General features: G+C 46.1%; 1 protein-coding gene across 1 annotated transcript; it reads right to left on the reverse strand.

Moving 5' to 3' along the window:
- Positions 1 to 12,986: 12,986 nt before the first annotated feature.
- Positions 12,987 to 51,769, reverse strand: TAMALIN (trafficking regulator and scaffold protein tamalin). Its single transcript, XM_069230529.1, has 8 exons — positions 51,499 to 51,769; positions 35,345 to 35,394; positions 28,332 to 28,386; positions 26,365 to 26,467; positions 17,200 to 17,293; positions 15,989 to 16,055; positions 15,715 to 15,781; positions 12,987 to 14,753 (listed from the first exon to the last, which is right to left on the reverse strand). The coding sequence occupies exons 1-8, from the start codon at positions 51,643 to 51,645 to the stop codon at positions 14,296 to 14,298; spliced, it is 1,041 nt and encodes a 346-aa protein (XP_069086630.1). The 5' UTR covers positions 51,646 to 51,769; the 3' UTR covers positions 12,987 to 14,295.
- Between the last annotated feature and the right edge of the window lie 20,320 nt (positions 51,770 to 72,089).

A 72,089-nucleotide genomic window follows, 5' to 3' on the forward strand; every position in this document is an offset into this window, starting at 1 on the left:
CTGATACAGACACACAAAATCTCTCACCCATACAATGACTAACACACCCAGTCACTCACCCATGCACTAACACACCCACTCACTGATACAGCTACTCACACATACACTTACTCTCCCGTACAGTGACTGTCACAGCCTCTCACTTATGCAGTCTCACACACCAACTCACTCACACATGCAGTCACTGACTCACCCACTCACTGACCAATAGTCACTAACACACCCACCCACTCACTCATCACCCCAGATTCCAACAATGATTCAGTTGGGGTCTCCATATTCCAGTAATGATTAAGTAGGGGTGCACAGAAGTCAGACGGTTGAGAACTACTGACCTGGACATAACTGGTAGGCCACGTCTCCTCAGAACATGAATAAAACACCAGGTCAAAAGACTGAACCAGCCTAGGGTTGTCTGTATTCCTATTCAGAGGGGACGTGGCCATATAGTTCAGGCTGGACTGTTCAGACTGGAAGATGATTAAAGCTAATTTTCTTTCGAATGGTCCCTGTCTGGAGTGGCACAGAGATCAACAAAAACAGGCTGGGATGTGGAAACAGTAATAACCATGTCTGAAATTATTTATAAACAGATCACAACCATTTGTGTATATTTGTATGAATCCCAGCAGCTCATATTCAGTTCTACTCATTGGCTTGACTGTCTATTAACTAGGGAATGCTTCATGGATCTTAGCAGGGGATATTTCCTTTTGGATGGTATGCTCACAGATCCTTATTAGACATGGTAGGTTTACGTCATGGTGCATCTAGTGATCCAGGGGGAAGCTTTGCTTACCTGCAAGGGAGGGACCAGGTATGGGCCCTCAAAATCTTACCAGTTTATTCTAGTTTCTTAAAGTAATTCAAAGTTATGGCTTTCCATGGCCAGGTCCTATAGATGTGCAAGTACCTGAGGGGATGCGATGAGGGGCAAAAAACTCCCACTCACAATAGGCATGGGTTGAAAATAAATGTCTAAATTTTAGTAGAGAAAACAGAACCAGGGGGTAGCTTAACAGGAACATTTGTGCATTTCAGACAGCCAAGCCAGAAAATAAAGCAACTTCATATTTGGACATTGTCAGTTTAACAGTGGGTTAAAGTAGGGTCTCTGAGGAGATTGGAAGAAACATATTTGTAAACGACGTATGACACAGCTCCTCCCCCCCCCCCCTCCCCCACCCCCCGAGGACCTCCTATTCTCTAAAAACGTTGCTTACTACACTTACAGGTCTTTCAAAAAGGGAAACTATTTTTCTTCTGGCACTGCACTCTCATCTACAGAGGGATGGAACTGCATGGATTTCAAGTAGGAGCTAGCAGGCATCACCACAAAGCACAGTAAACGGGCTGAACCACCAAAACTATGGATAGGGATCGTTGCTGCTCGGTTCAAATTCGTCACCAAGGAAAAGAAGCCCTTCCCCTTCCCCTTGAGAAGATCTTGAATCCAACTGGCAGAGCTCGGAGGATCAGGTCTTACAGGGCGAGCTCCTGCAGGGGGTCTTGGAGGGGAGATAAAACAGGGTGTAACTGTTGAGGCGCAGCTTCCACCTTCCATTGCTGCACCAATCTTTTTAATCTCAACCAAGGCACCATTCCAACCACTGGCCGACCCTTCCTCCTTTGGACACAGACTCCTCAAAATAGTATAGCCCTGCACACCATCCTCTGCACCAGCACACATCACACCCCACCTTCAGGATTCTCAAAGATCATGATTATCCAAACTCTTATCCCACCACATCAAGACATGCATATTAGCCCATTTATTTCAACTCCACCAGTACAATCTCACCCCAGTCTTGGTTCCACAGAGCCCAGTCTGCACTTCAGCTGCTCGACAACTTCCCCAATATAAAACATTTGGGGTGGAACAATCTGCCCTTTTTGCTGACGGAGAAGGCTCAGGGAGCCAGGGAAGGATTCTTGTGGGTATTGGGTGAGCTTGTTGTAAGACATGCTACCCCCCACCCCCCCAAGCCACGCAGGATTACCGGCTCTTCTCTTCAAAATGTGCTAATGCAGTCTAAAAGGGTAGCACCCTGCTGAGTGAACTGTTGCAGGAGTCCAAACTTATTGTGGTTTGGTTCCATCCAAATATGGAAAGGAGCATTTGGGCTAGCTTCCTTACAGATACACAAAGTTTTTGGGCTCAGGTGGCCCTCCCTGTGGTTTGGTGGGGTTCTACATTATTCACCAGAAGCGCTTCTGGTACCCACTGAATATTAAACGCCATTCATGGAAATTCAACAGTACCTGCCCATGTAAAGCGCTGTCTGGCCCAGCTTACTCCCCATGCACCACAGAGCAGGGTGACGTCCCTCCCTTCCTGACGCACTGCAGTTAGTACCTTTTTCCACTTCCTCTTTCCGTGCAGTTTCATTTCCATCTCCTACCGTGACAACATTAGCCGGGCCATCAGCCGCTTGTGGTCTGCAATAGCTAACCTCTTTCTTAACAGAATGACTTTCGTCATTGCATGTCTCGCCCGATCGCCTTTAGAATTTGCATCATGGTTTCTCTGTATTTTACTAGCGAGCAATACAAACACCACCCTTCTGTGTAATTTGTTATGTGCATTTATATAGCCTGTATTCTGCCACTGGTACAGCCTCACGGCACTATTGAAACTGGCCTTTCTAGAACAATAAACTAGAACTACAATGTACATCATTCACTAAAACAGAATTCATATTCAAATATTGTGAGGAGATGCCCCATTTTGGGCTTCCTACACTAAGCCCCAGGGGTGCAACTAGACCTAGACTTTGGGGGTGGGGTAGGCTAAAATGTTGAATTGTGGGGGGTGGCGTGGTCTTCAGAGCCCATGTCAAAATTACTCATTAACTAACTGGGGACAGCAGTTTAACACTGTTAGATTTTGTATTTTAATGCATATTGGACACGCAGACCTGGCAGGATTTAGAACGCTGTGTTGTATTTTCTAGGACAATCAATACCAAATTAAATATTCTAAAACACACCGGGCCCTTTAGAATGTGTCTTTGCATAATCAGGTATTTGTTTAGTAAGTGCACTTTCATACTGTCTTTACAAGCATGCAATGCGTTTGCAATATAGGACGTCAAACCCCGAGACTACTCTTGCTGTTCTGGGCAGGATGCCTCAAGGTTAGGCACTACTGGCACACTGGATGCAGAAGCTGCAATCCTTGGTAGTGCACAGGAACCCAGAATTCCAACCCCTTAAATATTCTTGGTTTTGACACTCCTGAGGTCTAGAATGCAACACATATTTGTAAAGATGTTGGCAGTCCAGCAACACAAGACTCTAAACCCAGTCAGAGACTGTAGGTCCACCATAACAGTGAAGGTTAGAAGAAGCAGAATATAAAAGTGTTGCACCTTTTGGGAAAATATCGGCCATCCTTCCGCTAACCTTTCGTTCTGCCTATTACTTCCTCTACCCTGACATTTCTATCCCTGGTGGTCTCGGTCCTCCCAGCAGCCCCACTCTCCCTCCCTCTTTAGCTGTGGGCACAGCAAAATGTCCCTGGAAGGACCAGGATAGGTCTCATGGTTGACGCACTATAGAAGATGGCCAGTCTCCGGGCTCTCACTGCCTGCCCCGGTAGACGGAGCACTACGCTCTTAATCTGCCGCCACACATATACATATGTACATTATTGCTCTTTTTCGTTCTCTCCCAACTTGTTAGTGGCTAGAGGCCTAAGGCAGTGTCTCTATGAATCACTGTTTCTTCGGTCTTAGGAAGACCACTCCATTTGCAAGTCTCTCTAGTGTTTCTCCTCATTTCCTCTCCTAGCACCTCTTGTCTGCTTCTCTTGCCCCCGTTGCCAGTGCTTTGCGGTCCCCTTATGTCATTTACAGAATCAAACAAATAAGCAACATAACAATTTAGGGCAGCCAACAACCACAGTCCCTCTGCGTTGACATTCTAAGCTATTACTTTTATGCAATATTGGGCTACTTTCACTCGCTCTTGGTATTACAAGCTCTCTCTCGGTCTGTCTCTCTTTCTATGAGTCTGTCTCAGTATCTCATCGATCATTCTGTCACTCTCTTGTGCCCACCCAAAGTGGAGTGTGAGCATCAGCAAGATGCAAAAATATTGTTAATTCCTAAGAGAAATTGAGAAGGAATGTGTCATTTCACCAAACAGTCCTTCGTCTTGCATTCCTGCCTGTTGGCATCTTGCACACCAATCAATCACATAGCACAACAGCCCCTGTATCCTACACCGCTCAGTAGTTCCTCCTCTGCCCCACATCATACACTCACATAGGACGTCCTTACCCATCTCTCTTCACAGTTCCCCCCCCCCAATCTGCCTTCGGGCCTTACCCTTACACAACCAGTGTTAAATCTGTGCCTCTGGTGGTCAGTACGAAGCACCCTCCGGAGGGAGACTTCCTGTTCATCACCAGACGCTACCTTAAAGCAAGAGACACCAAGGCAGAACATGGAGAGCGTGCACAAGATAGGAAAATACTCACAAAAAGTTGAGTAGGCAGGAATAAATAAAAACCTGCAAGAGTGAGTTAAATAGGCATGATCTGTAGGGTGGCAGGAGGAGGACACACAAGGCAGAATCGTATAGTCAAAACAAAAGAATGGAAGGGTCCCCATTTAGGCCTAACTGCAAAGCTTCAGATTATAGAGCCCCTTCCAAGCACTACCTAATTGAAATAAAGGAGACCGGGCTCCGAGTCCATAAATAAAGGTTGCAAACTAACCTTTTACATTAGATCCCTTCTTCAAAAAACAATTAATCTGTGACCTTGGAGACATGAAGCAACATAAGTATTTAGAAGTCATGAAAAACATGTTTTATTGAGCTTGAGTCTTTGTAGAGAACATTCATTAAAATGACCTCTCAATTTACCCTAACCCTGGAGTCCTCCATACTTGTCAATAAAACTTTTAATATACAGCCACGGAAAAAGTCTATTTTAGACGTAATCAGTCTAGATATGGTTAACCCTGGTATTTGGCACCGCACAGCTGGCTGCTACTAAAAACTTTGGCCCTTGTGCTATGTACTATTTTATTTAATAAATTAAGCAAACGCACAGCGGTTTTACCCCTCAAATATTGATCTTCCCTCATCCATCTCTCCTCAACCTTTCCCCTCTCTATCCTTCTCTCTTTCACACTTCTCCCGTCCTCCACTCCAGTCCATCCTGTCTTCTTCCCTAATTAGTACTGCCCTGCCAACTTGCATTTCTTCTAAAAAAAAAAAAAAAAACAGACCCAGGACACAGAATCCTACAATTCTGGTTCATTTCCAATGTTTTCTTCAAAGGTTGCTGGGAGAGTAGATTCATTTTTATAACAGACACACTTCACAATGTCAGCAATGAGGCCAACATAAATGGATGGGTATAGGTTGTAAGCTTGTCGCCATGCGTGCTGCCAGCTCAGAACTGCTCAGTCTCAGGAGTTTACAAAGCCATTAGTGTGCCCTATCAGGGGTCATGGGGGTGCAAGGCCAGTGGATGCTCCAAGCGGATTGGATATTTGTACAGCAGTGCTATTCCTGTGGTCCTTTGGCTGTGTTCTGCCTGTTTAGAGGAACGCAGCACCACTGTTTGTAATTGAACATTTCTGAATTATTCTTTTTGTTCCAACAAATTTAACACACATATTAGTAGAGTGCAAGATCAACCTCTATGGTAGGTATGTACTATTGATTGTAATACTTCCTCAGCTCAATGTTACTTATTTTCTAGACCTCGGCAGGATGAAGGGCTATAGGCACTCATGTGGAATCGAACACCTGACTATGGTAGGCAAACACAGATCCTTGGACTGAGCGCTTTAGCTCCCTGAACCACCAGTGCAACACACAACTCTTACCCTACCACATGTCCCAGTCAGAGAATGGCTTTCTGTGGTCTAGGGTTTTGCCGGCACTGCTGTTCATCTCTGATGCCAGCCAACGGAGGGGCAGGGCCAGCTGGGGACATGCATAGCTATGTTCAGTTGGTGCTGCGGACTGGCTCCCTGTTTTGTTGGGGTGAATATCCCCAGTCAGCCTGTGGCCACCACGGGGGCACTGCAAACTCACTGTAGCATCCACTGCAAACCAAGCTGACCTAATATACTTTGGAAACCTTGCTGACCTCTGACACTCTCCAAACCCACTGTCCATAGCACACTCGGAGGTGACACACCACACACACTTGCAACTCTTACACACTCAGTAAAACCACATACCTTTCACAAACACTGCAAACAAGGTAACCCACAACACATTCTGCAAATCTCACCAACCTAAAACAAAATGTAACCCTCATTATGCATTCAATATACTGCAAGCATGCGCAGCAAACAAGGTACAATACAAAAAAGCAATAAACTCATTTGTAATGGCAGAAATAAAGACCTACTTGAAAGCCCTAGTGTAGTATAAGGGCAAGACAGAAAACGTCCTAGCTAAAATAGAACGCAGGGCTTTAAATTAGTGATTAGTATATGCCATGTCTCAGGCTGTGAGGTGCGTGAGCCCGAGTCTGATCTGCACAAGGAGGGCACAGTCTGTGTGTTCTGGGCTTGCTTCAGCTCTGGCCCAAGAACTGCAAGCCACGATTCAGCACTGCAAATAGGTACATTGCAAACTTGAGGTGCTCACCTTTGGCTGTTTCTCTGTACGTGTGCTCTGCAGGGACATTGATGTTTTGTAAGAGCCTGTATCTGCAGGTACAGGAGACACTTAGAAATAATGTGACCTCGTAAAGCAGGATATTCTCTGGTGAAAGCAGCAAAATAACTTCGGATCAGGCAGGACTGCATCCCTCGCCCAGTCCACTCTACTGATGGGGAGGGCTAAAGCCCTCTCAGCCCAATGGTTGTTGCACGCCTGCTAAGGCCACATTTCGCAGGAATAAAAGGACCTCTTGTGCACCTTGAATACAGGTGGCAAGACCAATACTATAGCGTTTTTAATGTCACAGCTGGCAGCCATTTGTTCCAAAACACTAAACTATGGACAGAATCCTTGGCGTAATGGAGACTTACATCCCTGTATTTTGATTTTAACTCTGATCAGACTGTCTGCAAGCAAAGGAGTGGGCCCAAATGTCCTTGACAGTCAAGAAGACCTAACCAATACCCACTTTTCTGCACTTTCAATGGAGCAGTGAGCCCCTGGATTTGTTGCCCCTGTAAAGAGATTTAAATCTAAAATATAGAGCTTGAAGTAGGATAAGCTGCATAGATATTTTTTCTGTAGCACTGAAAAATGTGTGGGACTCTTATGTGAGTAGCATCCTTCTTACACACAAGGGGTTGAAAAACAATTTCCTGTGATACATGCTAGATTCCTGGAGAGTCAGACATCGAGTACCATCAACAACTGGTAAGAGCTGAGGACCTGAAGACAGCACTTAGCTGAAGAGGGACCACCGGCCACTCTCCACCGACCCTTCACTGAAGGTGTGAAGCAGCATCTTCTAGAAGACACAAGGGCTCGAGGCTGTTTTTGTATACATATATATTTAGGAGGCCTCCCTCTCTTCATCGGGCAGTCGCAGCTGCCTCCAGTGAGGAGGCGCACCCTAAAGAGGCATACATCTAGCCACCTATAGTAAGGAGAGCCTCCCTTCCTTCTCCTCAAGTCCGAAAATGGCGTCACTTTGAGGACGGCCAATGACACTCAAGAATCACTCGCGCCTACCGACCTCCAGGAGGAGTCCACGTAGAAGCCACTTTTCCCCAGAGGAGCTGCCCTCAGAAGCGGAAACCTCCAATGGCCTAACGCGGAGGATTCTCGTCCAGATGAAGACCTAAGGCGATGTCCTGCCGCTGCTCAGACTGTGATCCTTGGAAGAAGCGCCACTTCTGCGCCTCAGGGAAGCTTCGAAGCCTTTAATACAAGGGATTACCTATTGGATGCCTGTGCGCTGTCCAAACGGGAAACCTCTGTTCTCATCCCATCGCTTTCCTTTAACCAATCCGTGCGGTCCGGGCTTTACTACGCCGTGCCCCTTCTCTTGATAAACGATCCAACCTTTAGGAATAGGCCAACCACCGGTGTTTTCTGCTATGTAACAGTCTGAAACACCCTGTGCCATAGTACGGGGGTCAGTGTAGGGTCCAGAAGATGTGGGAGGGTGAAGGGGACAAGAAGTGGGGGCAGCCAGGAAGGCAACACTCGTCAATTCTAGCTCAGCAGGAAATGCCATGACCGACCACAACAGACAGCATAAAATTAAAAGTACACATTTAGAACACCGACCAAATTGCAAACAGACCGGATTGCTCAAAGAAGTTTTTTTTTTTTTTAACAAACAAGAGCTTTAATTTGGAAACAGACAATTTTAACATCGAAAGCGAGACGAAAACAAACTTGTGTAGTGCGAAGAGAACTTGGGGGGGGGGAAGGGGGTGAGTGTCGTTCAGAAAGTCTCTTCAATCTGGGCCCGTACCCAAGAACGGAAAGGAACGTATTCTGAGAGCCCACAAAATGTACAGGACACACAACTTTTCCCACGGGAGGCTCGTGGGCCTAGTTTCCGAGCCTAACCGGGTTAGAGGGCCGGGGGGTGGGGTGGGGGGCGTTAAGGGCCGTTTTAGGGTTAGGACACCGGGCGGCTATACTTCAATAGAAAAATAGTCTGGCCACACTTTTAATCCCGTAAAGGCAGTATTTTTGTCTTCTGGGTTGGAATACATGGAGCAAAGTAATACATTTTTTTTTTTTTTTTTTAGTATCTGTGATAGAAGTCTGTTCTGTAAACTTCCCTCCACAGGCAGCATTGCCCTCAGACAAGGAGGCGGCTCCCAACGTCTCAACTGAAAGGTGTGTATGGTGCAGGGGGTCTGCGGCTTTCTGAAGCCATGTACCGCTCATGACACTCAGGGAACCCAAACAATTCGGGGTTCCTCTATGCATCCGCACTCCCCTAACTCGGTATGATCACATAACCCTGCGAGTCTCCTTCAGTGTTCTCCATCCTCACTCAATGCCCCCCTTTAACTCCGAGCACTCCCATGACCTCAGCCCCCAACGCCAACTCAGTGCTCTCTCATTTCACTCTGAGCCCCCCCCCCTCCACTCAGCGCTCTCCCTCAAAGACCTTCAATGCCACCCTGAACTCTCCCATGCCCCCAAACCCTCGCGGACCGCCTAACTCCGGTTTAGCTCATGACTTCCACAGTTCCCCTAATTCAGTATTCTTCCATAATCTTTGGAGTCTCCCCCAAACTCTGTCCCTCCCCCATAACCCGGTGCTCTGCCTCTACCTTAGGAAAGCACCCCCAGTATTGCTCTGCGATTAGCATCGGAGCGCCTCACTCCGGGCTAAGAACTACAGAACCCTATGACTGCGGGGTCTGCCAGAACCCACACCAGAATCCCTCTAGCTTTCGGTTCTCTCATGCCCCTCAATGCCCCCCATTACTCGGTCACCAGCCAAAGGCAGCAGTCCTAGAATAGAGCTCTCCCACGACCATGGGGTTCCACCCAAACCCTGTGACTTCAATACCCCACTACACCACCCCTAAACTGGGGACTTTCCCGTGAACCTTTGAGACCCCAATATTTCAAGGAACTACCATCACCGCCTGGGACCTCAAGGAGCTCCCCCAACTCATTGCTCTACCCCACGTATTCTGGGGTCACCATAACTCGGGGTGCTCCTGCCTCAGGGATCCTCCATAACTTTGGTCCTGTCTTAAGTTGTCCTCATGACCAACAAAATGTCCTCATGACCACCTCAGCACCCTAGAACTATAGGGGAACCCTCATCAGCCCTGTTTCTTCCCTCGGGAATGCCCAAGCATTTCTGACTCAGTCCTCACTCCATTCACCCTGTCAGTTTCTGGGGGTAATTTAACTCATCAAAAACTGAAAAGCTGGAGACCTATTATAATTAACATGGGGAGTTTCCACAGGAAAAAAAAAAAAATCTCAACAAGCCCAAAGGAACAAAAGGAACAGCCAGAGTACAATAAAGGAACACATAACAGTCATAGGTTTTACCCACGAAAGGAGAGATTTGAAAAACTAGTAATACAGTATCAAATGAGACCAGTGGATATACTGACAAACAAATGCATAGTTACTTTTACATAAATAAAAAGCTCTCACAATCCTCGGTAAACCTTTTCATTTGAAATTCATAGTGAAAAGAACCTGACAATGACATTAAACAGTGGAAATAGTGCTACTTCTATACCGCATACACAGCCTTTTTGAGTACACCTAGGAGAACAAAAGCATCAACCGGTTTTGACCTGCGTGGGCCAGTACGAGGCTAAACACTCATCAGGACAAATTAAAAGACATCAAAATGCACAGCAATGAAAGTGGCTGTCATTCACACCTGAAACAGGGGTAATCTCCCAAACTTCACTGCAGCCTCCTAAAAGACTAATTAAAAAACATATTGCCTTTCAGAGAAATCAATGCAAAAAATCTCAACAAGCACGTTTTATAATGGCTTGCCCTTAAATGGTTCCAAATCGCATTTTATTTAAAGGCACAGAATTGCTTTTTTCAAGTCCAGTCATTTTACTCTCTGCTTCAGAGCGCTTCATTTAGTGCAAGCTCGAAGTGATAAGGAATACGCTTTGAAGGTGCGGCCAATTTTCAGCAATCAATTCCTTGCAATGTAGGTTAATAAAGAATATAACAAATGAATTGGGGCGTCAGCGGAGCATAGCCGAAGATGCACGTGTAGGACTGAGATAGCTTTTATACATTTATGTACAATTATATACACTAATTTGTCAAAACATCAACTGGTTTGTTCCGTTTATTATTTTAAGACCAGTTTTAACTTGTCCTTCCGTTGATAGGTTTTTTCCTTTGTACATACCTTTTCTGTCCTGTATAGTTATTTGCTGTGAAACCCTTTGGCACATGCGTTGCAATAGAATTAACTTGCAAACTCACATCCTGGCACAACTGCCAGCTCCTCATTCCAAAGCTATTCCTAAGCCCAACCTCACTTACTAGAGGGCTAGCAACAGATTCTTGTGCAGGAGCCAGAGGGCAGCTCCAAGCACATGAGCTGTACTGTTAACGCCCCCTTCCAAACTCACTTCTAAACACCAGTGCCCATTTCCCAAAATGGCATGCTGATGTGACCGACACCCACAGTCCAAGCTTGCATAGTGGTACATAAGTTCCATTCAAAAGCAACATACGCCCCAGAAACCTAACTTGCATCCAAACCCATAACTTTGCTAAGGTGTCCCAGATTCTCCCCCAAACTCAATTGTGTGTATGGGTGCATAAGACAAATTCCCAACTACATGCCCAGCCACAGTGCCCCAAACTCAGCCTAAATTAAGAGGGCCAGCAAAGCCAGATGATGGGAGATGCCAGGCCACCCTAGAGGTGGCCCACTGAACATGGAGGCACTGTGGAGAACTTTGGGTGGGAAGCTGGCCTTTCCAGTTGTTGAATAAATTCCATAGATCAGCTGCAATACAAACTCTGCAGTCAAGGAACTTGTTGCAGCGTGTTTTTTTTGGTGGAAAACCTTTAAAGAAGCTCAACCAGTCACACCAGGAAAATAAATATAAACGTCTTGACAAAAGTGCACTGCAATACAAAAAACATTTTTACATTGACGTGTCGAGCAATTCGCACAATGATTCTCGTATGGGATTTTTTTTTTTTTTTTTTTTTTTTTTAAACAACTTTAGACAATGGGTGCATTAGTTTTTTTTCTAGACCACCAATTACTCTGTCTGCCAAGACCAGCCATCTGTAGTTGAGTTTTGAAAGTTTTAAACCGGTTGACTGGGAAACATGAGCTTTGCCCCTCGAAGATTTTCATGATGGAGGAAGGTGTGGATTTCCAGGATCATAGCGAGACCAGTCTACAGAAAAACAGAAGATTTCACGGAAAGGCCGGTATGGCCAGGGCAGTCGTGCACCTGGTATACAGTGAAATCTGGCTGACTGAAACCCAGACTTTGAAAGAACCCCCTAATTTCCCCATTATGGCGAGTCTGCCTGCGTTACAAACACAGGCACATATGCACCTTTTTGCTCGGCTCAAGAATACACACAGCAGCATGGCATCGTTTGCCATTCCGTGACGCACACACACGAGCTATGAGCAGCCGCCCTGAAGCAGTGACAGGCCCTCTTAGAGGTGGAGGAGGGCGGGGCCACTTCCAGCTTCAAAGGCGCACAACCAGAACTCGAACTTGAACTTAATCAAACGAGGGAAACAAGGGACTATCCCCCCCCCCCCAACACAAAACCCATAAAGGCCGAAGCATAGGGCATTTCACCTGCTTCCTTCTGCCTTGGGGACTTAGTCCTCTACCCGAAAAGCCCACAGACCACTGAACTGCTGCACGCTTAGCCAAGGCTTTTAGCCACCCGGGCCCTGCCCGAAGCCTACACGCTGCCCAGCACGGCTCTTGGTGGCAGGGAAGGAGCTGGGCCAGGCTTGGAACCACTCACACATTCCTACAAGAGAAGAGGAAATGCTGAACTTCGAGCCTGAGCTGGAGGACGGCAGTTCTTTCCGGGCCCGAAGACAAGCCGATACGCCATACAACTCAACGCGCAGCTGTGCTGGTGGCAGGGGTCTCGGGGTGGGCGCACCCACTGGGCGTGGGGGCACCTGCTGGCCAAGGCGTGTGCTGTGGGGAGGCATCTGTCATCCTTGGAACGTGCTGGGGTATTTAGGGGCACATGTTGTTGTACAAAGGACGAGACGGGCAGTAGAACCGCCTAACCCCCGAAACGCAGCGGTATTCCAAAAGTGCCCAGCTGGTTAAAGGTCCCACAGCAGGCCCCATTCCAGGGACGCGTGTCAAGGGAGGGTCGCCGTGCACGTACGCTGCTAACAAGAGGCCTTAAGTGAGCACTGCCAGGGATCTGAACACCCCCCTTTATAGCTGCCTCCTTCCAACTGACAGCTGCCACGAGGCACCACGTCCCTCTCACCCTCAACCAATCCTGGTCTCTAACCTCCCCTTTGGATACTGGGATTTTGTGACTGCCGTTTACCAGGATAGAAAAGGGTGTTATATTTAAAAAAAAAAAAAAAAAAAAAAACACAGGATTAACTGAAAGTTCCGAGGAACATGGCGACAGAGGAGGCGATTAAAGTGTCATGGCCACCGCCCTGTTGCTCCGGACATCTGCTTGCCATGCCCGGTTTACAGCGCCCCCCGGGGGCCGCCAGCCCACAGTGAGTCTTTGACCCCCATCTGCAGCACAGGCGGCCGCCTAAAGGAGTGAAACTTTGGGGCCCTTGTCAGCGTGTCTGGAAAGGCCTCAACGCCCCTTCAGACCCTCGCCTGCCTTCAAAGGGAGATGTGCTTCCAATTAAATAATGTAAACCAGGCTCGGAGCGTGACACCGCACCAAGAGAATGAAGGGCGGGGAGTCGGAGGAGCACACTTGCACAATCGGTGCACATTTCCTTCCTCTTTCCGCCCTCCGAGAGCGGCGGAGAACCTACCTCCGCCCACCCAGAGAGGCGTAAATTACAGTACAGAGCAACAAAAGCAAACATCTCGATAAACACTCTCTCTCTTACTTACAAAAACAATAAATAAATAAGTTAGTCTGGCCAGGCACGTGTACACGGCTGATTCGTTACAGAAAAATGTCTTGTCCCAAGGAGGTGAGTTTCTCCCAATCCCCTGACAGGACCGCAAGATTTCCAGGGGTCGCTGGCACGGTAACCCTCTATACTGTACATGGGGCTCTGCGTCTCTGGGTTCCAGATGAGCTTAGGGCAAAAATGGAGTAAACCGTGTCCGCCTGCTTCAAGCCCAGCCCTGTAGGACCTTGAGATCTTCACCAGTTGAGCCATTTCAAGGGGGTCTTCTTGGACTGCGCAAACCCTACAGTGCGAAATCTGAAAAAAGTAACCAGCTCCTCTTCGTGTTGGAACTTTTAGCCCGGAAAGAAAGAGATGGATTGAAATGTTCCAACCCCCTTTGGTCCTAGTACGGAAAGCACGGAGTTGCCACATTGTTAGTTCAGGAAACAAGGAATCAGATCTCCTGGTCTGTACAGCTTACATGGGTGCTTGTTAGGCTGAATCCGTGCTTAAGCCAAAAACAAAGAGCCATCCCCCGCTCTGGATCGTCCTACAAGGCTTCTCCTGGACTCAAGGTCATACTCTTTTCATAAGCAAGACATGTTCCCAAGGCCCCTTCGTGGATCTCCAATATTAGGGATTTGGTTCATTCCAAAGATGACATACAAACAAAGAGCTTCTCCAATCCAAATGAAGTGCAGCCCAAGGCCTTGTGTGAGGGGCTTATCACGTCAGGTTCAGACACAGCCTCACTGAAGTGTTGCAGTGTTCAAACAACCACCCTACAAGTGGCTTTCCTCCTCTTCTAGAGATCTGTTGAGTCCAGGGATAAATTTTAGAAGCCTTTTGCGAAAACTTTTGTGCTTAGGTTTTCTGGGTGCAGCCACGTAGCTATTCTGCTCCCGCGGCTTATCCCAGTTGCGTGTGGGCCCCCCATTGGTGGCACACTTCATGCTGGAGCTGCGGATCAGCGTGGGCCGGTTCGGGTGGCTGCTACTGCTGCTAGCCTTGCAGTGGAGAGCAGGGACCTCCTCCAGGGAGTCGACTGACTCGAAGTAGCAAGTCTGGTACAAGGGGTCCTCCTCACAGGCACTGCTGAGGCAGCTGGCACTACTGCACGTGCTCCCGGCAGAGAGGAAGTGCCGCAAGGACTCCGGGCCACCATAGATGCTCGTCCCATAGATATAGGAGTGCACCGACTCCAGGGTCTCGTAAACGCTCGGATCCTTGGCGACAATTCCTAAGAAAAAACACAAAGGGTATTCAGTATTATAGTTTCACAGACCAACAACACCAATCAAGAGGACAAGGAGGTCATTGAGTACCACATGCAGAGTCAAACAGTAAGGCACCTGAAATTTAGTAACATGGTGCTATAAAAGGCTTCAACTACAGCCCCGCCCATATCCGTTCCTGATCTGTACACTAAGGCACCTTTCAGCTTCTCCACTGGAAGCACTGCCCCATCGCTGCCTCTGCACAGAATGCCCCTGTTCCCTCCCTCATCTGCAAAGAGCTCCCCCCCTCCCCTTAACTGAAGGCCCTCTCCTCCAGTCCCGGAACCTATAGCTACAATCTTCTCTCCAGCCCCTGCACAGCTCCAGGGTTACCATTTCACCAAATTAAATATCAGAAAAAACAAATAGACAACTGCCACAAGGACCCCTCAATTTCAGGTCTGAGGCATTCAGGTGGCACATCAGTGCCTTCTGGGACCCGAAGTTTTCGTTTGGTTCACCCAGACTCATTGGGCTATCACATTCAAAATATAGATTTGTAAAAGGAAAGCCAATGTCTGAAAACAAGATATTCTTGTGACATCAGTTAATCTGTGACCACTTTAGCAGCTGCTGAGGAAACCCTGACCTCCAGCTTCTGCACAATGAGCACCCCTTCCCTCGCTCAGTCCCTGCAAATGAATCCCACTCTCTGCTGTAGGTGAACTTACTCTTTCTCAAGCTCCTGTCCAGAGACTATTATTCCCAATACATTCAGCCCGCTCCCAATCACAAGTGAGGAAATCTCCCCTCTACCACCCTTGCCACAGGAAGCCTCCTGACAACAAGCCATGGACAGTAAGTGTGGTGGCTGCCTTCAGAACGTTACCAGAGGCAAGAAGCCAAGAATCCCCCTTCCATACTTGTCTCTTCCTACTGCACACAACTACCACTCAGCCTCCCGCACAGGAGCCCACCCCTTACCGTGGACTAATCGTTGCTCCTGGACCATCAAAGATTGGTATTCGCCCCATTTTTCGTAAAGAGTTTGCTAGGAAATAAGAAGAATACAGCATTAAACACAATAAAACAAAATCAGGACAAGTCCTACAATGGCGTATAGCTTGCCTCCTCTTGCCAGAGCAGTCTGCCTCGTAACCCCAGTACACTATGAAAAGGAGGCAACCCGACAGGAAACCCTCTGCCCCCTCATACCAAAGGCAAGACGTGACGTGCCCCTGATGTGTCTATCCCCTACCTTCAGATACTGCAGCCGAGCTTCCAGCTCCGTCCGTCGGATTTCGGTGCCATACAAGGTCTCCAACCTGTAAAACGAATTACAAGACAAGCACTTAATACTGCAAGGAACACTCTCATTACACGGCGAGTGTCTTAATGCAAAAAGATCCCAGAATCAAACATGGGTGAGCATGGGGTCTCTAGTTACAGAGCAAAGACCATACATGTGGCGTCAATTACCAATCTACACCCTAACAAGAAATCAACTGTAAGAGATGCTGCACAAGCCCTTCATTTATGATAGGGATCAATATCTCATATGAGGAAGACTAAATGACAAACCACATTTGCAGCATTGAACGCATAGGCCAATGAGGTCACATTGTTAAAAAGTTGTCTAGATACAACCTAAAAAGTTGCATCTTCTGTCAACAGCCAACTATTGCAGTCTCAATACAAGACTAATGTGCAGAATAGGTTCAGCCATAGAATTCTCAGTGCACATACCAAGGCATGGGGATTGGCCTTCAACAGTGAACACTTCATAAAATACTCCAAACACTGCCAGAGCTTGGGCAAAAGTACCGGAGGCACAAGGCATAGCCAAGAGAATACAGTAGGCTGCTGAGACACAGTAGAAAAGGATGCAGCTTAAAAGCAGATGGGACAGCTGGGTCAAAATGAAACATGTTAAGCATGGGAGCACAGACTTCATGGAGAGAGCTGGCCTCTTCAGGACTGGGGTACAATAGGGAAGAAAAGGCCTGGCATTCATTTTCCACCCTAAATGCACCCTTGTTGACTTTAGTACTATATTGTTAAGAAATTAATTTGAGTTATTTTTGAACTAGCAAAACGGCAGGCCTTGCTGTTCTCAAGACTTACAAAATATTGTCCCCTCCCTCCCTCCAAATGATATGCCTTGGACAGTGACCGCACCCTCTAGGCAGCAATTACTAGTTGACCTGTCATCATAAGCCAAGAACGCCTCTTGAAATCAAGCAGGTCCTGTAAATCCTGTACCGTATGATCAGGCTCAGGAGCCTTGGCTTGAGTATTGCCTTTCTTTGAGTAGTTTAAGCCTGCAAGCCTTTACTCTGCCTGTGTCAAGGCAGCCATTAAGGAAGTACATCTGTCCCACTATCCTTGGCCTGAGGACTTCAGCCATTAAACACGGAGAACGGACCTTCAAGCCTTAACCTGAAGGTCCCAGGACGGTTTTGGTTTTACCTGATGACATTTCCAGAGGCCTTTATGATATCCACAATGTCCCGATGCCGCACGCCTTCCACGTTGATACCATTCACACCAGTGATGGTGTCTCCTGAAAAGAGGAAACGTCATATTAGCACAAGTCTCCTAACACAAGGGGCTAACTGAATCCATGTCACTGTAGCAGAGGAAGTGAACACGAGGTGGAGTGGTGATCTCCAGTTGAAAAAGAGGTGTAGCACATCCGGAAAGATGACGCGGGCTGGTGAGATTTAGCCAGTGATGACAGATAAAGGAGGAAACGCAAGAAAACATGGTTGCGCCTCCTCAGGAGGATTGGGCAAGAGCTCTCTTTACCCACCAGTGAGGACTGAGGAGCACCTACTACAGGAGGACGGGACAACAAGAGAACCAGTGGATCTGGGAGCACATAGGTAGGCCCTAAGTGGCCAGGGAGGTCGGGAAGTATAAGTAGATACCACATTTGAAGGGGGCAGGGAGGCCAGGGATGCGCAATACAATAATGGGCAGCTGAGCTGTGGGCATGGGGAGCACAGGGTAGGGAGGACTGCGGGAGTGTTGAACACATGTAGACTGGTGTTGGGTGTTGTGGGAGTGGAAGGCAAAAGAGGACTCATGCAGTGCTGGGAAGACAATCACCATCTCATGGAGCAGCAGGATGGCTAGTTCGAGGTCTAAAAGAAAGAAGGTAGGTTCCTATAAAGACAGGGAATAGGTGTGAGCTCGATAATGCAGATTGAAGAGATGGAAATTAGAAAATGTTTTAAAGGAAAAGTGAAAAAGATAGGAAGGACAATATTACAGATAGGATTTTTTTATGATCAACATTAATAAAATAAGCTAAGAAGCCAACATTTTAGGTAAGTTGCTACATTAAAAACGCAAGACAAATATTCTGGGTGTGCAGAAAGTGGTGGTTTGTGGGTATAGCGTGTAAGTGTGCATTTGATGAGTGTGAACAGCAAAGAGATACAGACGGAGGAAAGGTTTACAGGCATGAGATGGAGCAGAGGCAGCCACCTCTGCTTTGCAAACTGATCTTCATAAAATTGAGTGAAAACTTGTTCGAGACCTCTCGGACACTGAGGTGCTCAAATAGATTTGTTTTTCTTCCAAAACTTGACTGCAGTGCATTCATTTACTTCTGGGATAAGACTCAATGTAAGATGGTCCTGGTTCAATTATAACGCTATCTATACTTTTTCCTTCAATCTTTATTTAGCAACATTTTTCCATGTATTTTTTTATATATTCCTGAAGACTTCAGTGGCATCACTGTTTTGCCAGGGATTAACATATCAGTATGTAGTGCACCCTTGATTATATGCTGCTTTTCACATGTAAAAATGTTTTATTATTGCTTTGCGTCATCAAATTAATCTGTCATAATGCAGAATTGCTTTTTTTCTGTACAGCACCCAGACACTCTTCAGGCTTGGTCCGCGTGTTGGTAAAACAGTTAAATTAAAAAAAAAAAAATATATATCAAGACTAAAATACTATACAGATGAGTTGGGTTCAGTGGTTTTAAATTTTAAATGCTTTCCATTTCAAAACGATGGCCCCTTCCTACATTTCCCTTTACATGCATAACAAAATACATTGCTATTTTTCAAAGCTGCAATATTGCATCTCACTTTTTCATCCCCCAAAATAGCATTTTAATATATTCTTATTGTATCTTTCTTCTATTCTCACTTTGGCTGTCAAAATGTTCACCATGACTGCGACATATTTAAGAGTTAAGACTTTAGAGTGCCTCAATGGAAAGGGGCTCAGCCCCTCGCACCCATACTCTGGGAGTGGTACCCCTGAACGGCAATGAAGGCCTAGATGTATTACCCAGTAACCTGTGTGCATCCAAAACTTTAATGCGCGTGGCACTACAGATAAGCTCACCGCCTTCTTTCCCCTTTCAGCTTCGGTTCTAAAATGCTACAATAGTTTGTTTTAGGCAGCTGATAATTGGTATAATGTTGCACGTCTGTTACTATTTCGAAATGGTTCTAGGTCAGCTCATCATTTTCTAGTGCTTTGCTTACTGCTTAACATGCAGGCACTCAAACTTGAGATTCCTTTTCAGTAACGAATGTGGTGAACACTACTTTTTCGATCTCATCTACCAACAGCTTTAGCAGGCAGTGGACAAAAGGCCTATTGTGTACAGTACTTGGTACAGTGGGTTTTGGGTCAGCACACGGACTACAAAGCCAACAAATGATAAGCACTGTAATTTCCTTGCTTCATATTCAGGGGCTTCCCTTCATCTTTTCGTATTTGTCCCTCCTCTGGTGCATAGCCACTTTACACTGTTCCTGATGGAAGTCCTGTATCCTTCCTTTGCTTACTATCAGGAAACAACTTTTCTTAGCAGCTGATGGAAGTGCATGTTTTCTCTTTCCGTGTATGCTGCTTTTATTTTACATTTGTTGCCCCTCTCTGCTTTATATGTTGCTTTACCCCTCTTATTTAATTACCGTGCCACCCCTCCCCACTCTTCTGTTGCTCATTACCTCTACCAGTTCTTCAATTGCTCTGCCAGCCCTCCCTTCTCTTCTGCTGCTTTTAACAAACCGGTTGCTTTGTTGCTGGAACACACCTCCCTGCTCATCCGATGCTTTTCTTCGTCCCCTCCAGCTTCTTGCCATTGCTACGTGATTTGCAAATTTCTTTCTATAGACAAAAATGATTTTTTCTACAAGGTCTTAGCAGATGCACACCATAACCGGGCTACTTTACTTTATTTTTGCAATATTGCACTTGGCTATCTTGGAAAGGTAAATTAAACTTTCCAACAAAAAAAAAAAAAGCAAAAAAAATAGCCGCTGGTGTGATTCGACGTGTATGAACGTGTTATGTTGTTAGATGCATATGATAGTAATAGCGGCCATCTAGGAATGCTTTTTCAGAAAACCCTTTTCAAAATGGCCACTCATGCATGCGCATGAATTATGAGGCACCTGCATACGGTGACCAGGCGTCCCGGATTTCCCAGGACAGTCCCGGTTTTTAGAGGACTGTCCTGGTGTCCCGACGCTTCTCTTAATTTTAAACAAATGTCCCGGTTTCTGGGTCAAAGGTCAGATCGTTACATAAATGTCCCGGTTTTTGGGACAAAAGTCAGATTATCTAGGGAAGCATAAGTTAAAAGTTTTCTCTTCTTTAACATACACTACAAAGTATGAAATAATTAAAGTAATGGATCTGTTACTGTCAGGCAACACAGTCCCCCGTCCGTCCGCTCCCAGCAGAAAAACGAGGGGGGAGTAGAGAGAAGTGGGTGGGAGGTCAGGCCATACCTAATTTTTATAGGTGTAGTCTTGTAAATGTGTGTGTGTGTATATATATACACACACACACACACGTATAGGCACACATTAACAAAGATCGGCAAAAAAACGGGACAGGCCAGATATAAAAGTGAGAGTAAAGTCTCTAGTCCTTCTTTTATGTCTGACCTGTCCCGGTTTTTGCTCCTCAAAATCTGGTCACCCTACACCTGCATCATCATCATCAGTCATTTTTTGGTTTTCTCCGTTTCACTATGCTTTACAAGCAAGCATTGGCAAGACAATAACAAAGCCTTCGCATTTTGAAGGCAAGGCCTACTGACGGTCAGTGGTTGCTCATACGTGACGTAGTTCCTGGTCTGTGTTCTGGGCTCAAATTCGAGTGGGGTTCATTTTGGCGAGGTGTGAGCCATCCAAACTGCCAACATACACTGGCCCTCACTTCAACACACTAACCTATCTCGGGGGTGTTGGAACGTACTTTTTGCCCGCAGAGTTGCTTCGCTTCGTTTGGAACCCTTGACCTGGCGTTTCACACAGCTCTCTGAAGCAAGCAGCCACTTAACTCCGTCACTGTACTAGGAGTGCAGGGCCACAGCAGGAGGCATATTGCTCTCCTTCGCTGAGCATCGAAGCCAAGATTTTAGCAGCAGGCGGTTACTCCCCGAACTCCGCCTGAACCCCGAAATCTGCTGGTCATTCGTATACTTGTGCAGCATGCACACTCGCCCGAGGAGCTGCCTGGCCGGGTGAACTCCGGCCTGGTCATCTACAGCAGGCCCAATCTGGGCCCTAAGGGAGCAGAGTGGCGCCATGGTGGTAAAGCAGAGGACAAACATGGCCGCCCCATTTTACAGTCTCTGGTTCTGTCCAGAAGCACATGTTTTCTTTCCCCTCTCTCTTAGGGGTCCCGGCCGCTTCCCAGCAACACAATAAACGCACAGTGTCATTTCCTGACCGGGAAGACAGCGGCCTCCGAAGAGGGGGTGAGTACAAGAGGAGCAGCCACGCCCAAATGAAGCTCTCGAGCCACCCCCTTCCCCTGTGCTTGTTCTCCGTCACATCCGTGTTGGCTCTAGGCCCCTGTATGAAAGAAAGGAGCTTCCAGGTTGCGGTCTGTGCACTTCTCGTAGGCACTGAACCAGTGAGGCAAATACCCGCACTTCCCAGCAGAGGAACTGAGTTTTAAACGAGTGTTGGTACTCGTCAGCAGTGCAGCATGGTAGTTCACAGGAATTACGTGAGATTACCGCTTTTGCCACATAACCCATCCTACGCTACACAACTTGCAGATTTTAACTAAAAACATTGTTTCCGTCTCAAGAGGATCGATCAAAGGTGAACTAAAAGCATGTACGGTCATGAAGTGGGGGACCCTTGGCAGTGGCTGGCTGGGCACCGTTTTGTTGCCTATTGCTGTATTTGGGCATGAAACTGGTACTAATAAGGGTAAACAATTGCCCAGACCGAATTAACACAAGTAAAAATGAGAAAATACGGTACAATCACAAAACGTGCCGCAGTATGCCTTTTGTTGCCACATAATTTAGCTAACCCTACTACATAATTTGTTCCTTCTCTCCTGCTGTATAACTCCAGTGGCCCTGCTTATAGGCAAAGCCACTCAAAGAGGGCTGTGTCACCCCTGCTCCACGGAACTGGCATACTAGGAAAGTATCTGCACTTCTCAGCCAAGCCGCCACACATTTAATCAAATAGTGCCAACCCACGTCAGAAGGGTTGTTGAGCGTTCAGTATGACAGCAGCAGTACGCTGGCTATACATTCAATCGGACCGTACCACCATCTTTCAGCATGTCAGCTATGGGGGGGCTTTTCCAATCTCACAGGTTCTTTCTCACCTTCCTTTGTACTCCATTTGTCTTTTTTCCTCCTGCTCAGGGTCAAAGTCTTATGATGAAAAGTAGTCCCGAGCCCTCAAAAATGAGCACCAGTGGTGGCCATCAGCGCATTTGCGCCCAGCAGTGTCAGCAGTTCTCCGCAGGGCCACTATGTATGTAATGTGACAACAGCAGCACTTCTCTGATATGCAAAGGGGCGGAAGCAGCAAGTCAGCAGTGAGAACTATCAGCATCCACATTTCGTAGCAGGCAAGCAGCAGCCCTTCTCAGCAGGGCCGGTATACTGGGGCAGTAAAGCACTCAAGAAGAACCACAGCATGGATCAGGCAGCCCTCAATGTCGACGACGTCAAGCCAAGTGCGACCACCACGTGGCAGCAGTCGCTTGCCCCCCGCAGACCTCAGTAGGTCAAGAGCAGAAGAGGAAGGTCCAACCCACAGGCCTGAAAGGGGGTGTCTGCCAAGCTGGGCCACCTTTCTAGACCCAGTAGATCCCCCACCTCCTCAGGGCAGTGCTGGTCAGATACCCATCCTGAGGGGGACCGGGGTATGATGCGGAAAGACTGATATGCCTTTACTGCTGCACTGTAGTGCATTCTGACTCAGGGTGCCCTTTCGCATGGTTGATCGGACTGTATGGTGGTTTGGTAGTGCTTTGAGGGTATGCATTTGTTAAATGCACAGTTTTTCAATAGCTTTTGCTGGGAAATGTGGGTGGAGTGCTGTTGAATAGGCAGCGCTTTGTCAAGTGTATGACACTTGTGCTGTGCCCGTGAAGTCAGGAGAAGGGTAAGAAAGGGTTCTCTACAGGAAAAAATTGAACCTTATCGTACTTGTAATGTACACTAATGGACCAGCTTTTACTGGGATGTTGAACCAACATGGTTTGCACAACTTACTATATATTTATACTAAAGAAGCATTGGCAAAGCCAATAGGTCTCGCCTATATAAGAGCTATTGGCTTCGCAATGTGCTTGGCCATGTTGTACATCAATGTGGCTGCTGTCCAGAAAGGTTAAAAGTTAGTGGCAAGGAGTGGCCTAGAGTGGAGTGGAGTGGAGTGGGGTGGGTGGCAGTATTGTTGTAGATTGCATTTGATAGAGTATAGTGTCAGAGTGGATTTGTTGGAGTAGGGTGTAGTAGAGCTGAATAGAATTTGGTGGTTCACTAGCAGAGAGTGCCAGAGTGCAGTATCGTCGACTGGAGTGGTGTGGAACAGGGTGAAGTGGATTGAGATAGTCTGGTGGATTGGATTTGAGTTGGGGTAGGTGGATTGGATGGGGTGGATTCTAATTGGTTGTGGTAGATCGGATTGGAGTGGGTGGATTAGACTGGAGTTATAGGACTAGGGTGAGATGGGGTGGATATGATTGGAATGGGTGAATTGGATTAGATTGACTGGCATGGAGTAAATTGGACTCGCTGGATTGGTTTGGGGTGGATTGGGCGGGATTAGACTAGAGTGGGTGGATTAGATTGGAATTGAGTGGGGAGTGCTGGATGGACTGGAGTGAGGTGGATTGAACTGGGGTGAGGTGGATTGGGGTAGAGTAGGAGTGAGGTCGAGAGGAGTGGGGTGGATTGCACGGAGTAGGGTGGATTGCACGGAGTAGGGTGGATTGCACGGAGTAGGGTAGAATGGAGTAGGGTGGATTGCATTGAGTAGGGTGGATTGCATTGAGTAGGGTGGATTGCATTGAGTAGGGTGGATTGCATTGAGTAGGGTGGAATGGAGTAGGGAGGATTGTATTGAGTAGGGTGGAATGGATTGCAGTGGGAAAGACTGTATTGGAGTTATGTGGATTGGACAGAGTGGGGTGGATTGGAGTGAGATGGATTTTTGGAGTGCGTAAACTGGACTAGGGGTGGACTGGAGTTGGGTACATTGGATTGGTGTGGGGTAGATTGGCTTGGGGTGGGGTGGACTGAGGGATGGATTAAGATGGTTTGGACAGTGGTTGATTGGAGTGGAGTGAATTAAGGTGGACTACATTAGAGTGGGATGATTTGAGTAGGGTGGGTCGATTGGGTTGTGGTTGATTGGACTGGAGAGAGGAGGCCTGGACTAGAGTGGGTGGGTGGGTGGATTGGGCTCGGGTGGGGTGGAACAGAGTGGGGTTGGGTGAACTGTGCTAGAGTGGAGTGGGGTGGATTGGATTGGGATGGGGGACTGACTAGGATGGGGTGGACTGGACTAGGGTGGGGTGGATTGGACTAGAGTGGGGATGGGTGGATGGGGTGGACTGGACTAAAGTGGGGTGGACTGGAATGGGGTGGGGGTGAAATGGATTGGAATGGGGTGGATTGGATTAGTGTGGGATAGACTGGATTGGGCTGTATTGGATTAGGTCAGATTGTTTAGGATTAGAGTGGGGCAGATTGTTTAGGACGGGAGTGGGAAGTTTGGAGTGCGGCAGCAGATTATTTTGGACTGGCATAAGGCAGATTGGAGTGGGTCAGGTTGTTTTGGATTGTAATGGGGCAGACAGATTTGGATTGGAGTGGGGCCGACCGTTTTGGACTGGAGTTAGGCACTGGAGCGTGGCAGATTGTTTTGGATCAGAGCGGGGCAGATTGTTTTGGACTGGCATGAGGCAGCTTGTTTTGGATGGGTGTGGGGGCAAAGTGTAGTGAGGCGGATGGGGCTGATTGGAGTGGGGTGGGTTGGGGTGAGTAGTTTGGTTTGGAGTGGAGTTGATTGGAGTGTGTGGATTGGATTGTTCTGGGGAACTGGTTTGAGTGGGGTGGTTTGGTATGAGTTGGAGTGGACTGCGGTGAAGCAGATTAGAGTGCGGTGGGGCAGATTGTGGTGTACTGCGCAATTATGTGTTCAAGCATAAATTGGAAATTACACATAAGAAAGAAATAATTTTGCTTTGCAACATTTAGAACAAGATAATAGTCAACAGCTTCCATAAGTAAAAACAAAACTGAACATGAGTGCAAAGTAAGAAAGAAAAGACTTGGCAAAATAAAAAAAAATAAAAAAAAGAGTTAACTATGTTTTTGCCAGTCACACGCCTTCTGTTTGCAGGGCTTTAGAAGTTAAAAGTACCAACTTGGTCACGTCTGAAGCAGCGGACGGGCACTGATCAAATTGAATTAATCAGTGCTTGGTCCCTGCTCCACCGACAGATACAAAATGATGCTTAGCCTGCAGTGACCGACAACGAGACTGTAAGGAACAGTTCCACACAAGCCAACAAATGGTAAACTACATGCGGACTCCAAGTCCTTTTTAGATAACAATAGAGTCTTGCAAGCGAGATGCATACGCTAGTGCATTCTCTTGCAGGCTTGATCCTAGAAAGTACCCCTCCCATAGGACACTTGTGCTGCTCTGTGGGTCACCCCTCAATTTAAAACGAGGTAGAACATTTCCTGGAACCATTCAAAAGCTATTTATTTATACATTCCTCATAGAGGTAGGCTTCTATCCAAACAAAATGATAGATCATTACACAGTCGTTGTATACTCATACAACAGTGTGACATTGTATGTTCTGATGTAGCGCAATAGCAACAAGTCCAAGGTCACTGTGTGTCTTATTTTTCAGGTTGTTTGTCCCAAGTGTGAATTATTGGCATCTTATTTGCCGTAATTAATACTAGAACTTCTCTAGAAAGTCCTTCGAGGACTGTGTAATGATAGCTAATTTTGTTTTGATATATATGTTCCAATGACTGACTGACCCATTATTGCAGATTACAAGTACCGTAAGGTTCAATCTTTCCCTATAGACAACACTTTCTTACCGTTCTTGATGTTCAGAGCCCATGTTTTTTAGGGTTATTCAGGCTCCACCTGACAACCTATAAGCTACACATGAGGGTGTCCGAGGCTCGGTCTACAGTGTACCCACTTGAAACACAAAACTGTCCCCCCTCCCCCCCCCCCAAAGATATAGGTGGGCACACGAAGTGTGGGTGAAATATGCAGAGCTGGCATTTGACAACTTTATATAATTCTTAGTTTGTAAGCCTATAAAGATTCAAGGACGCAAACTCACCCATTTTCAGACCTGCAAGCTTGGCCGGGCTGGACTCATGTACACGGCACACAAAGGTGAACATTTCAACTGTATTCTTGTCCTGATGGTGCAAGCCATATGTCTGAAAAACAAGCCAAGAGACATCACACTCTATGAGTTGCATACCCACTTTAACCACAAATTGCAAGAACCACTGAGGGGAACAGTTGGATACAAGTGGAAACTGAGAGACTTATATATGCGCGCCCCTCCCCATAGTCCCCGCCATGTGTTGCCCATTCTCAACCGCATATTCCGGTTACGAGAAAAGACCTGCAAAAATAGCTTTTGGTCAAATATAGACTCTAAAACACAGACTAACAAATTATTGACTTAACAAAAATATATCCTTACAAGTATGCTGTTATGCACCTTCCCCTCAATCAACTAAGACTTGGCTTAGACTTGCTAATTGGCCCAGTTATAAAATATGTGGGTAGTGAGTATGAATAGATTTGCAATGTAAACACGGGTTGACTTTTTTTTTTTTTTTCAGGGAAATCAATGATAAGTCGAAGCTCTGGAAGGTCGGTATTTTCAAATCTTTTTTTCCCCCTCCTTTTATGTAGAAATAATTTATGATTTGGTAAACAGTATTTTGAAGTCGGTTTTCCATTTTTATGGAGAAATAATGCATCAAAAGCCGGTCTTTTAGCAGTTTCTCTTCGAAATCTCTTTTCTATTTTCCCACAGAAATAATTCATACAAAAACGCGGTTCTTCTGGCAGTCTGCATTTTGGAGTTTATTTTTGCAGCACAAGCTTGGAACCTACAATCCACCCAAACCAACTATAGCAAACCTCATGTCCCATATCCTTAGTAACCACACCAGAAGCACCTCCCACTGCCCAAAGAATAGGCACCAGGATATAAGGGCATAAGGGGCTTGGTCCCCGCCCATAATTTACAATAAGTGCCCAAGGGTTGCACCAGGGCCCTTCACGAAGTCTAATGGTAGGCACGAGGTGATGCCAGCTTTCCGAAAGACATGATCTGAAAGAGTGATAAGCATTTCATAAAGCACCAAGGGATGTCAGAGATGCCCAAGGGCTGCCGTTCCAAGCGGACACTCGTTTCTCAAACCTTTTGCCCTTATGCATTATATTGCATTATATACCTTCAAGGCAGAACAAATCATCCGTATTTAAATGCATCAAGCGAGCATATGCCCTTGTTTGTTTTAATGTTATTTAGACCCATTCATACATCCAACTCATTAATAAGTGGAAAATATGCATATGATTTATAACAGGTAAAATAACAGTTCTTTCACATTTCTATTTGGGATAGTATCTATTTAATTTTATTTGTAGCTCTAATAAACTCAGGCGGCGTATTCAAGGCACCAATAAAAACAAAATGATTCTACACCTCGGCTATCCCTGCATGTGGTCTAAACATGAAAATATGCCCAGTAAATCGTATATTTACTTGCGTTAATACGCACTGCTACATTTTTACCCCATCGCTGACTGTAAGCGTGGCATTGATGTACATTTAAGACGATAATTATGCCACACGTGTTTTGTTTTTTCCAGGAACTTGGTCCCTGGGTGCCGGGTTCACAGGACTGGATGTCCCGCACCCGTTGGTTGGCGCTACACACAATGGATAAATGCGTCGCTTAATTATTGTTCTCCATCAGGGAAAGTTCTTTCACTCCCCGTCTTTTCCGTAGAGTGAGACATGTTGTGGGGCAGCTCCATATTTTCACCCATAGACCCGGGCACCACCTACAATAAGGTGAACATGGCTCCTGTGCCCCCCGATCCTACCCGTCACCCGCACCCTTCGCTGCGGTACAACACAGATGTACCTTCCGAATACTCAGACGGCCCTCATCTGTGCACACAGTGATGGGCGGCAATGATAAGGACCCTCCCACGGTCTAGTCCGGGCTAGTTACTGGCCCCATCCTAAGAGGAGCAGACAAGGCCAACACTCACCTGAATCTCAAACCCAAAGGTCTCGTCATCCTTCCGCTCCAAGGTGATAACTCTCCTGAAAAGCAAACAAAGGCTTGTTAGCGAAAACTGCCCGGGACAAGGGCCGAGAGGTGACAGGATTAACCCTGTTTCAGCGATAACATTACCACTCGAGCGCAAACACATTCGGATCACCTCGAAACGGGGCAATCTCAGCCTGCAGGGAGGGGCACTGACCACTGGGCTTCCGCCATTTGAGTCTTTGGCCAATAAGCGCTTGCAGACCAAGCTACCAGTTTCGGAAGGGTGTACGGTTCTACTGTGCAAAAACAAACGCTAACACAGGCTTACCACCGAGACTGCGACGCAATGAGGCGTAAAGGAATACTGTTCATCCATAAAAAATATCGGCGTTTGAAGAATTCACACAAGCCCTGCCAATCACTTGTTATCGATTTTATGAGAGGATAAATTACTGTTCCTACTGGGGCACTAGGGGGCTTGAGGGCAGTGTGTTGGATGGGGCCTGATCTACAGATAAGGGGTTTCGAAGATTTTGTTGTTGTCACTCTTATTTTTCTAGTGTTTATTTTTGTTCATTTGGATTCGTTTTTTATAGCCGTCTACTTATTTTTGTCGAGCAGCACGCCCACATTTTCAACCGATGCGGTTATTGACGATACAAAGCAAAGAAACTGGAGAAAGCCCTGGCAAAAGTTGTGGACCGCTGGTAAGCAGGATCCAGGGTCCATGTGTCTCTTGTTCGTGTCACGAAGCCCTTATTTCTCTTGTTCCTAGGTCACAAGCAGCAGAATTACTTTCTCCCTCTGCCAGGACGGTTGTTATTTCTCCTCCTTGTATGTAAGCATGGACAATCCAGTGCCTACGCGTGCGGGATAAGCCCATGGCCAGATTGACATTGCTTCTACAAATGTAGTGCTTCCGGGTTAAGCAACTGGCTCGGCTCTGCGGCAATGGCCTATATACTCCATTCTTAAGCATTCTTCCAGACACTGTATTGTGGTGTCACATTTACCTTGCATAGGGTCTCTAAAAAGCACCCTTTTGCTTTTATTACCAACTGGTGCAGTTTTCCTCAATACATTAATGGTGAACTACAACATTCCTGCGGACTCACTTTTCAGTGAATGTTACCCTGGCACAATATTTAGGCCTGGTGTGATTTCTAGTGACCCAGGCAAAACGAAAGTTTATTCTCCTTGTGCAGTTTGAGATAGACACAGTTTTCAACGTAGTAAAGTGTTATATATATACACTATATGCCAGTAGATGCGCCAATGCCACAGCTGGGCAGCAATGGGTGCCCTTTAGATCGAGGTGATATTAGGAGTAGGCCGAGGCAGGTAGGGAAGTTCACTGGGACAGAGGCCAAGTAAGAATACGAGCCCTAAGGATAGAGAACGGGTGCACATGCAGGTCGTCGCTCACTCACCCTAATGGTCAAGGCAACTTAGGAGGAAATGGTCCTGTGGTCCGAAGTAGAATAGGCAAAAATGCTTTTGGGGCATGGGCAGCTTGGGACGGACTGGCATGAGTACATGCCCAGAAGATAGAGTCAGGGTGGAGAGACACTACTCCTGCCTCTGTGTTTGTAGTCTGAGGATTAGACAGGTAGGAGGGCAATCTTTGGGATGGAGTCAGGGAAGGGGAGCGGGGCAGGAAGGAAAGCCTGCTGTGGTGACAGAACGTTTGGTCAGAATTGGTACCCTAGAGACAGAGGGAGGCAGGGTAGGCTAGAACTGCTGCCCGGGGGACTGAGGGTAGGCCTGTGCACTCAGGGGATACAGAGAGGGTTGAGGCGCTCACCTTAGAAACCAAGGGTGAGTACACGTACCCTGGACATTAAAATGATAGGAGTGACTGCTTTGTGGTCAGAGGCGGCATATGGATGTTGTCTTGGGGCAAAGGCAATTTAGGAGGTTTTTTTCTTGGAAGACACAGAGCTTGAATGGTCGCCCTGGGAACAGGGTCACTGTACAGGGAGTGCAGAATTATTAGGCAAGTTGTATTTTTGAGGATTAATTTTATTATTGAACAACAACCATGTTCTCAATGAACCCAAAAAACTCATTAATATCAAAGCTGAATATTTTTGGAAGTAGTTTTTAGTTTGTTTTTAGTTTTAGCTATGTTAGGGGGATATCTGTGTGTGCAGGTGACTATTACTGTGCATAATTATTAGGCAACTTAACAAAAAAATATATATACCCATTTCAATTATTTATTATTACCAGTGAAACCAATATAACATCTCAACATTCACAAATATACATTTCTGACATTCAAAAACAAAACAAAAACAAATCAGTGACCAATATAGCCACCTTTCTTTGCAAGGACACTCAAAAGCCTGCCATCCATGGATTCTGTCAGTGTTTTGATCTGTTCACCATCAACATTGCGTGCAGCAGCAACCACAGCCTCCCAGACACTGTTCAGAGAGGTGTACTGTTTTCCCTCCTTGTAAATCTCACATTTGATGATGGACCACAGGTTCTCAATGGGGTTCAGATCAGGTGAACAAGGAGGCCATGTCATTAGATTTCCTTCTTTTATACCCTTTCTTGCCAGCCACGCTGTGGAGTACTTGGACGCGTGTGATGGAGCATTGTCCTGCATGAAAATCATGTTTTTCTTGAAGGATGCAGACTTCTTCCTGTACCACTGCTTGAAGAAGGTGTCTTCCAGGAACTGGCAGTAGGACTGGGAGTTGAGCTTGACTCCATCCTCAACCCGAAAAGGCCCCACAAGCTCATCTTTGATGATACCAGCCCAAACCAGTACTCCACCTCCACCTTGCTGGCGTCTGAGTTGGACTGGAGCTCTCTGCCCTTTACCAATCCAGCCACGGGCCCATCCATCTGGCCCATCAAGACTCACTCTCATTTCATCAGTCCATAAAACCTTAGAAAAATCAGTCTTGAGATATTTCTTGGCCCAGTCTTGACGTTTCAGCTTGTGTGTCTTGTTCAGTGGTGGTCGTCTTTCAGCCTTTCTTACCTTGGCCATGTCTCTGAGTATTGCACACCTTGTGCTTTTGGGCACTCCAGTGATGTTGCAGCTCTGAAATATGGCCAAACTGGTGGCAAGTGGCATCGTGGCAGCTGCACGCTTGACTTTTCTCAGTTCATGGGCAGTTATTTTGCGCCTTGGTTTTTCCACACGCTTCTTGCGACCCTGTTGACTATTTTTAATGAAACGCTTGATTGTTCGATGATCAAGCTTCAGAAGCTTTGCAATTTTAAGAGTGCTGCATCCCTCTGCAAGATATCTCACTATTTTTGACTTTTCTGAGCCTGTCAAGTCCTTCTTTTGACCCATTTTGCCAAAGGAAAGGAAGTTGCCTAATAATTATGCACACCTGATATAGGGTGTTGATGTCATTAGACCACACCCCTTCTCATTACAGAGATGCACATCACCTAATATGCTTAATTGGTAGTAAGCTTTCGAGCCTATACAGCTTGGAGTAAGACAACATGCATAAAGAGGATGATGTGGTCAAAATACTCATTTGCCTAATAATTCTGCACTCCCTGTATATGGGTTCTGCAGAGACACAGGTAGGGAACGCACATGTTCCTTTGGGTCAGAGGTGGAACAGGAAGGGTTCGCCTGGGGAAAGGTTGTCCTGAGAAAAGGAGCCAATTTACAGGAAACCCTGAAAGAGAGGCTCAGGAGGATAATGTGCAGGAAACTCTGCAGAAAGAATATACACCAGCCACAAAAGAACAGATGCACTGCAACAGCATCATTCTTAGCATAAGATTGTCTACAGCACTGGTGCAGTATCAACCCACCTGATAGAACAGTGTATCTGCTCGCCCTGTAACCAAGATCCATAGATTTGGACTCCTGTCCCTTGGGCAAAATAGGTCAAAAGAACATAAAGACCAACTCATCCATATTGACAGAAGCCCTACATGTTTTAATGCATAGACCACTTAAGTTGGGACCTGAAGAAGGTGGAAGTAATAATGAAGAAGCCACCGAAAGATGCTTCGACCGTTTTAAGATCCAGAGGACGCTAACCAACAACGCGAAAATATGATAAAAGGTGCAAGCACTTAAAGAGTTTTGATTATGCCTAAAGTCTGGGATCCATTACTTTCTGTGGTGCTTGGTAGGAGTCTGAATGTATTAATGCTTGCGGGTGTGTAGTGTGGGGATAAGGGGCTATTTTTCTTGGCCGAATCACGTAACATTGTGTTCAATAGTGGAAGCGTACACAATTGGTTATTTATCATTCACGCATTATAATTAACTTTGCAACCAAATACAGGTTTTTGATTATTACATTTTGACGTTGGTAATAAACATTTTTTATTAAGGAAGACAATGAATAATGTGTTTTTCTATACCACAGATAAAAGTTAATAAAAATGTAAATTAAAGAAATACAGGTCCGTCGGGGCCTTCCTTGTTTAAGTTTATAGGCAGGTGCCAAGGTAAGAGGTCGACCTTGGGACAGCCCTTGATCCGCCTATCGCTTCCTGCCCTCAGCTCCTCAGGATTTGGAATGATTAAGCCGCTTCCAACGGTTTTGGGAGAGGCGGTGTCACCCGCCTGGGAGGGTGGGGTTTGGGCGGGAAGCCGGCTCCGGCAGGAGCTGAATGAGGCAGATGTTCGGCAGAAGCGGGAGGCGCCAGGTCGCCTACAGATCTATCAAATATTTACCAGGGGAGCAGCTCGCCATGGGCGTGGTGCCCTCCCTGCACCTGCTGCTCGATGCACCAGCTCACCCCCCAACACCCCCCCTTAATGTGCCCCGACACGGGGCTCGCAAACTCTCACCCCTCAGGGGAACATTAACACCACTCACAGAGACCCCGTAACTGATGCCCGGACCCCCGGGGCTGCCGCCGCTCCTGGTGTCCCGGCACCTCCCCTATTGAAAGGTAAGGTCCCAGTCCCTCCACCCCTTCTGTTAGGTCTGGCTTGGAGAAAGATTTGGCTGTTTCTCATCCCTCGTGTTATTTTAAAAAAACAATATAAAAATACACCTATATATTCAAAGATAAAGGGGCCTTCAGTGAGCCCGTTTCGCCCACTGGTGTGTTCAAATGTCAACAATTTTTGCGTTCACCCACCACATAGTGGCCCACGACGCAACGGCTCATCTCACTGGCTGTCTGGGACTGTGATGTGCGGGGCTCCACCTCATCACCGCTCACAGCTGCTTGAAAACCGCGCATGCACTTCACTTCCAGGGTTAGTGTGGCAGCCTGCTTACTTTTATCCTTTTTTTAAAACTTTTTTTTTTTTTTTGCATAATTCATGTGTTTGCAAGGCAAAAACGAATAAACGGCTTGCACATGTCAGACCTGTTGGCTCTGTCAATGCTTGTTCAATTTCCAATATAGCAGGGCTTCAGTGCCACAGCACTGGTCCCGACTGAAGTGACAGAACTCCATCTCCTAGGGACTCGGAACTTCCACCCGAGCAGGAGAGCTGCTCCTCGGGTCTCACGGGGTCTCTTAACGTGAGGGGCACAACCTTCATGGACCCTCGGTGAGGGCGGCTAGCTCTAGAACGAAACCCAGTTTCTCAGGAAGTTCCATGCTTTAATGGACACAGGTGCCAAACGCTCCATCAACCAGCTGAAGGTGCAAAAGTATTTGTGCAATTTCTGTTATGCCAGAGTAATCTCGTATAATTTTGCCTAACATACTCCCCATGGTCCAAATTCTTTGCAGCTTTTATCCGCAGGAGATAGGTTCGAGTAGAAAATCTCTCACAGCAACATTTTCTCCTCAAAGCAGTCTTGTGCAGTATCTTGCATGACTTTTTCTGTGTGAAGCATGTCTTCTCTAAGAAGTAATTCAAGATACTTATGATATGTATTTTGCAAAAATCCCACACATTTCTTTGCAAATTTCAGTTTTTTTTTTTTTTTAAACCGCTGTAACTCCGAGACTACAAAACGGCAGCCAATAATCGTGCCAATTCGTCCTTTACGATCACAAAAACTAAGGCTGTCCAGGTAACTCCACATCACAAGGGCACCGGTCTTTGACTTTAGTTTTTACAAATCCTTATTTTCGGCAGGGTCACAGCCCCATGGGCTGAGTCAGACCAAAGCAATACCATAAGTGAAAATGAGACTGAAAAGGAGAAGTTGGGCGAGCAAACCCCCCAGGATGTAAACGTGCGCGCACCTAAGGGAAGAAGGAGAGGGTGACAAGTGGGGACTCGTGATGTTCAACAACTGACCTGTAATACCAGTCTGGGCTTAAAGGAAACGTTCAATCGAGAGTTAAAACGTTTATCAGTGAAAGGGACATGAACATAATAGAACCACTAACAGAAGCAACATCGAGGTGGCAACTGTGCTGCAAAGCTCCGCTATGAATCCTTAGAAAATGGTCCCAATAACCTTTCCAAATAAAATGTCTGCTTTTTAAACCCAACATAAAAGTGCATTGTGAAGTCGTTGATAGTTACAATATGCAAACATAACACTGTGGCAGTTTAAAGGAATGGCTTTAAAAACCTCTTCATCTCATATTATAATGAAACATAATAGAATCCAACTACAAACAGCTGAATTTGAACAAGCGCCATCACCCAACTCAATGGCATTCACTAGCAGTTGTGATTAAAATGTAAATTTCTACGGCAAAGTTTCTAATAGTCTTATACGCTTTGCAACTCTTGCCGGATGCAGGCTTTTATATTTATGAGGTCAATCTTCATCAAAATATTACTTTTAACTTTTTTTGTTGCACAACATCATTTTGCTCTCAGTTTAAACTTTGCGAACCCTGTGAACCTTGCAAAGCTTTGAAGAAAACCTCACAACTTTGCCCAACCCCATTCAATCAAGCTCGGAAGTTTGAAGCCAGGACTTGAAACTCTGAGAAATAAGTCACACAAAGATCTCTACAGCATTATTATTATTAACCCACTAAGGACCTCAGTAGGATTACGAACCCCGCCCACCACTGCTACCAAGCAGGCACATTAACAAAATGAGCTTTGACTTAATGCAATGAAAGTGACTGGATGCCTACCTGTGGCCCTCGGAAGACTCACTGAGCGACTTGCATCTGGAGGAAGAACCCTGTGAGGGTGACAAAAATAAAGCGTTAGGCAAGGGAAGCAGGAAACAGAAAATCCAAGGGCTGAAATACAGCAACCCTAACCCCAGAACTATCCTGCTACATGTAAGGATGAGGATACAAGATGACTCCAAGCCTCCAGGGTACCTTTCACTTAACAGGAGGGTACTAAGGAGTTGTAGTCTGGATTACTTTCCATTGAACCAACTGGACTTACACAGGTGGAAGGAATGATTCGAGAAACAAAGACCGAGGACTGGAAAAGGCACCTCCCTGTGACAGGAGGAGAGTCATCTGGTCGTGCACTGTAAGAATAAATATCTAAAGCCAATTGTGCCAGCTGTCCCATGAGCCAATATTCAGTTTTAATACTTGTGTGATCCCTCCTGGCCTTTCTGATCCTGGTGTCCGCAAGGAACCAGCACAAGTTGCTTCTCTGTCCTAGCTATAAGATAACTACCTGGTTAGAGATACAAATCAATTTTTTTACTGCCCTGCTATGGAGAGCTCAAAAACACCAGCAACCGAAGTTATAGCCACAAAGTACCCCCAAAACAGACGTGTCTCCCTATCACCCAAGTGCATGATGTGTGCTAGTTTACAGAACACACAGCACGGGCACCAGCAGTTCTGTACCTACTACTATAGTAGCTCAAATTGCTTTCTATTTTTTCTAAACATTCTAAGCGGATGGTGGTAAAACAGACCATAAACCAAGCGCAGTTAAAAGGCAGCAAGTTACTATGTACCTGCTATTTGTATGTAGGATGGGCAACTCTCCACTGACCAAACTGAATAAAAGCACAGAGAAATTTATGGAAAGACAGGTTAAAAAAAAAATGTTTAAAAAAAAAAAATGAATTGCTAGAAAAGAGGGCATTGTAATGCTTTCTGGAAACCAGTGGGAGAATTATTGTGGAAATTCTTTCGAGAGCCCCAGGGCACATGGTGGGTGACTGGACTAAAACTGTTTAAATTAATGGAGTTTTATCACTGGTGTCCTGGAGAGAAACAATTATTGGACCCAAAACTGAGCACCATGTGCACCCTCTTTACCCCTGGACTCTCAAGTTAGCAAAGTCGAGACGTCCGATTAGGTGGTGTCGTTAGTTTATTGAGCTGAGAGCCTCTAACAAGACAATAATGCAATGTCTAGCCATTGCTTAATCTTTTTAAAAGATAAAAGTACTTTACTTAAATCACACACACAGCATAATACTGTGCATAAATGAGTCGGAGACAATCAAAACGTGTGTAATGGTGGTTCTTGTTAGCAGTTACTGCTGGAGGCAGACCGGGCTACACCCTTGGACCACCTCATGATATACTTCTGTGCCACAATCTACCCCTTATTCTCTGGGGCTCCCCACTAGTTTGTTAGAAGTCTTGAGATGGCGGTTTCCTGTGACAGAGTTCCGTTTTGGGTAAACCCCCCTCACTTGCTGAAGTGATGCCAGCCTAGCTCCACCCTATTCAGGCTCCCTTGTGGTGCATGGCATATTTTCACTGTTAAGTTGTTCACGGTACAGACCCTGCCAATTTAGACTGCTATTTGCTGAGCATACCCCGAGGTGAGCAATCAGTAAGCAGGGACCTCCTCGGATTAGCTGTGGTACGTCTGGCATACATGGTGTCGGGCACAGGCCTTAATTGAGCGGAGGGAGTATCAGCACCAAAAAGCATCTCTGAAGTCATGGTCCTCACACCTCAGTGAATCTTGCAGTTTGGGACTCATTTGTCTACCTGATCAAGACCACCACCCACGCAGCTAGGTGTCAACCTCTGGCAAATCTGTGGTCTGGGCAGTCTCTCCCTTAGCGCGTCTCCTCTGGCACTTGGGCTCGACTCATTCTTAGAATGCGGTCCGATTTCTTCCGTCATCTCACATCTCAAGCCCTTTCCATCTATTGAGCTTAACACAATTCCCTCCTAACGAATATGCCAACTCTGTCAGACTGGAATGTAGTTTACCAAATTGCATGATCAAGGTCCGGCATCTCAGGATGAAACAGTCTCATCGGCATCAGTGAAATTTCAGGCCTTCAGCGCAGATAATATAGTTGTAAAGCACATGTTCTCCTCTTGGGCGTCTTGGCACTTAATAACATGTTTAACGTTATCCCAATCAACAGTACCTATTTTATAGGCTGGAGAAGGATGAGTGAATCCACCAAGATTCTAACTTCTAAACACAGGGGTCAAACACAGATTGCTGGAGTGGATGCATTAGCTCAGAGAACCATCATACCCACTGAGGTGGTAGAGGGGCCCTAGTTAAATATGAAGCATGGCACAAACAAGCCCTCATGTTGATTGGGATGCGACAAAATTAAATAATCCAAATGCATCTTCCACACTAATTAGACTTTTTTTTAGGAGACCCCGGTACATGACCAGCCTTTCAAGCCACCACTATTTTGATAACAGGAGGAGCACACCACCCGATGCAATAGGGACAAACGTTCTGTTCTGGAACAAAGAAAGTCATTCGTGCCTTTCTTCGGCTCCAGGTTGTTCCATACCCAGTCCTGATGAAGACCAAGTTAGATGTAAAGAAAGCATGCGCTTCCTAAGAGGGTCAAAACATTGACGATTTATATGCTGCCTACACCGAAACTCTACTTTTGGGCCATTACAGGACTGATTAGAATTAGCCCATTTACAGGAGACTGAAAAACTGGTTATACTCGGCTGGCCCACCAAAGAATCTGACTTGTTTTGTGTTCTTTCTTGTAAATGTACAGTCACTTATCTTTTCTTGCTGCACTGCACGAGCACCTTTCCACTTGGCAGGAGAACCTCATTTTTTATCATAAAATGTATTGCTACTCAATGACTATGTAATATGTGCCATTCGTTTAGTAACTGTTTGGGCCTACATGCTTTGGGATTTATTTCCACATACTAAGCATCTGTGCAAATACAGTTTTTGCTGCTTGACGACGAATTCTGACAGAACCACCTTTGATGATGTACTGAAACTTTCCCAATTCTGAGGAATACAGGGTTACCCCATTGATGCCTAATGTATCTAGTTAAATGTTAAGCAGTAATTCCCTCACTTACAAAAAAAACACACAAAACTAAATGCAAAATTAACAGCTACATTTGGTGGGGGCATACTTGCTCCTTGAGGGTGTCTGGCCTCGATATACTAAACGAGGACCCAAAAAGGCGCACCCGCCCTCACTCCAGGGCGCAGCAGTTCTCAGCAGAGTCCAGGTACGTGTATGGCCCTACTGTGCCCCTTCCCGGACAGCAGCAGGTGCAGAGGCGAGCTCTCAAAGACTGGATACCACAACGAGAGGTATGCAGTGGGATGTGATCTTTTACTCTAGGCCACAAAAGTTGGAGCAGTGCATTAACTTCTGGGGCCTTCTTCGGGATTTACGAGACAGACGTGCCCTCTCAGCAGTAACCGACACTACAAACGGAATAAGGGCCGAGTTGCCCTGAGTTTATGCACATGACGTTCTGCGTCGTTAGTTTGTTGGTCCGGCAAATGGTAGTAGGACTTACATCAAGAAGGCATCTGTGTCTTTCTTATCCAACAGGGAAGATTGTTGGGAATAGAAAGAAAATGATTGCATGGCACCGGAAGCCCCCTTATATTGGTATATTCCAAAAAATTGCATTGGTGGAAAATGAAACCTGGCCTTTCACTGCCCGTGAAAGATCATTACAGAACGGCCATGTTACTTGACGACACAACAGGACTTCTTCAAGCGCTCCTTTGTCCACTTCTACACGGGACTCTATTAAACATGAATGCATCGCTCCCAACAGGGTGGCCATTGTTTGCTTCCAAGAGTGCACGTGCAGTGGGAGGCGCGGGGCACCATTATACGTATTCTGGTCCAGCGGGCGTGGGGTCAGGGCGCAGGCTGAGCCTGGGCTTCTGGAGGTGGGTGGCTCACGTTCTGCCTGGACACCAGAGCACGCGGGAAAGAATGCAAAACATCTGTGAGAAACGCGCTGATGACGTCAGCATGGACGTGTGTATTGTGGCACTAGGCCGGGCTTCGCCCACCAGGCGGGCATAGGCAGATACTGACGGCTTTTACTGAATTTCTAAGCAACATGGGACAACTGGTCCCTTCAAAAGGCCAGCCTGCAGGCCGTGGAAGGACTCTATTTTGTTGCAGACTCTCTGGAGGATTGTTATTTGCTATTATACTTGCACCATGCACTCTGGGCTACTGCGAATCGTAACCCACCGGACAGGATGAGAAGAATAAACTCACACACGCACACACACAGTGGGTCACATAGATGCATGGGCAGCGGTGCCACCGCTCCCTCCGAGCAGAAGGTCAAAGTCAGCAGGTGTAAACCAAGCCCACCTTATGGCCTACTTTCCCAAAAAAGGTGTCTGTTCCTACTCAACTCCCCTTCCCCAAAAAACTAGCACCAAAGCCTCAAAAGGGTGCGGTGTGGCAAAGTGTTGGAGCATACAACCACACAATGGCAGCAGAAACAACATGAGCCCTCCCAAAACCTGTAGATGGGAAATAGACCAGTCAGCTGGAGGGGGAAGATTGTTGGTCCTTTACAGGAAGGATGGTGGAGTGGAAGTTGAGTATCAGCCTGGGTGGAATAATCCACCACTGACATTTGCCCAGAAGGAACCAGTTTTGCAAGCAGAAATCATAGCTATGATACACCATACAATAATGGAAATCATGCTCAGAAGGCAGACAACCCAAACCAAGGTCAATCATAAATAGCCTGGGCAAACCACTGGATCATGGTCCATTCAACAGGTCTTATTATAAAGCTGAAAATATATTTGAAAGCAACACAATGGGCAAATACGTTTTAGTGGGAAGCAAAAGCGAAGAAATATGCTTTGTGCATCTTGAAAATGATTAGAAGGTGGGTTTCATTGCATACAGTACCCAGATTACTGGAGCAGCCTTCAAATCCCTTTTGGGTTGAACTCATTTTTTTTTTTTTTAGGGAAATTGTGCTCATCACTACTTTGTTTTACTGTCGTAGTTTTATCTTTTCTTGTGCAGTGAACTTTCCAACAAACATGAAATGCTAAAATATTACAAATATTACAAAATGCACTACTTGGCTCTTTTTAAAAAATTTATTGGGTAAAAAGATCCACAGATCCACTTTGGGGAAAGATGTCTTGCTTGCCTACTGCCCTTTGGAGCAGCAACTAACACCTCACCACTATCAACGTTCACCACCGCCCCCGCATATTTCTTATGCCTCCATAGTACTCCAAAGTGGACAACTGTAGATAAGCTGCTGCTATACGTTGAATAAACATTAAAGAAACAAATCCAGTGTGTGGGTGTACGTTCAGAGACCAACCAGACGGCTATCCTGGTCTCATGCCACGTCTTCAGCCAGAAACTGAATGAGGTAGCTGAATGTACCAGAGCACTGGAGGAGGTGGTCACTCCGGCTGAAGCCGATATTTTGAAGAATGTTTTGGCCACTGATCTGCTGACAAAGTAAAACCAACAGATGAGGGACGACCTGGAAAGGGTTGAGAACCACACCCTTAGAAATAGCATCCAAATTCCCAATATCCCAGAGAAGGAATATTTAAAGGGTTTTATTATATCACTTCTTAAGGATGCGGCTCTCAGGGGCAGACCCTAAGTAAATCTGGATCTGGAGGTACAGCGAGTCCCTAGGGACCCATTTAGGAGGAATCCGATGTACCTCCCCCCCCCCCTCAGGATACTCATCATTACTTGGGGTCACAATTCAAACACTTAAGTTGTGGTAGGAATGCTTGTAACTTAGCTTTGTGAGGTAGTGGAAACATAACCCCCAGAGCTTCATTCTCAAACCTTTCTCTGCAAGCCAGTTGTTAACAAAAAAAAGACAGACAGTGATGCTAGGCACATGTGCCTGAGTGAGTGTGGGAAGTCAAGACGAAATGGGAGAAATGGAAGGTAAAGTACAGGCACTGGAAAACCAAAATGGTGATGGGAAGAGTTTTCCACCTCCATGAAGCTTGCTGTAGAATAAATACCTGGTGAGACCAGAAAAGAGAAATGAAAATTGAGACACCTGGGAAGAAGCTTGCATATAAGGGTGCAGGAGTCCTTCCTAGGGTTCTACTGAAGGCTGTTGCTGTCCAGATAGTGAAGGAGCTGCATGTAATGGTGGGGCAGCAAAACGCGGACCAGAAAGGATTAGTTCAAAATTTGCAAGTTCCACTCAAGGAATCCTAAAATGGATTCTAGTTCTGGTGGGACTCTTATGGTGGCGAGAAAGCAACATTTGAAGAACAAGATGCTATGCATGGGGATTCAGAGTAAAGTCACGGAGCTTGGGTAAAACTGTATCTTGTTCTTTCCAGATTAAACCCTGGGATCCTGTTGAGAAAAAGGACTTTGATGGCAGTCCGGAATGGCATGAATGCCGTGGGCTCACAGTCTAGGTGGGCTTCCCCATGAAGCTCAAGGTAGACCTCCAGAAAGAGGCCTGTTTTCTCTGCCCGGGCTGCCTTACACAGTTATAGCTCGGTCCCAGGGAGACTTTAGTGGCTTACCGTTGCAGTGTTTGTGTTGGCTCATGTAGCAAAATTAGGAGCAATTGTCGTTTCCAAGGGTACCCCATAGAAGAGGTTCTCCTCTCGAGAAAAGAGTAGCATGGATTAGAGAACACTGTGCTTCAGCCTCACATTTTAGGCTTTTGAGTACCTTTTTTTGCTTTCAATTTGCTACCCTTTTCCTTCCACTAGCTATCAAAGGAGCAACAGTGACTGACTGAATTTGTTTTCTGTGATATGCTTTAATTGAAACCTATGCGCACTGCTATTTTTCTATTTAATTCTGTGACACACCGCTGTTACCTGTATTCACTGGACAATGCATATCTGTGCAAAACGATACTATCAAGCACACATTTTACAGCTATTTATTAAACTAGTGGTTGAATGATGTTGCCTACGTATTTTTTAATACAAAGTTTGAAGCAACAGTATATTCAACGGTTATATAGGGGTTAGCAGTGAAACTGTACAGCCACAAAAAGAAAGCAATGTACAGTCTTCCACTCTGATGCAAACCCACGGAACCTGCACTTGAAGACGGCAATGAAACCCTTGTAGGTGACTCCTGTGCTCATGACGCTGCATCGCTTCCCCGGCCAGTGTGCAATACTCCAGTGTGGGCCCCACACACACACACGCCCTGGAGATAGGTTATGCAAGAATCAAGAACCACAGTGGTGTGGTGCCAGCCTCTGTCGCACTTACGGGTGCTGGTCTCAGTTTCTGGGAGCTGGCATCACTCCTTCAGCTCAAGTCTCTTACTCCGTCTACAGGAGCCGGTCTGACTCTTTCAGCCTATAGGGGATGCCGCGGCCGCCTCTGGACGCTAGAAGCTAGGTCTTGCCATTTCAGGTTAAGGGGATAGCAGATCTTGATGACCCACCCTGCCCCGAGCATACGTGAATAACTCAGGTCTTATATGGTTTTTGGCACTACTAAACATGCAAGTGTTACCCAAAGTGACTGAATATATTGCGGATTATCCACAGAGTCACTTTGAGCCATTGGCAGTCCGATATAGTCTAAGTATCATTCTCAGAAACATGAAATGCTAATAGGCCCGCCAGGATACAAAGCGACGACGATGAGGTCAAACACGGATCTCTCCTGAGGATGCTTTAATCCACGAACAGGCCCAGACTACGTGTGTATTTCTCATTCCGGTACACAATATATGCACTAAAGATGGGTAACCATCGGTTGTTTGCTCTTTAGGGCCGCTTTGGGTGCAGCGGTTTTGGTCCAGGCTGGGTCAGGCCTTCCTGTGTGTTTTATGTACAGCCCCTTGTATAGGTGAGCAAAGGAAAGTCTCTACAGTGGGCGCTGGACCTGCCCCTTCATTTGCAGACATAGGTAAGGGCAGTTTTCTGCGATGAGCTCATTGTCTGCAGGGGTGGGTTAGAGAGGTGCCTTGCTCTTGGCACCGTACCTGCCCCCATCTTTGACTGCAGTGGGTGAGGGGGATTCCTGATGTAGATACAGTACCAACGCCATCCTCTCCAGGGGTGGGTCACAGGGGTTCCCTGCAGTGGGCATCGTAACTACTTGCTTCCTGAACTGAGGTGGGTGTCCTAAAGTTTGCAGCCGGTGTTGGTTCGTTCTCTGGGGCGGGGCCTGTATCTGTTCCCTCTCCTATTCAGGGACATGAGGGGGTTCACTGCTGTGCTTTGTACACAGAACCCCTCCCTGTGTGGAGGTGGAGTGCCCCCTCCTGTGGCACGGTACCCACGAGGACAGGTTGCTGACAGTTGGCTCTAATCTCCTCATAACAATAATTACCGTCGGTTCCTCGGGGGCTCGCGGCAGTTGGCGCCTTGCACACCTGCGCAGGTCTAACGTGTCTGCCTAGGTGGGTCTCATGGGGCGGGGTGGGAGCAGGGTGCGCACCTTGAACAGGGCGTGGAGGGCCCCCTGGGGTCAGCGATGCCTGTTTTAGCAAGAAGGGCTTCTGAAAGAGGGTGCTTTTTGAGGCACAGCACCCCCGGGTCGAAAAGCCGAATTCGAGAGGTGGCAGCGCACACCCACGGCGGTCTCGAAGGAGTCACCTTCGAAAGGGCCATCGAGTGGGTCGAGGCGGGGAGAGGGAGGTACCGTAAAAGGGTGCCGGGGGGGATGGGGGGGGGGCACCTCACAGTGATCCTCGGCTAGATCTGAGGGGCGATGGCGGAACTGGATACCACAGGACTGACCGGAGAGCTGGGAGGTGGCACGAGGGTCTCAGCAGTTTGTATGGAAATAGGAACCTAATAGGAAAATGATGCGGTGCAGGGAGTCTACGTCTGACATCTCCAGGCTGAAAACAAAATTTGCCTAAAAGAAGAGGCGGCAGATGGTTTCTGCAAGTACACATGGAGCCGCCCCTCCCCCAATAGAGGGCTGGGGCATCTGTGCATGACCAGTGCTTGGCGGGAAGGGGGAGTGTGCGTATGTGGTGGTGGGTGGGTTTGTGCGGGGGTGTCCGAGAACAAGCAGAAAGACAAGGGCCAGCAAAGTATAGCCCCGAAAACGTGACTCTTGGCACGTCCATTCGCCCTCAGAGTTACGGGTGATTTTCTAAAGTTTACAAATATAAGTTGCGCGCCTTCTGTTCCTAACGCCGGCACTGAAGGTCGCTGGGACCTCGGATTAAGCTGTGCCTTACATTTGTCACACTGAGCACAGCTGAAAACTGAATGCCTCTCTGCTGACCACAGAACACATCATCAAAAAGTGGGGTGATGGGAGTCGATACCCCACAGAACACCAACTGGAACAACTGCGCATTTTGGGAATATTCTGCCTCATGGGGCGTTCGCCTGAACTGGGGATCGACAGACATACAAGAGATGGGCCTGGTTGCAGTCACAACACACTGACATTTCCTCTGCTTGAGAGAGGTCCGACTTAAATGTTGTGATGGTGACCTTTCAGAATGCAAGCATGGGTCGTGGAAGCATCGGTGCAGCAGGAGGCCTGGCCTCGCTAACGGAATCTAGATACCACCTGTAATCCTTAAATACATTTTAGAAGTTATTTTACTACAGCGCTAGCTGACACACACAGCCTTGTTATGTATTGATTTCATAGTACTGGGAAAAGTTTGTTTCCACCTCCCCAAAAAAAACCGCCATTTGTCATCTCATGTTTACCTTGACATGCTGAATAACAAAAAGGTGACCTGTTACCTAGCTAAATGGTTCTCATCTCATCGAACTGAGATGAAAAAGGGTGAGGCAGCCTTGCCTGGACCGGACACTGTTCCGCACGCATGTTTGTCCCTGGCAGGCCTCCCGGCTACCTTAGTGAGATATGATAATACGACTGGCACACTCGTGAAGTGGTTACTGAAGAAGGTGATCTGTCGTTTCCACCAGGTAAGGCACCATTACCTACTGCACGCGGTTTTGGGTACACAATTTGGCGCGCCTTCACAATTTAAATCGTCCAATGCCCTAACAAACACTGAGGTGTGAACAGTAATGGCGTTGGTAGGTTTTCAATAGACACTTGGTTGACTCCAGCCTCGAGCGCTTTAAAACCCTGTTGGGCGACGTTGCCGCTATACAAAGCAACGCATCAATAAATGAGCCCTTATTCGGTGGTCTGAGAAGAGAACCATCCAGGCCGTTTTGAGGTGTCCCTCTTGGACCTCTGTGCATTCACTAACGTCATTGGCGTAACACAAAATAACGCCCCCCACGCAGGATGTGATGAGGGGGGCCCAAGTCTCCTGCATTCTGGTGTTTGCCATTGGCCTTTGGATGTATAGAAGGCCCATTTGAAGGGTGCTCGGCCTCTGGAGGACTGGGGCCTCCGCTGCGCCACAGGGGGTGCTAGGCCTGTGTTACTCCCCTGACTGGTGTGAAGGAGTCAGCCATAGTGAGCCGCAGAGTTTGAAGGGTGAAGTCAGAAGCATGCATTCCCATCGGTCGGAAGCTAGTCCTAGGGTGCCCTCCTAGCCATTTTGCTACATATTTGAGCACTAATGGGCGTATGCACAGGGTTCTGCCGCTGTGTTCTATAATAGGAAGGCGTGGGGTGTATCCTGGTGAAATTTGCACAAGCTGCTGAACCTGGCGCAATTTCAAGACACTGAAACACCACACAGTCCTAATGAGCAAGAAGCACTAGAGTGGCCAGTTGCATATCCGGAGTAGCTCAAACAGTTCCTCACCAATCGCAGCCATAAGAAACAGGCAAAGGCTGCGCACAGGAAAAAATAAGAACTTTTGGTGTCTTGGAGGGTCAGCACTATCCCTATTATTAATACTGCCAGTTGAACAAATCTCAGACTTAGTTTTGAACATATTGTTATAGGCTGAAGTACAGTTTGATGCTTAGCAGTTTCTAAAGACAAAGGCAGAACACCGACGTTACAAAAAACAAGAGACCTCGGCTGCGTTCAGTTCTTAATGCTGCAGCGAACAAGTGGGCCAGCTTCAAGCAAACATACTCACAAAGGCTCTCTCTCTTCCTAAAAGAGGATTACTAGATGGTATTCAACGTCAACGCCATAGAAGATTCCAACTAGAGCGGCTAAAGGCCAGGGTGAGGTTACAGAGCACTGAACATGCCACACTTGCCTTGACAACTCCACACAAGCTCCCAGAAGACCAAACAATCAAATTCAACTCACTGCACAGTAACAGCAGGTAGGAAACATACTGTGGCAAAAGCCCCCCTTAAGTCAGACTCGCTACACAGTACCCCCCAGCCAGGAATATCAGCTCCACTCTCTCCTGTTTGTCACAGAATCCAAATTCAAATGATTAACAACAGAGGTAAATCATGAAGGCACAACCTGCATGAAACTCAGCCTCAACTTCCCAAAGACACCAGAGCTCCCCAACAGACCATGAATAAAAGACACGGCTATCCCATTGGTATGATTCCCAACATTTTAAGCAACAACAAGTTCAAACTAATGAGAAAAGCCCAAGTATTTCTGGCTTTAGAGGTATATAGTCATCCTGCGACATCACACTATATAGACCAGATGTACTGGCCCGAGAATTATGTAGAGGTCATGAGAAGCAGTCCACCTTGTAGCAGGTGACCCATATTATGGCCATCTTGCTGCATTTCAGCAGCAGGACACCCTGCTTCCTGCCTGTGTACAAAACCTGCTATCGGGGGTACTAAATTGATGCAAACGGAGACCAAAAAACTCTCAGAAGTCATAGATGGTGTCCTGCCAAGGTGGAGCAATATGGCAACCCCACACATCGCTTTCAAAGGAGTCTCGAGAGGCCCCTGGGTTTGGGGTGTGCACTTTAATGTACGATACACAACCTCATTTCAAGCCTTTGTCAACAAAGCATGTAAAGAATACATTACAAGTGTTGTAGAAACAAACTGCACAATTGACTACTCTGGGTGTTTAGAGCTGCATTCATGCTACGTTTCACAGGTAACGACAGGAGGAGGAAAGTTCTGAGCACTACCAATAATGATCGTAATTCATATAAATGACAAACAAACAACACTTTCCAGACGATGTGATAAAGACGCTCAACAAATGAAAACAAATGGGGCAGACCAGAGGTTTAACACACCGACAGCAGGTTCCCACGTGTAAGTGGGGGGTTAAATATTGGGTATTTGAGAAGGCTGCTTCATCATGTCTCTTGTAAAGCTAATAAGACAATAAAACTGAGATACAGGATAGCTCCTGCTGTTAACAGCACCTCAGAGCAGCAAGACTGCCACCGGTGGGACATAATATATCAATATAGCGAGTGACCCTGGTCTGTGCCAAGCATACCCTCAACTAAGGGCATTTTACTAAAAGTGTTCTCTACAGTGCAGGCACGAACTTGTGCCTGCAGAGGGTGCGCAGCATTGAAAGAGACCAGCAGTTTCAAACCACCTCCTAGGAGGACCTGCTTGCATTTACAGAGGGGGCAGAGATTCTCTTGTGGGCAGGTGCAGGATACAGCGGCACCTGTCTGCCCGGAGGGGAAGGGGATAGATGCGTTGCAAGTTTGCAGTGCCGGTGCTTTACTCTGCTCTTTGTCATTTCTATCGGTTGAGAAGCTGAATAATAAGGTAGTTTTAGTTTCAAGGCAGTCGGAACTCTAAGACACGCCCCAGAAGATCGGGTTGATTTCAGAATACTCGGCCTGATTGGCCACCTATAGGGTGTTAGCTACTCTTCATGCTGCATACCTTGCTCGTTTTATCACCTTAACTTTCTGATGGAGTTTACTAATGCTTTGCTTTCGATGCTGCCTTTTCTAACACGTGGCTCGTGCCATCGTCTTACGCCAAACAGGCCTTTCTATCACAAGCAGCCTGTGGCGAGAGCAGACGGCATTCCTTGCGGTGCAAGGGGGTAATGGTCTCGTCAAGGCAGGGCCACCAAAGAAAAACAAACGTTGGCAAAGCCAACAGGTCTCACGTTAGCTGCCAGCATTGCCTCTTTGCCAATGCTTGATTTCCTTTGCCTGGATTTTGTAAAACTGTGCTGTGGGAGCTGCCAAGCAAGGGAATTACTGGATATACGAAGGTCTTATGAAAGGGCAGAATACCATCACTTACAGTGAAGTTACCCAATGGCTGAAGTGGGCAGACTCATTGCTTAATGCTACATGTTGTAAAGGGCAGAAGAAAAGTGTGAATGGCACAATAAGAGACTAATGGATGCAGAGGGCAGGCTCAAAATAAAGTAAGTTCTTTGCTAACTCCAGACCTAAAATTAAATAAAAAAATATCCTTAACTCAATAGGCCCCTTGGATCCAGCTCTATCCCCATGAGCGCCCACCCCTAAAGGCTGAAAAGTAGATGACAGCACACATCCAATAGAGGAGTGATTGACAGCACACCACCACAAACAAACCCAAGTATCAACTGTGAAACAGGACCAAATTTGTCCAAAAGATGATTGTCTTGACAGCTCAACTCCATTGAACCCACCCAAGTATGGCCAACAGGCGACTGGCTGACCGCAACCCCGCAGAAATTGGCCAAATATGTCTGACGGGTCATTAGATGACAGCACAAATATGTGGAACAAAGCCAAACAAACCCGACATAGGATTGGTTGAAAGCACAGCCTCAGTGGAAAAATGCCCAACATGTTCAACGAATCAGTAGCTAGCAGTACACCTCGGTGAAACAACCTAAACATCCTAAAGATCCACCTGACAGCACACCTGCGCAATACTAATCTACTAAACTATTAACCTCCAATCTTGGGTTCCAGAAGAGCGTGCTACTCACCATAAAGAGCTTCAACGCCTCATGAAGGGTAGTAAGAGCTATATAAATACAGTTTACAATACACATAAACATATTAAATGCTTGACTGACCAGCAGCATACCATGGGGGAACGACTTCAAATATCCGACAAGTGTAGGCTGACTGTACAGACCTCGGAACAGGCTGATGCATGCCTGACAGACCACTGACTACCAGCAACCCCTGCAAAACACAGTCACACATCTTCAAACGTTGGCTGGCTAGCAGCGCACCTCTATAGAACAACCCTTCCTAAAAATCCAAGAACTGTTTGGCTGCCAGCACACCCCGCGGAACAAGCCCATACATGTCTGACAGGAGATTGGCTGATGCAAACAATTCGGTTTAATGGATGTGGGGTATCAGCAAAGGAAATCCGACAGGTGAATGAAGAGCTGACCTTGATCCATTGTGAAACAAACCCACACGTTAGACAGGTGGCTGGCTAGCAGCACACTTCTAGGGAACAAGCCCAAACATCCAACTAGAGTTTAGCTGTCAGTAGACCCCGCCTAACACCCACAAACCTGTAAGACTTGGTATTGGGTGACTGCACATTTCCCCTACAAGTGACTGGCAGATAGTACGTCTGGTGATTTACACCCAAATATCCTTCACTTTCAAACCAAAGTATTGTTGAGAATAGCAAACCACTTTACAACTGAAATCACCACCATAGCTGGTCTCATGCCCTTCGTCTTAGCCTTATCCCTAGAAAATGTAATCCAACACATGGCTAACATTTGTGGGGCTCAGCTGCAGAAAAAATGTGCACAGCTATATTTACCTCAAGACCGTGTCAGCATCCTCTACTCAAAATCTCTGATTCAGATGAAAACATACGTATCATAAAGCAGCATTGAAAACACATCATTGGCATCCTGGTCAAGCAGAATAAAGCTTAAACATCTCTGTAGTGCACATGAAGCTTAATGGGTGAAACTCCAGGGGTATATGCAAAATATTGCCCATTCCCTCGATCATTACTCCCCAATCAAGAACTACCATCAGCTACAGCAGGCCTAGAGGCGTAATGTAGGCCACTGCGGTACAGAGGGCCCATAACCCGAGGGGAGGTGGGGTGGTTACAGCTCGAGACCAATTAATATATGTGAGATGAGACTCAGGGGGGCCCACTTAACATTCTGAAAGGGGGGTGCACATTATTTTGCTTTACATCACTGATCACTCCAGACCCCCAAACAAACATTTAAAAGACAAAAAAAAGATCACAAACAGATTCCAAGGAGGTCAACCCATCTTTCGGTGCTTCGGAAAACTTCTAAAAATGGAGTTATTCAGAGTGGCTTTCGACGAAACCCCCAAAGGAATGCCAGCGAGCGAAGAATACAAGACAGGGTTTGTGCTTCACAGTTAACGGACCCCTCGAACATCACAATCACAGACTTGCAGTTCGCTATATAGAGTGCTGTGAAATATCCAAGCAACAATGATCAGCGCTATGCAGAGGTCCAAAATAAATAGGACTTATTGCACACAGAACACACGTGGAAAGTAAATGTGCAGACGCGTGCCATGCATAACTTCCCTCACTCAGAGGAACTCGGATACTTCCCCATTACATTTTCATAATCTGCGGGACTGGGCTTTGCACGTGAAGTGGTTAATGGGGCAAGACGCAGTACCATACAGATCACCTTAAAAACAACACTCTGCCGTCCCTACAGTACAGATTACGTGACAACGAGGAAAGCGCTTTAGGCCTCGCCAGGGGTATGGAAAGCGCTAAACAGTTAATAGTACACCATACGTTACCAAACATCGAGTGGCACGGCAAGGGGCTGCCTGAAGCTCTGAAGACGCTAGTGGGTTGAGTTAATCTAGTCCTTTAATCAGGCAAGGGCTTTGGCAAAGGGCACCCTTAAACATCAGAAGGGGGTAAGGGGACAGACAAGCGGAGGGGTACCATAAGAGTACAAAGGGGGTCCTGAACAGCAGGCATCAGGGGACTGAGGTAGACAGCCCCACTTCTAATAAAACAAGGTGCAAATGAAGTCAGGATTGTGGTTAATGGGTTAGGGGACACCCTAAACATAAGGTAGGGGCCAGATTACATCCCACGACTGGCAGAAAGGGAAGAGTGGTCATCAGCACCAGACATGTAAGGAGGTGCACGAGATGGTTTGGCAGCTTGTACTACAAGCTTGGAGCACGTTGATGCCAACTACTTAAAAACGGTTCTTTCACTGACTTCTCAGACTTGCTCACAATGAAAGTCACTATTTCCGAAACGGGATAAAGCTCACTTCGTGGGGCTGTAGAGCACTGAGACAACTTTTCCTTCATCGACTCCCCCTTCTCACACTTGCTTGGTATGCCCCTCTTCCCCCGTCTCTCACCTTGCTTCCCCTGGGCAGGGTGCCCCCGGAGACGGCCAGAGCCCGGTACATGTCGCCCGCTCTCCAGCCCCCGGGCGGGCGGCCGAGCTCCGAGTCCGGGGGCTGCGATGCGGCGAGCCCCGGAGGCTGCTGGCGGCGGAGGGTCATGGAGGGCCGCGTTATTGAGGGCCGGGTGGGTACAGGGGTCCCGAGGGGGTGATACACTGAAGAGTCCCGGGCGGGAGCACAGTGTCGCCTACAACTGGTCCGCTCCTCACGCTCACAGCCTCTCTTCTGCAGCGGCCGGGAGGTCCCGTGGCTACTTCCAGAGGGGAGGAGCCGGAAAGAGCAAAGCCCCTCTGGGAGGTGCGTACTACAGCGCGCGCCGCTTCTAGGAAATATACAAAGACAATATGCAAAACCCAGCTGGGGTACACAAAATACAGGCACTGCTCGTCTGGGACACAAACACACGAGACTAACACTCGGAGTGTGAGCCCCGCAATACATTCACACAGCGTCGAGGAAATTTACACACCATGAACAGAAATGATAGGGGATTATAGATACGCACTATTTAGGAGGCACACAAGCATTATGTGCACATTGTGTCTGGGAAACATTACACACACTTTGTGAGGTGCACGCACAATGCACACAAAGTAGGGTGATCACCTGGCATGGAGGCAAATTCTGGACAGGTCTGTAAAAAAAATCAGGACAAAGTGTCAACATTCAGGACAAAAATACAAGAACAAACATAAGTTTTCAGACACATCCAAGGAGAAGCCATACCCTACTACGTTATCGGTGCATTTATTTACTATTTTCTGCATAGCAGTATATATTCAGTATTTTTTTTGTGATTTCCTCCTGGTATGCTACACTCAGGTGTCACATTATGCCCTTGTTCAGTAGTAAATTAATACCCTTCAGCATCAAATCTACCCAATATTTCTTGGAGAGAAAGCAACAGTAAAATTCTGATTATATTTCTAAACATATTAAACCCCTGGCAAACAGTTGGGAAACATTGAGGTAAGTAACTGTATGCTAGTTCAAACAAGTTGAAGTAAAAGAGGAGGATGAAATTGAGATCAGATGGGAGATCCAAAGCAATTTTTCAAGGGGTTGTTGCTAAGAACTGGATAAATAAGAAGAGAAGAACAAGGTGGAACAATTCCTAAAATGAGACAAGAGGGATCTACCAAGAGTATTGGAAGGTATTGCGTACCTGGAGAGTTGTCTTAATAGAGATGAGATAAACAGAAGAGGCACTGTCAAGTGGCTGAACAAGCAGCACGCACCCACCTGGCACAGTCTTCTAGTGCAATGGTCCGTTGTTTGTGCTTGTGAAGGGTGAGCAGGGACCAGACCCCTTGCAAGGTTGTGTTAGGCAATTGCCCACTCTGCTAATGTCTTAATATGGTTTTCAAATTGAGCAAAAACCAAACCAGTGATCTGGCCCCATTCCCAAGTGTCAAAGTCCGCAGAGAATCTTCAAACTATTTAGGATGTAAATTGCACAATCACAATGTAAGAACACAAGAAAGATTCTAAAATGTTGTAGGAAAGTACCATCTTGCCTGGCATGTTACCCCCATATTTCACTGTATATATGTTGTTTTAGTTATATGTGTCACTGGGACCCTGCCAGCCAGGGCCCCAGTGCTCATAAGTGTGCCCTGTATGTGTTACCTGTGTTATGACTAACTGTCTCACTGAGGCTCTGCTAATCAGAATCTCAGTGGTTATGCTCTCTCATTTCTTTCAAATTGTCACTAACAGGCTAGTGACCAATTTTACCAATTTACATTGGCATACTGGAACACCCTTATAATTCCCTAGTATATGGTACTGAGGTACCCAGGGTATTGGGGTTCCAGGAGATCCCTATGGGCTGCAGCATTTCTTTTGCCACCCATAGGGAGCTCTAACAATTCTTACACAGGCCTGCCACTGCAGCCTGAGTGAAATAACGTCCACGTTATTTCACAGCCATTTTACACTGCACTTAAGTAACTTATAAGTCACCTATATGTCTAACCTTTACCTGGTAAAGGTTGGGTGCTAAGTTACTTAGTGTGTGGGCACCCTGGCACTAGCCAAGGTGCCCCCACATGGTTCAGGGCCAATTCCCCAGACTTTGTGAGTGCGGGGACACCATTACACGCGTGCACTACATATAGGTCACTACCTATGTGTAGCTTCACAATGGTAACTCCGAATATGGCCATGTAACATGTCTATGATCATGGAATTGCCCCCTCTATGCCATCCTGGCATTGTTGGCACAATCCCATGATCCCACGGGTCTCTAGCACAGACCCGGGTACTGCCAAACTGCCTTTCCCGGGGTTTCACTGCAGCTGCTGCTGCCAACCCCTCAGACAGGTTTCTGCCCTCCTGGGGTCCAGCCAGGCTTGGCCCAGGAAGGCAGAACAAAGGACTTCCTCAGAGAGAGGGTGTTACACCCTCTCCCTTTGGAAAATGGTGTGAAGGCAGGGGAGGAGTAGCCTCCCCCAGCCTCTGGAAATGCTTTCATGGGCACACATGGTGCCCATTTCTGCATAAGCCAGTCTACACCGGTTCAGGGACCCCTCAGCCCTGCTCTGGCGCGAAACTGGACAAAGGAAAGGGGAGTGACCACTCCCCTGACCTGCACCTCCCCTGGGAGGTGCCCAGAGCTCCTCCAGTGTGCTCCAGACCTCTGCCATCTTGGAAACAGAGGTGCTGCTGGCACACTGGACTGCTCTGAGTGGCCAGGGCCAGCAGGTGACGTCAGAGACTCCTTCTGATAGGCTCCTTCAGGTGTTGCTAGCCTATCTTCTCTCCTAAGTAGCCAAACCCTCTTTTCTGGCTATTTAGGGTCTCTGCTTTGAGGATTTCCTTAGATAACGAATGCAAGAGCTCATCAGAGTTCCTCTGCATCTCTCTCTTCACCTTCTGCCAAGGAATCGACTGCTGACCGCGCTGGAAGCCTGCAAAACTGCAACAAAGTAGCAAAGACGACTACTGCAACTCTGTAACGCTGATCCTGCCGCCTTCTCGACTGCTTTCCTGGTGGTGCATGATGTGGGGGTAGTCTGCCTCCTCTCTGCACTAGAAGCTCCGAAGAAATCTCCAGTGGGTCGACGGAATCGTCCCCCTGCAACCGCAGGCACCAAAGAACTGCTTCACCGGTCCCCTGGGTCTCCTCTCAGCACGACGAGCGAGGTCCCTTGAATCCAGCAACTCTGTCCAAGTGACTCGCACAGTCCAGTGACTCTTCAGTCCAAGTTTGGTGGAGGTAAGTCCTTGCCTCCCCATGCCAGACTGCATTGCTGGGAACCGCGTCTTTTGCAGCTACTCCGGCCTTTGTGCACTTCCGGCGGAAATCCTTTGTGCACAGCCAAGCCTGGGTCCACGGCACTCTGACCTGCATTGCACGACCTCCTGAGTTGTCCTCCGGCGGCGTGGGACTCCTTTGTGCAACTTCGGGTGAGCACCGTTTCACTCCTCTTCGTAGTGCCTGTTCGGCACTTCTGCGGGTGCTGCCTGCTTCTGAGAGGGCTCCTTGTCTTGCTGGGTGCCCCCTCTGTCCCCTGAAGCAATTGGCGACATCCTGGTCCCTCCTGGGCCACAGCAGCATCCAAAAACCCTAACCGCACGACTTGCAGCTAGCAAGGCTTGTTTGCGGTCTTTCTTCAGGAAAACACTTCTGCACGACTCTCCACGGCATGGGACATCCATCCTCCAAAGGGGAAGTTTCTAGCCCTTGTCGTTCCTGCAGAATCCTCAGCTTCTACTGTCCAATAGCAGCTTCTTTGCACCCACAGCTGGCATTTCCTGGGCATCTGCCCACTCTCGACTTGGTCGTGACTTTTGGACTTGGTCCCCTTGTTCCACAGGTACCCTCGTCTGGAAATCCATCGTTGTTGCATTGCTGGTTTTGGTCTTTCCTGCAGAATTCCCCTATCACGACTTCTGTGCTCCTTGGGGAACTTTAGTGCACTTTGCACTCACTTTTCAGGGTCTTGGGGTGGGCTATTTTTCTAACCCTCACTGTTTTCTTACAGTCCCAGCGACCCTCTACAAGGTCACATAGGTTTGGGGTCTATTCGTGGTTCGCATTCCACTTTTGGAGTATATGGTTTGTGTTGCCCCTATCCCTATGTGTCCCCATTACATCCTATTGTAACTATACATTGTTTGCACTGTTTTCTAATACTATACTGCATATTTTTGGTATTGTGTACATATATCTTGTGTATATTTGCTATCCTCATACTGAGGGTACTCACTGAGATACTTTTGGCATATTGTCATAAAAATAAAGTACCTTTATTTTTTAGTATATCTGTGTATTGTGTTTTCTTATGATATTGTGCATATGACACTAGTGGTACTGTAGGAGCTTCACTCGTCTCCTAGTTCAGCCTAAGCTGCTCTGCTAAGCTACCTTTTCTATCAGCCTAAGCTGCTAGACACCCCTATACACTAATAAGGGATACCTGGGCCTGGTGCAAGGTGTAAGTACCCCTTGGTACCCACTACAAGCCAGTCCAGCCTCCTACAAATGTAATTAGGGTTTTTTAACATATGGTAATGTTTTCCTCTTTATATACAATTAGACCTCAGATTGAACTGGGAACCAGTTACCTTTTGATACCTAGGGATTAATATCTACATTTTCCCTAATAATCCGCACAATGGAAATCTGGGCAGAGAAACATGGTCCCTCCAAGCCCAGTTTTCTTTTTGGTCTTCTGTTCCGCTTTCAGTAATGGACCACGTGGCACTAGTGAAGATGATGTGCTACCTGATTATTGCATTATTGTGCAAACCTTTCCCTGCTCATCCCTCATTTCTTCTTCAGACACACCACACGTCAGATTTGGTTGCTGAGGCACTGTTGGGTAGCTCTTTACACTCTAAAGCTACCTGGCACTGTGGGTGGATTAGGCCTTCTGGATTTAGAATGCTATTATTTAACTGCAGAGGTCCAGTGGGTGGCTTGCTGGCTGTCTTGCCACCCCTTGCATGGGATGGGGTTGATCCATAAAGACTTTAACCCCTTCGCTGCCAGGCCTTTTCCCCCTCCTGTGCCAGGCCTTTTTTTGCCTATTTGGAATAGCTCTTGCTTAGGCCCTCATAACTTTTTGTCCACATAGGCTACCCACACCAAATTTGTGTCCTTTTTTTCCAAAATCCTAGGTATTCTAGAGTTACCCAGACTTTGTGGGTTCCCCTGAAGGAGACCAAGAAATTAGCCAAAATACAGTGACATTTTTTTTTTAAATTGGAAAAAAGGGCTGCAGAAAAAGGCTTGTGTTTTTTCCCCTGAAAATGGCATCAACAAAGGGTTTGCAGTGCTAAAATCGCCAGCTTCCTAGCGTTCAGGAACAGGCAGACTTGAATCAGAAAACCCAATTTTTCAACACAATTTTGGCATATTACTGGGACATAACCCATTTTTATGATTTTTTGTGCTTTCAGCCTCCTTCCAGTCAGTGACAGAAATGGGTGTGAAACCAATGCTGGATCCCAGAAACCTAAACATTTCTGAAAAGTAGACAAAATTCTAAATTCAGCAATGGGTAATTTGTGTAGATCTTACAAGGGTTTCCTACAGAAAATAACAGCTGAAATAAAATAAATATTGAAATTGGGGTAAAAAAAACAGCCATTTTCTCCACGTTTTACTCTGTAACTTTTTTCTGCGATGTCAGATTTTTTAAAGCAATATACTGTTACGTCTGCTGGACTCTTCTGGTTGCGGGGATATATAGGGCTTGTAGGTTTATCAAGAATCCTAGCTACCCAGAGCAAATAAATGAGCTGCACCTTGCAGTGGGTTTTCATTCTATACCGGGTATACAGCAATTCAGTTGCTGAAATATAAAGAGTCAAAAATAGGTATCAAGAAAACCTTTGTATTTCCAAAATGGGCACAAGATAAGGTGTTGAAGAGCAGTGGTTATTTGCACATCTCTGAATTCTGGGGTGCCCATACTAGCATGTGAATTACAGGGCATTTCTCAAATAGACGTCTTTTTTACACACTGTCTTATATTTGGAAGGAAAAAATTTAGAGAAAGACAAGGGGCAATAACACTTGTTTTGCTATTTTATATTCCCCCAAGTCTCCCGATAAAAATGGTACCTCACTTGTGTGGGTAGGCCTACTGTCCGCGACAGGAAATGCCCCAAAACACAACGTGGACACATCACATTTTTCCACAGAAAACAGAGGTGATTTTTTTGCAAAGTGCCTACCTGTGGATTCTGGCCTCTAGATCAGCCGGCACCTAGGGAAACCTACCAAACCTGTGCATTTTTGAAAACTAGAGACCTACGGGAATCCAGGACGGGGTGACTTGTGGGGCTCTCACCAGGTACTGTTACCCAGAATCCTTTGCAAACCTCAAAATGTGGCTAAAAAAACACTTTTTCTTCACATTTCGGTGACAGAGAGTTCTGGAATCTGAGAGGAGCCACAAATTTCCTTCCACCCAGTGTTCCCCCAAGTCTCCCGATAAAAAAGGTACCTCATTTGTGTGGGTAGGCATAGTGCCCACAACAGGAAATGCTCCAAAACACAACGTGGACACATCTCATTTTTCTACAGAAAACAGAGGTGTTTTTTGCAAAGAGTCTACCTGTGGATTTTGGCCTCTAGCTCAGCCGCCACCTGGAGAAACCCAACGAAACCTGTGCATTTTTTAAAACTAGAGACCTAGGGGAATCCAAGATGGGGTGACTTGTGGGGCTCTCACCAGGTTCTGTTACCCAGAATCCTTTACGAACCTCAAAATGTGGCTAAAAAAATAATTTTTCCTCACATTTCGGTGACAGAAAGTTCTGGAATCTGAGAGGAGCCACAAATTTCCTTCCACCCAGCGTTCCCCCAAGTCTCCAGATAAAAATGGTACCTCACTTGTGTGGGTAGGCCTAGTGCCCGCGACAGGAAATGCCCCAAAACACAAAGTGGACACATCACATTTTCTCAAAGAAAACAGAGGTGTTTTTTGCAAAGTGCCTACCTGTGGATTTTGGCCTCTAGCTCAGCCGGCACCTAGGGAAACCTACCAAACCTGTGCATTTTGAAAACTAGAGACCTACGGGAATCCAAGACAGGGTGACTTGTGGGGCTCTCACGAGGTTCTGTTACCCAGAATCCTTTGCAAACCTCAAAATTTGGCAAAAAAAAACACTTTTCCCTCACATTTCGGTTACAGAGAGTTCTGGAATCTGAGAGGAGCCACAAATCTCCTTCCACCCAGCGTTCCCCCAAGTCTCCCGATAAAAATGGTACCTCACTTGTGTGGGTAGGAATAGTGCCCACGACAGGAAGTGCCCCAAAACACTATCTGGACAGATCGAAATTAGCAAATAGAAAACTACCTGTTTTTGCAGGGGGCACCTGCGTTTTTGGTCCTGGGCTCAGCAGCCATCTAGGGAGACCTACCATACCCAGACATTTCTGAAAACTAGACACCAGAGGGAGTCAAGGGAGGTGTGACTTGCGTGGATCCCCCAATATTTTCTTACCCAGAATCCTCAGCACACGGCAAATCTAGCTAAAAAACCACATTTTTCACACATTTCTGTGTGGGATCACTGCACTGGGACAAATTTCCTACCACCCAACGTTCCCCTCAGTCTCTCGGTAAAAATTATACCTCACTTGTGTAGGTGGGCCAAGTGTTTGTGACAGGGAAGAGCCAAAAACACGTCGAAATTGAGGGGGAACCAAAGTGGGTCCAAAAGGGCAGTTTGAAAAAAAACATTTTTAGGCTGACAAGTGCAGCAGAAATTTTATCGGTATAGATGAGAATGCTGGGTGGTAGGAATTTTGTGGATTACTGCAGATTCCGTAAGGTTCCATCACAAAAATGTGGGAAAAATGTGTGCTTTCCAGCAAAGTTGCAGGTTTGCAGGGCATTGTGGGTAAGGAGATGGAGCAGGTTGCATGTGAAGCACACCACCCTGGAATCAACTAGATGTTTAGTTTTCAGATATGTCTAGGTCTTGTGGATTTTTGTACATGGCAGCATCCCAAAGTAAAAAAAAGTGCAGCCCTCACCATTCCAAGTGGGACGATTTTGAGTTACCAAGCTCTCATGGCCCAATGTAAAACAAAAACCAAAAATAATCAAATGTCCTCTTGCTTGCCATGGGATAAGATGTTTTAGTGTGCAAGGGAGAGCTGAAAGACTGTTAGCCTCTTCAGTTCGGGTGGGGGGCATAACCAGGCCCATTCTGGTTGGTAGCCACCACCCCACTGTTTTCTTTTATTTTTTGTATTCCCTGGCATCTAGTAGACTTTCTGTCCCCTCGGGGTGTGGATCGGGGGTAATTGCCCAATCTGCCCACTGGTGGGCAGAACAACTTTGGCCCCATTTATTTGGGGTGGGGGTATGGCCATACCGCCAACCTCTTATTTTGAAAAAAAATCTTCCCTGGTCTCTGGTGGGCTTTCTGCCCCCATTGGGGGCAGATGGGCCTTCCAAAATAGGCCAGTCTACCCCCAAGGGGGGCAGTTATGGCCAACAGTAATGTGCCCCCATGGGGAGAGACCCTTGCCCAAGGGGCTGCGCCCTCCAAACAAAACACACACATACACACACACACACCAATCCATGGTGTCTAGAGGTTTCTGCCCCCCCCCGGGGGCATATCGCAAGGCCAATCTGCCCCCAGGGGGGGGCAGAAATGGCTTAGTAATAATTTGCCCCCCCTGGAGCGACCCTTTCCCAAGGGGTCGCGCCCCAAACATAAAGAAACAAAAAAAAACAATAAAGAACATTTTCCCTGGTGTCTAGTGGATTTCTGCCCCCCTGGGGGCAGATCAGCCTAATCATTTTAGGCCGATCTGCCCCCAGGGGGGGCAGAAACAGCCGTAAAATTATTTGCCCCCCTGGAGAGCGGCCCTTGCCCAAGGGGCTGCTCTCCTTATTTAGTAAATACATTTTTAAAAAATCCCTGGTGTCTAGTGGCATTTCTGCTGCCCGATCACATCGCGATCGGACAGAAGAAATGCTCAGAGAAGCCTGAAAGGAGAGGAAAGGCCTTTCCTCTCCTTCCAGGCTTCTCTGACCCCCTCCGCGTAATCGGAGGAGAAATGCAAAGAGGGAAGGCCTCTGATGAGGTCAGCGCGCGAAAGCACGCTGACGTCATCAGATGCCACAGAGGGGGGCCACGGGGTGGGCGGGGGTGTAAGGGGAAGCAATTCCCCTTCCATCCCTGCCTAGGGGAGGGGTGTGCCTGGCCATCGAGGGGAGCGCTAGCTCTCCCCCTGGGGGCCCCTAGCAGGATGAGGAGATCTCATCCAAGGCACCGGGGAACCGGCGCCTTGGACGAGATCTCCTCGTCCTGGGCACACTAGGGGATAAGAAGAGCTTACTGCACTGCTCATGGTTTCCTACTGACCATTCTATGGAACACCATCTGGGGTTATCCTGCCCAGCTTTCTCTTGCCTTGCTAGAACCTATAAGCTCACTGACATGAAGAAACCCTATGCTCCCACTTGCACAGGACGGCTGCGCTCAGGGCAACTCCGTCAGTGGCATGGTGCAGGTGTCTTAAAATTGGGAGATTTGTTTGTGTATGGCGAGCTACTAGATTTTCAAACTCTTGTGAGAGTCTACCATCTTCACCCATATCAACTCCTTACTTACAGACACCTTAAACAATCATTAAATGCCCTATTTAAGGCCCACCACCTATCTCTAACCCCAAATGAAGTGTGCCAGAAGCTCTACACCATAGGGACTATTGGCAAACTGATAAGATGGGTTTACAGACCTATCCTGCAACTTGGAGACCACTGCTGGCCTTCTCAACGTACTACCTGGGAGACTGATGTGTCCAGACTTCTGCAAGATACGGAGTGGGCTAAAATACTGGACTGTCCCCACAAAGTATCCTGTAGCTGCCACTTTATACACATTCATAGAGCCTCCCTGGGAATGCATTCCGCCCGTTGCTTGCCGTTGGCTTTTGTAATTTGTAACTCACCTTTGTTGCTTTCAGCTTGCTGGCTTTATATGTTTTCGGCTGTCCAGCTGGAGTCCCAACCTTCCCTTTCTCAAACGTTATTTACAGTATCCTTCCTAGTGTTCCCTTTCCGTAAAAAAGTCCTGTAAATTTTGTTCTCATCTTGTTATATTTTGTGCACATTCTAAGAACATGGTCAAATATCTGGCTCTGTCTTCGGTGGGAGCTTGGTGTTTACTTTTCTTTCTCTGACTTCAAAGTGAGAGGATGTATGTGACAATCTTGCTGGATACTGTGGGTAGGAAAGATATTTTTTCTTCCACATGACATCATTTAAATGAACTGTGCAAGGACTTCAGAATATACCAGAATTAAGAACACAAATGAAGCACATTTTTGTTAATTCTGAACTGTGCTGGAAACAAGTATCTTAATATGATCAAAACAAATCATTACACATGGTGATGGAATTTCCACACATCATGGTCTGTTACCTTTATAGTTTTATTAGTAAAACTGTATGTTTGTGCTAATGTAACGGCCATTTCAATCAAAAACTTGTTGTCTGTAATGTCAGTGTGCTACCACACCATGAATACTCCACTCCACTCTGCTCTACTCTGCACCACTCCTCACCACTGCACCCTACTCTGCAACTCTCCACTTTACACCACTCCATGCCACTGCACTCTGGGATGCTTCACTTTACTTCACTCTAAACCTTTCCATGTTATGCCAATTCACACTACGTCTCTCTACTCTACTCTACTCTACACCACTCTACTCTATGCCAATTCACTCTACACCACTGCTCTCTGCACCTTTTCATGCTACGCCACTCCAGTCTAGGCCACACCAATCTACTCTGCATAACTCCACTCTATGCCACTCTGCAACACTGTGTTTTACGCCACTGCACTCTATGCCAATACCCTCTATGCCAATGCACTTTACTCTGTAGCACTCAACTCTATGCCCCTGCACTCTTCACCAAATCACTGTACATCACTCTTATCAACTCTGCACCACTGCACTCTGCCATGGCACGCTATACCATTTTACTCTATGCCATTACACTCAATGCCACTCTACGCAGCTGTACTCTACCCTGCATCTCTCCACTCTATGCCACTTCACTCTACTCTGAACAATCTACTCTAGACCACTGCACTCTATGCCACTGCACTCTACCCTGCACCTCTCCACTCTACGCCACTGCACTCTATCCGGCACCTCTCCACTCTTTGCCAATTCACTCTACTCTGAACAATCTACTCTAGACCACTGCACTCTATGCCACTGCACTCTATCCGGCACCTCTCCACTCTTCGCCACTTCACTCTACTCTGAAGCACTCTACTCTATGCCACTGTACTCTACGCCACTGTACTCTGCACCACTGCACTTTATGCCAATCAGCCCCACTACACTCTACATCAATGCACTCTATGGCAATGCACTCTAAGCAACTACAATGTACACTACGGCACTCTACTGAGCACCACTGTAGTCCACGTCACTGATGTCTATGCCACTTTACTCAGCAACACAGCCCTCTCCGCCACTATACTGTACACCACTCTACTCACTTTACTCAGCGACACAGCCCTCTCCGCCACTATACTGTACACCACTCTACTCTGTACTACTGCATTCTATACCAATACACTCTACGCCGCTGCACTCTAAGCCACTCTACTCTTTGCCACTAACCTTTAGCCATGCTCAACAGCAGCCACTCTGGTATATAACATTGCTAAAACACATTTTCAAAGCCAATAATAACTCTTGCATAGACAAGGCCTATTGGCTTTGTCAATGTTTGTTAGTACTATGAGGTCCTGAGGTCCCTGAAAGCACTGTGAATGAGCGAGTCATTGTTTTAAACATGTATTACACACAGCATAATATAGGCTGCCACAAAATGCGTATATGAATTTAGATTAAACATAAAAGTGCTTCTAAACTACAAATTTCAATAATATTCCATTTATACCTAGTGCAAACATTTTTATAACTGTCCATTAAAATCACACACTCCACAGCTCAGCTTGGAACACTTTTCAAGTACCTCTCTAAAAGAAAGTATCTTTGCCCTCAAAAAGCTTCAAGTGATTCCTTCCATTAAAATCAATACAGGCTTCCAAGCCCCTTTACGTGTGCAGATTTACCAGTTGCCCACAACTGCATTTCTTTCAGGAAGGAGACACCCTGGCAAGAAGGCCTGCTTCTTATCTGTTTGCCCCTCCCTCAGATCAGAGCACAGGAGACTCCCTCCTTCACACTTCAGCGGGGGAAACCTAATTGTCAAATTCACTTTTGTGCCTTTGCTCAAAGGCTAAAATCACAGACAAATGCTGTCCGTTAAACCATCCATCACGGACAACGGACGGACGGCAAGGGCTAAATAACGGGCAGTACGTGAAAATTAAGGACAGGTGATCACCCTAACACAAAGCCCCTCTGTGTGTATACACATCACAAAAGACAGTCTCTGGGATATAAATACACACCATGTATGCAAACACAATGAGGTTATAGACACCCATGAACTAGGAGACAGAGAACATATTTGCACATAGACTAAATACCATTCATACACACTCTGAGACATACACACACAATGCACGCACATCCCCTCTGTGACTTGCACCATTCAAACACAGCCTCTAAGAAACACACATACACATTCTGAGGTATACACACTCCATGTACACACAGCCTATGGGAAATATACACACCATGGGCCTGAGTCACAAATGTACGTCTGCATGTGTATTTATATGTATGCTTTGATTGTCTTCTACACCTGGGTGTAAAGCTCTACCTTTATGCTAGTCAAAAGTTCCAAATGAAGATGTATACATAGGTGTAGACCTACCGGACTCTGTTCCCTTAAATGAGAGGGTGGAGACACCTGCAACTGAATTTACAAATTATTATTATCAGTAACTTTGCACCTCTTTCTAGAGCTCTCCCGAACCAGGGCAATATTCCACTATAGGAAAATGTAGGAACATTTAATTCAATATTTTTAAAACAAATAATACTAGTCTAGGACTACTCAAAGAAAAATATACAACACTGTACCTCCATAAATGGATTTTGTATTAAGGTTAAATTAATCTAATAAATTAATCTAGTAGTTACATTAATAATTAAAAAAATATTTTTTGAACAATACTTTCAAATTAAAATTACCTGCCCTCATGTTTTTATTTAATTTATATTAACCTTAGTTAGTTGTTATGTTTACACTCACACATACAAACTTGCACAATTTAGAATTTATCTAATTTTTTTTACATTATTTTTTACGGAAAGCTGGGGTTATCTCCTGCCTCCATTGTTTTCTATGAGTGTGTGTTGCAGTACCAGTAGTTGGACATGTGAGGTGTTTGACTGACACAACGGTTAGAGTACATTTAAGCATGTATTATCATTATTAAAGCTGTAGTAAAGTTAGAAGTATATTTTATGAATAGCAATTGTCTTACTCCTACGTAGGTGTGTATTTTGTTTTAGGATGTCTGTGCCTAAACCCTCCTTAAATGTCCCTTAATCCTACCCATTTTGTAGTAATTATTCCCCATTTTCCCAGCTCTCCATCATGCCTCTTTCACTTGTACTACTAAACCCTATACTTACATGTGTGGAGATCCCCGCCATTGGGCTGTAGAGCTCCATACAGAAAGATATGAGAAGTGGAGATCTCTGGCCATAGGTTTGTGAATTGCATTTAATAGTATGTGAAATAGTAGTGGTGGACTACTTTACTCCAAAATGCCTTTTGTGAATTGGGCTCTTCGTACACACAGGCTAGATATAAAGTCCCACTCTCTGACCGATGCACAAACAATATACACACAACTTCTGGGAATTTGTGAGCCTCATATGCACCACAGCTTAACAATAAACCACCTCTCACACACAAACCAATCCACCCTCCCGCTGTGGGAATCAGACACAAAACATTTGCTTTTTCCTTTGAAAAATTACACTTAATGCACACAAGCTCCAGGATCTTTCCATCCACACTGTAGGAAATACACACTTGTGTATCGTCACAGCCTTAACAAATATACACCCACACTGAGAGATATAAACGCCAATGTAACCTGCCATTAACTGCCTTACTCACATTTTTGATGGGGATTGGCATGGATACCATCCTAACTGTTGCATAAGTGATTTGGCAAGGGCCTTTGGCTTCACCAATCAGACAACAAGAACATTCACCCAAAACTCATTGGAGTTTACACATTCACCTACTCAGATACTGGACGCCCATCTTCACAAGCAGACTCACATGCAATGGAAACCATTGAAAAGTGACTTTGAAGCAACAAAGGAGCTTCAATGCAATACCCGTGGCAGATTGTGCCCTATGCCAAATCTGATAAGCTAGCATGACACAGCAAATAAACACATAGGGCCTCATTGTGACCCTGGCAGCCGGCGGTACCCTGGCAGTACCACCACCAACAGGCTGGTGGTGTTCTGCCAGTGTATTATGACTGTGGCGCATTAGCCACAGCCATACTGCCGGCCCCTCCACTTGACCGCCAGGCTTCCGCCAGGCAGTCATAATCCCCAACCGCCAGCCTGTCCATGACAGTAAACACTGCCATTGAAAGGCTGGCGGTAAGGGGGACTCTGGTGCCCCTGGGGGCCCCTGCACTGCCAATGCACTTGGCATGGGCAGTGCAGGGGCCCCCAGGCACAGCCCCATTGCACATTTCACTGCCTGAATTTCGGGCAGTGAAATGTGTGATGGCTGCTGCTGCACCCGCTGCACATCAACATTGCTGCCGGCTCTATTATGAGCCGGCGGCAACGTTGATGTGACTTTTCCGCTGGGCCAGCAGACAGAAACGCTGTTTCCATCCGCTGGCCCAGCGGAAATGTCATAAAAGGGAGCCACCAATACCGCCAGCACTTGCGGTACAGTGGTGCCCGCGGCTTCGGCGGTCTTTTTGAAAGACTGCCGAAGTCACAATGAGTGCCATAGTCTCTCAGAAATATACATATAATTTTCACATAATTGGGGGTATATACAACAACACAACAAGAGATTTACACATAGAATATTAAAGACAATATGTATGTAATATGCACACAATATACACAAACTCAGTGATATGTACAATCACACAATGAGGGGTATGCACACAACCTCTGGGAAACATACAATGTGTAGAAACTCTGGAATATACATACCTACACAATGAAAGATGTACAGATAACACACAGAAAGCCCATTGGAAATATACGTGCACTATAAACAAACTTGGAGATATACTCAGTGACACAAAGAGAGATATGCACACAATATATACACACAACCTCAGGGAAATCTCACTAATATATACACGAACGCTCTGGTAGATAGATGCACTATTTATGAAGATAAAGCCTGGTAAACTTACAAACATGAGAGATATAAGGACCCCGACTCTGGATATGCACAGTACACACTGTACATGCACATATTCCATCTGGGAAATATACACTCAATATAAGTAGAGGCTAAGATGCTGATTTAGTGTTTGTGGAGCAGGAGCACCAGCATAAACCACCAAAGCTCCAAATCTGACAAACGTGCGGTTCCCCCACACTTTCTTAGAGTTGGGGATGTGCTGGGCCCAAGCTGCCTCCACCCTCAGAAACCTGTAATCTGACAGCCCGTCCACCAAAGGACCATCAGGTCATTATGACAGTCACCCGACCCTAAAAAATATTGATAGGTTTGGTCTGCTGATATTTACCTGGGCAGAACTCTGAGGATACAGAAAACACTGAGCCGCTTGTAATTGTGGCACAAACAGGGGTCTACATGGCTGTCACAATTTCTTGAAGGACTTATAAGCAAGGCATTGCTCTTGTGACATATTGTTCACCATGACAATGATAAAAAGGAACTACAGATTCATAATGACTGAGCAACTTTTTTTGCTGAGTGTCTCAAACTTTATATTGTGTGTCTGTACTACAGTTTTGGCAACAGGATAGTATAGAAGTAACCCCGGCTTCAAGCAAACCACACTTTGTATGTGGTCTATCACAGATTACTAAATAGAATGGCACATTGATTTTCCTTGGTTGCAAATAATGATGTGAGAAAATTGTCGGGCTGATTCACAAAGGCTTTGCTATGAGTAAGTGATACTTAATATTGTAGTACTCCTCGCTTACTTAATTCTAGGAATAAGATAGAAGTACTACAAGAGTAAGTCACATGAAATTCTTTGTGAATTAGGGTTGCTGTCTCCAACCTGCTGCCAAATTTATCAGTTGACAAGGATGTTGAAAGGATGAGAAAGCAAAGCTTAGGACCTCTTCAGGTCATGTCCCTTGGAGCTGCATGACCAATGTTGGTCTTCGTTCTAGATCTGTTGTTGTTCAAAGTAATTTCGCCCTTACAATTATAAGGTACTCTTGGTTTTTGCGCTCCTTGAGGCAGAATTTAACATAGGGTTCCATAACCCGGGTTACATGCTCAGCTATTCTTAAGGTGTTTTTTCCTACCTAGGACATTCCTATGTATTTCCTCTACTACATGGTCCTCCTTTTGAACATATTTCTGAAGAGTCTTTGAAGTTCCTTAACAATAATTTCTTTCTTCCTGGTGGTTATAACTTCTGTTACATACAGGCACAGTTTTAGTATGCAGGTTTTCTTTCACCAAGTTGTTCGCAGATTGATTGTTTTTTGGAAAGAGTCTAGCTAGCATTCTAAAGGCAGTGTACTCTTTGCACATCGAATAGGAAACCTCTCTTGCACTATTTTTACCAAATTACCCTTCTTTGATGGCATGTCACAATAGCGAGGGAAATAATATCAACTGCCAACACAGTCAAAATAAACATACATAGGCAGCAAAGATTTACCATTCTTAATTCCTCATCTACTTACTGTAAAAATTCCATCTTGTCCCCTATGTGCTGTGGGTTTTACCCACTGGGCCCATGTCAGTTCCTTTGTGGCTCCTCCCTTGTGTCGCCTCTCAGGCCCATGCTCCCTATCTTTGGTTTCCCCCTCCCACTGAAGTCTGATCCATTCACTATCCTGTTGTATTGTTATGCAAGTTTCATCCAGTTTGCACCTGCAGATATCACAAGTCCAGTTAGAATAACCAAGTTACCTCTGAAGATAACAGGTTTGTACCATCAAGCACTTGAGTTCCGTTGTAATGGTCAAGTGTAAATTACTGTTCGCACCTGCCATTAGGTAAGCCCATTTCCCCTGTTATGCATCACATGCACTCCCCCCTCCTCTGGTTTATTGGAATGTACCACGCCTCCACATGGGCTACATGCTCTCCTGGATTGTCTATAAACACCCTCCTTGAATCTGCATAAGCACTTGGCCTCAAACCTGTTCCCTCTGTGCATAAACATTGTTCCTGCACTCATCTTCCTGTGTCCAGTCTACCACTAGCCCCCAGAAATCATCTCCTGTTTCGCCCGGAGCTTCCAGCACTTCAATCTTCAAAGCCCTTCTGATGACTCCATGATTGGGGCATCTGTGATGCTTCTAGTTTCTTCTTCCATGAGTTACAACTTCTGCCGAGTTTCTGCATCAACTTTTCTGTGGTTTCCAGTTCCAGTATTTTTTAGGCTAAGTACTTAACTTTCAGGTTAGTGCGCACTAAACTACAGACTTGAGATATTTCAATATTTTCTTCCTGAGATGGGACCCTGTTTTGAACTCTGAACATTGTTGGATTTTGAACCCTTTCTTTGAGGGCCAGTACTTTGAACTCTAGTAGTAGCACTCTGAACTCTTCATATACTAACTGAACGTTTTTTCATTGTGTTCTAGGCAACTTGTATCTTGCACCTTGGAATAGGTTTCTGATAGACTATTGTACTCATTCAGACTTGGATTTCCTGTATGTTCCAGAGATCCGGAAGTTCTTCAGTTATTCTTGAACAGACTGCTCTTCTCTTTCATGAAATATTTATGAGGATGCTTGTAAGTTTACCAAAAGTATAAAGAATTGTTTATGGGTTATAAGTAGGAGATAGTAGTTAACACTGTTTTTGTTGTTTTTAGTGTTTCACGCTTGCATGGAAGATCTTGAGGCCCATAGAGTTCCAACTATCTAGGAAATGTATGAGGCAGTTGAGCAGTTCCTGGAGTCATGTGGGTTCTTCTTTTTTCTTTTTTAATCCCATCCCTTTCTCCCCACAGGGGGCTGTCAGTGGGACCAGACAGTCGCTACTTGTTGTATTGCGCAGCCCCGGCCAGGATTGGAGGTCCAGCATTGTCCCCGTATTTGGAGCCAGGTGAGAGCACAACAGAAGGCCAAGCCTCGTACTTTCCACCGCTTGGAGGATATGGACGAACAATTGCAAGTAGACGATTTAGCTCAAGCATTATCCAATGTACAAGGTCAGGTTCAAAATCTGCAACAGGAAAATGTGTTGCTTAAAGATTAGTTAGTTAAGTATCAGCTCATCAGTCACCTTGGTTAGCTTGGGAGCTGGGCTGTTCCTAAAGATCCACAGCCATTGTTGCATCCATCACACTTTAATGAGACAAAAAATACCACCAGTACACCTACCCTGGATAATGTTAATCCTGTACATGTCACTGTAACCACTTTCACTCCGGTGCTCCTAGCACCATTGGAAAGTTTTTTTGGAGACTGTAATAAGTTTGATACCTTTCGGAGCCACTGCTAACTGCAATTTTGAAAAGACCCGGAATCTTTCCTTCCAACACTGCTAACATACACTTTATAATCTCCTATCTTGGGGGCGAAGCTTCTAATTGGGGGATTCCCCTCATTGAGAATAATGATCCCATTTTGCATGATTTTGGAGAGTTCAAAGAGACAATGCATCATCTCTTTGTTAGGCATGCCTTTCTTAAGGCTAGTGATAATGAGTTGTATTTCCACTAGGGCAGTAAGAATTTGTTTACTTATATCACAATCTTTTATAGACTGGTTACAGAAGCCCAACGTCCAGAAGAGAAACAAACGTCCCTCTTTTATAAAGGTTTGAGAGATGACTTAAAAGACTCTTTGGAACACATTGTGAATCTCCCAACGGACTGCTCCGAGTTTACTGATCTAGTGGTCCAGTTAGATAATAGGTTAACAGAACATACAGAGCACTCTTGAGTGGAACCTAGACGTCTAGGGATATATCCGGAAAGAAGAGAGATAGAGACTAAGAATTAGGATAACACAAAGCTTATACAAATAGGGGGTTTGCATGGCCCTTTAACTACAGAAGAAAGGGATTGAAGAAGAAAGCTGAATTTGTGCATTGTGGTAAAGCAGGGCGTTACGTCGCTTGTGAGTGTTCCACCAAAACTAAAGAGATCAGAAAGACTGTTGCTGTAATGTCCAGCTCGATGCAGGAAAACTAGACAACTGGGTGACACAGGGGTCAACCAGTCAGGTAAGGTTCTAATGCAGACCCCCACTTTTTGGCAAACCCTTCAAAGAAAGTTCCACAACGTTTCACTATTTTCATTACTTTAAAACTTTCAAATCAACAGCTGAAGGCATTACCTATACTCCCAGATTTGAGAGCTACTGGGAACTTGTTTGATATAAAGCTAACCGAGTCTCCTGTTAAAAAGAAGGTACCCAAACCAGTTAGGGCGGTGGATGTTTCTAAGCTCTCATCTTGAATTATTGCATTTGAAACAGTTCCCATCACTCTCATGGGCAAGAATTGGCATACAGAGTCCTTGATCTTGTACCCCATAGACACACCAAACTTTGGAGTGAATTTAGGAGCTCCTTGGCTTCAGCTTCACAATCCATTCATTGACTGGTCTCATCGTCTTGTTACTTTAGATTTTCATTTTTGTTGAAACCATTGTTACAAGTGGATGCAGGGACTCCTTTGACGTGTGCAGCAATAATTCAAGAATGTACCGCTCAAATTTCTGTGGAATATCAGGATTTTCATAATGTGTTTGAGAATAAAAGGCTACACAATTGCCACCCCACACAGGATATGATTGCTACATAGATTTTATTCTGGGCGCGGGGCTTCCCTGCAGTCACATTTATGCTCTCTAGGAGCCTGAGAACTAGATGCCTTAAAAATATTTGGATGAGTTATTGGATCTAGGATTCATCCACCATTCCACCTGTACAGCCTCTTCTTCACTCTTTTTTGTACTGAAGAAGAATGGTGAGTTAATGGCATGCCTGGACTATAGTCCCTGAATAAGGTTACCGTCAAGAACAGGTATCCATTGCCTCTCATACCCATCTTACTTGACCAGGTTCAAAAGTCCACAGTGTATACTAAATTAGATCTGTGAGGCGCATACCACCTCATTTGTGTTAAAGGAGGTGATGAGTTGAAAACGTCATTTTGAACCAAATTTGGGTTGTTTGAATATACAGTCATGCTCTTTGGATTATGTAATGAACCTGCTGTGTTGCAGTATTTTATAAATGAGGAGCTACATAACATACTAAACATTTAAGTTGTGGTATATATTGACGAAATTCGAATTTTTCGGTTTTCAGTTCCAGTACTGGTAAGGCTAAATACTTAACTCTCAGGTCAGTGCGCACAATATTTCAAGACTTTCTCCCTGAAATGCGATCCTGTTTTAAACTCTGAACATTGTTTGATGATTTTGAACACTT

The sequence above is a fragment of the Pleurodeles waltl genome, chromosome 4_2 (genome assembly GCF_031143425.1).
Source record: "Pleurodeles waltl isolate 20211129_DDA chromosome 4_2, aPleWal1.hap1.20221129, whole genome shotgun sequence".
Taxonomy (NCBI): Eukaryota; Metazoa; Chordata; class Amphibia; order Caudata; family Salamandridae; genus Pleurodeles; species Pleurodeles waltl.

Bases quoted from the DNA above. Each gene is read 5' to 3' on its own strand.
- TAMALIN (XM_069230529.1), bottom strand. From the start codon at position 51,645: ATGACCCTCCGCCGCCAGCAGCCTCCGGGGCTCGCCGCATCGCAGCCC. The intron at 26,468-28,331 runs GTGAGTGTTGGC...CTTGTTTTTCAG, and splicing joins CCTTTGGGTTTGAGATTCAG to ACATATGGCTTGCACCATCA. The intron at 14,754-15,714 runs GTAAGGGGTGGG...GTTTTTTCTTAG, and splicing joins GGAGCAACGATTAGTCCACG to GAATTGTCGCCAAGGATCCG.